The sequence below is a fragment of the Triplophysa dalaica genome, chromosome 12 (assembly GCF_015846415.1).
Source record: "Triplophysa dalaica isolate WHDGS20190420 chromosome 12, ASM1584641v1, whole genome shotgun sequence".
Lineage (NCBI taxonomy): Eukaryota > Metazoa > Chordata > Actinopteri > Cypriniformes > Nemacheilidae > Triplophysa > Triplophysa dalaica.
The window spans coordinates 9,028,812-9,084,886 of NC_079553.1; the positions used below are offsets into that span (position 1 = coordinate 9,028,812).

The following is a 56,075-nucleotide window of genomic DNA, read 5'->3' on the forward strand; positions in this document are numbered from 1 at the left end:
TTTATTGTCGGGAGACACTGCTCGGCTAACCTTGAGTTTCTCATGGTTAAATGTAGACCGTTTTATCTGCCACGGGAATTCACTTCAACCATTATAACGGCAGCTTATATTCCACCGGATGCTGATGCCAAGCTTGCTATGAAAGAACTACATGCAGCCATCAGTAAACAACAGACTGCTCACCCGGAGGCTGCATTTATTGTTGCGGGAGATTTTAATCACTCAAACTTAAAGACAGTGCTCCCTAAATTTCACCAGCATGTTTCCTGCCACACAAGAGGAAACAAAACTTTAGACCATGTCTATACAAACATGGCTGAAGCTTACACCGCAACCCCCCTCCCCCACCTAGGTCAATCTGATCACCTCTCTTTGTTGCTCACCCCCAAGTATTCACCTCTCATTAATCGTGTGAAGCCATCAATGAAGACCATCAAGGTGTGGCCTGCGGGGGCAGACTTCACACTCCAGGAAAGGTTTCTACACACAGACTGGAGTATGTTTGCTTCTCAGGCCACCAGTGGCTCTCACACGGACATTGACAGCTACACCTCCTCTGTATTGGACTACATCAATACCACCATTGATAGTGTCACAACTCAAAAGCAGATCACCATATACCCTAATCAGAAGCCATGGATGAACAAGGAAGTGCGCCTCCTGTTGAAAGCACGCAACACCGCCTTCAGATCAGGTGATGCACAGGCCTATAGTACTTCCAGGGCAAATCTGAAGAGGGGCATCAAAAAGGCCAAGCACTGCTACAAGTTGAAGCTAGAGGAGCATTTTACCAATTCTGACCCTCGACGCATGTGGCAGGGCATCCAGGCCATTAGTGACTATAAACCCAACCACTCCGTCCCCATAACCACAGATGCTGCCTTTCTGAACGAGCTTAATGACTTTTATGCACGCTTTGAGAGAGACAATAAGGAACCCGCCACCAGGCTCACACCTTCCACCGACCACCCAATCATCACAGTAAATTCCACAGATGTTTTCACTGCACTAAGCCGGATAAATGCGCGCAAGGCTGCTGGCCCTGACGGCATCCCTGGTCGCGTACTCAGGGCATGTGCGGAGCAGCTCGCTGGGGTCTTCACGGACATCTTCAACCTGTCCCTCGCCCAAGCAGTGGTTCCAGCATGTTTCAAATCCACCTCCATTGTGCCCATTCCAAAACATTCCAGCCCGACATGCCTGAACGACTACCGCCCTGTAGCACTCACACCCATTGTTATGAAGTGCTTTGAGCGGCTGGTCCTGTCACACCTAAAAGACTCTTTACCATCCACACTGGATCCATACCAATTTGCCTACCGTAGCAATAGGAGCACAGATGATGCAGTGTCCATGGCGCTGCACTCCGTGCTCACACACCTGGACAATAAGGACACTTATGCACGCATGCTGTTTGTAGACTTCAGCTCTGCATTCAATACCGTCATCCCTTCCAAGCTAATCATCAAACTTGGAAACCTAGGCATTAACAATACAACCTGCAACTGGATTATGGATTTCCTGACGAACAGGCCTCAGCTTGTTAGGTTAGGCAACATCTGCTCCACCACAACCACCCTCAACACTGGTGTACCACAGGGCTGCGTACTGAGCCCCTTTCTCTACTCCCTTTTCACACTCGACTGCAGGCCTGTGAATGGATCTAACTCCCTCATCAAGTTTGCAGACGATACAACAGTGATTGGTCTCATCAGCAACAACGATGAGACTGCTTACAGGGAGGAGGTACGACACCTGGCCACATGGTGCTCAAACAACAACCTGCTCCTTAACACTTCAAAGACAAAGGAGATCATCGTGGACTTCAGGAAGGCGAAAGGAGGCACACACGACCCCATCCACATTAACGGGACGGCTGTTGAACGTGTTTCCAGTTTTAAGTTCCTGGGGACCCACATTTCGGAGGACCTTTCCTGGACCACCAACACCTCATGCCTGGTCAAGAAGGCTCACCAGCGTCTCTTCTTTCTGAGGACACTGAAGAAGAACCAACTGTCTTCAACTATCCTGGTGAACTTCTATCGCTGCACGATAGAGAGCATCCTGACCAACTGTGTCACAGTCTGGTACGGGAACTGTTCTGTTGCTGAGCGCAAGGCACTGCAGCGGGTGGTGAAAACAGCCCAGCGCATCACAGGAACTACACTCCCTTCCATTGAGGACATCCAGAAGAAACGCTGTCTGCGTCGAGCTCGCAGCATTCTCAAGGACTCCTCTCACCCCGCTCATAGACTGTTTACTCTCCTGCCTTCCGGTAGGCGCTTCAGGTGCCTCCGGGCAAGAACCAGCAGACTAGGAAACAGCTTTTTTCCCAGAGCTGTTTCATTATTGAACTCTGCTCCCCACTGATTTCACTACCTCTCATAACTTTAACTTAATGCTGCTATTACAATGTTTACATTGCACTACAGGGCTGCCATGCATGACGGAACTGTACATACCAGTACTTCATGTATCTGCTCTACCGGACTGTTTACACGCATCATTTGCACTCTATACTGCTCACTTGCACACCAGGAACATTACACTGAATGCTCATTTGCACTAATGGACTACTTTCATAACTGCATTAACTCATCTACTGCACTGTAACTTTAATAACTGCACTAACTCACCTACTGCACTGTAACTCATCTATTGCATCTATCGCATAACTAACTGCATCTACTCATCTATTGCACTATAACTTCAATAACTGCTTTAACTCATCTACTGCACTGTGACTGTATATCTGCATCTACTCATGTATTGCACCGTACCTTTAATAACCACATTAACTCATCTACTGCACTGTAACTTTAATAACTGCATTAACTCATCTACTGCACTGTAACTGTATATCTGCATCTACTCATGTATTGCACCGTACCTTTAATAACCACATTAACTCATCTACTGCACTGTAACTTTAATAGCTAATGTCTGTAACTAATGCACACTCAAGTCACTTGCACTATTGTATAGTCTATATTGTTATCTGTTCATAACCTCCTGTACATTAATGTTCACAGTATATATCCTTCTGTATATATTGTTCATAGTACATACCGATTGTCATATTTTCATAGTACATGCCCATCGTAAATTATTTTCCTAATATTGTATTCTGTATTTATTCACACTGTATATCTGCACTTGCTAATTGCACTTCTGGTTAGACCTAAACTACATTTCGTTACACTGTACCTGTATATGTGTAATGACAATAAAGTTGAATCTAATCATCTAATCTAAAAGTCACCATGTTGTTTCTACAGTAGCCATTAATGGACAAACTGCTATGCAGAACGCATTTCATAAAAATTATTATCGCCATCAAAGCAAAAACATGACGACATTGTTCTGTGTCAGCCAACGTAGTGTTTCAAAAGGATGGGGGAAGGGTCAACATCACCACTAGATGCAAAATGTCATACATACACTGGACCTTTAAGTTGTGTACGATTTTTAAATTGACTTATTTTTATGATCAAAATTTAAAATTCACACTTTTGCTCGCTAATATTTACTGTATTGTTTGATTTTTGTATTTATTGATATTGCTCACAAATGAAGAATTTATTTAAGAGATACCCAACTTTATAAAAATAATTCACGTTTTTTGTGTATTTTTTATGTTAAGTTATGGCTTAACTCAAAACAAACCAACTGCAGTTTGATTGATATTAATGGAATGCACAATACATCTATTAATTATCTCTTTTTGAACCAAACTCTTCAAATACATGTTCTGCCTCAAGCTTGGAACTGTATCGTATGATAAAACAATAAATATACTTTTTTTAAAGGTACTTGTTTTTGGTTGTTTTTTAAGAGTGAGATGCTACTTCCCTATGGCATATCAACGTCACAACACAAAGAGTGTTTGTTACAGTGAGTTCACCATTTTATGCTGTTTGTCATGTGATGTTGCCTTGTAAACTGAGGTGATATTTGAATTGTTGTGATAGATACAACGTCAGGTGGATGTGTTAGTTTATTAGATCTGTTTGTGCTGCTATGATCATGGCTGGAGTTGTGATGATGATGTTAATCTTCGGTGTAGTTACGGTGAGTAATGACATGAAATGACTCTGCGTGTAGGTTATTAGACTGTAGATTAGGTGAAAAACATGTTTTACATCAATGTAAGCCTGCAAAGTTTATTAAACAAAATGTAATTATAATGCAGAAGGAGGTACATTAGTGTTGACTGGCCATTCGATAAAAATGTTATTACTCACGAAAAAGACTTGAATTGACCTTTCATTGTGACTACTGCAAAGTTTTAGTTTTGTGTAATAAGGATTTTTATAATTTTTGAAGCACATCACCATAAACTCTTAACAATTTGTGTTTGATAAAGAGAATTAGCCTTTATTTAATTTAACCTCACAATACTGTGATATGGCCACCTCGACAATTTCTTTGTGTGACTGTGACATCTAGCCCCGGTTAAAAGTTTGGATGTAAACAGGTTCTGGTTGCATAACATTTATTTCCTTTCTACTAAAAATGTTGAAATTATATCAAGTGAAATACAAAATTTCTTGTATATAACTCTTATTTGATTAATGAAACTATTCACTGCAGGTCAGTACAGATGCCCAGACGATCCTTTCTTCTATTTGTAAGTGTAAAAAAACATATTTAGGCATTTGACCTCTTCCTTATATCTGATCTGTACTTCCCTAGTGGGTCTTCTACAATAGGCTAGTGTGTGTGAACTGTTGTTTTCCTCCATTTCAGCTTCACTAAATTCGAGCTTTGCACTTGAGGAAGCAATTGTTTTCATATTTCAACCTCTTTCTTTACATAGAGATTGTAATCTTGTCTCTTCAGTTCCATCGGCCGTCAGGGGTCTAAACTGTGAGTATTCGTGGATGAACAAGGCTGTGATTCTAGTATGGGATCATCCAAATGTTGTGCAGTCTATGTATCAATTTGAGGTCCAAGTAAATGGAAGAAGTCCAAAAATCATCTATGAAACATGGTATCAGATTGCTGACGTGCTGTCAGTTGGGTATTTTGACATCAGCATTACATCACTTTACGGATGCAGGAGAAGTGAGCCGATGTCAATCCGGTGTAAAACCAAATTAAAAGGTGAGAATCAGCAGGGATCATAACACATTACTGGATGTCTGGTCAAGAATTGTAAATGTTTAAATGATGACTACACTGAATTCAGTTCTTAAGGCAATTTAAAAGTAGGGCGTTATGCATTTTTGCCTTAGGGGTCATTGTGGGATCTGTGGCTGCTGTGGCTGTCTGTTCATAATATGTGTGCTCACTTGCCGTGAAGTCTTCATCAGGCTCAGATCTTTCAAAAGGTTTGTATGTTAAGTGCTTTATAAAACCTGTGAAACAGATCTATAAGAATCTAATGGTTGGTGATTGAGAGGAAACAAGTAAAATATCAAAATATGGGCTACAATTCATGTACTTCATTTGATCAAGTTGACTGTTGATCTCGTTTGGTCTTCAAGAGAGGTCGTAGTACAGACTACTAATCAGACGGTTTTTATTAATGATTCTTCTGTTAACACACAAGAAAATGGCTATGAAGACCTAGATGAAAACATACGTGTACAAGCACCTTATGAGATTTTTCGTCTCCCTCGTTGCTTTAAAGGGTCCTCAGTTCAGGGAATTAATATCTCTGATGTGGTTGTTTATGAGAATTGTTCATTGATAATGTATGTTGTTCTCTGATTGGGAAAAGTCCATAATTATTTTTTGCTGGCAAGTATTCATAATCTTGGAAATAAAGCAGTTGTTTTCAAATGATCATTTGTAATAAAAAATCACACACAGCCTTGTGTAAATAAATACCAAATCAAGGACAAGGACTGGAAAAATTCCGGTCTGTGTGTGATTGTTGGTCAGGCTAGTGGCTATATTACAATTTATTTATATTGAATTAATATTAATTTCTATTAATATTTTATGTTAATTGCATAAAGTAAATTAGGCTGAAACTACTCAACAGATACTCAATTGATTATTCGGAGAGGTTTTTGTTAAGTTTAGGGTACGTAACGCTTTTTAAGTTGTCGCCGCAGAAACATACAAATATGAACAGAAAAAAAACTTATTTCAGATATCATACAATAACAATGATGAACAAAAGTGAAATAAACAGATTTTTTAGAAGAACAAAAAATATAGAATGAAATCCAAACAAAACACAAAACTATTCCGGTATTGTTTATTTAAAAAGATGTTGTGTTCATTTTATATAAGGAGTTAAATTACATATTTGAATTAAGGAAAGAATGTCTGATAGGAAATTGCGAGCTTTTTTACTATTATCCTTAGAACAAAGAGACATAAAACATACAACAAAAAAATAATCAAATAAAATGATAAGATAAGAGACCTGTAGGTCACATACTCTTTTCTCACTTAAGGACTACTAACAGTCCGGGAGCCGAGGTGGTCCTTTATCATTTACTCCGGTAAGATTATCCAGCACCACAGTGAGCTGCTGTAAGCAACTCTGAGAGTGGGAGTAAAACGTGAATATCATCATACATTTCTGTAATATGCCCAGTAAGTCTATAGGCTTTAACATTTGGTCCTTGTTCAGAGATCTGTTTCTCTGGTTTGTGTTTGTAGGGTGATTTTTATTATAGGGTGATTTTTATGGACTTTCTGACTTCAAAAAGTCCATAAAAATGACTTTGTGAGTTTTCTGTCATTGTTGGTGTAACATCAGTGACAAGTGCCTATGAAAGGCTTTTTTTCCGTAATGATGGCTAAGTCACCTCAAAACTAACAAGATGAGGCACACCAACATCTGTACATTACACTGATAAATGTGTTTTTTTTTAAATAAATCTTTCATTCTGAAATAAAACAAAGCAACACCAATGAATCTTTTAAAGAACCACACTAAAAACCGACATTCTCAAATAAAATGTCTAATTTATATTAAGAAAAGGGACACTCAACATGTGTGTGCTTGAACAGAGCGGATTCTTTGTTGACCTTTGACCCTGTAAGTACTTTCCTGCATATCTTTATTCTTTCAAAATTATAGTTTGTGTCTCCAATAACACCAATGACACAAAATCAAAGGACATTTATTTTTTTAATGATTTGTATTAATTAATAATTATTTTCGTTTGCAATTTGATGCATTAAGTAGGCCCTATACTTGTGTTTAATTGGTTAACTTAATTTTATAAGAAATGAAAAAATGTTTACACACCAGTTACACATAGGGAGGTGCAGTGTCTATTTCTCTTTATAAGGTCATATTGATTTGTTTAAGACGTGCATTTGTGACACCTAGTGGCAAAAAAAGTTATAACACTGTAGTCTAGAACGTCACCGGAAGTTTAAGGTGATAGAAAGAGGTGGCGATCGGCGTTCAGAGTCGCGTTGTTGTTTGTTTGAATACTTGTTATAGATTCGGCCGTAAATCACCAATTTTATTCTAATAACATCTGCAATTATTCTGTTGGATTAATTTCATGGTTAATGGTGGATCTTTTACATTTGAAAATTGATGTTATGTCTTAAAATCAATGGGGATCTAAAGGCTAAAATATTTACGGAGTTGTGCTGTTGTTTCCATATACAAGCACGTCATTAATGCACTTTCATTGTTTATTTTGCTGTTGAAATGTGTCGGCGAATGTTTTTAAATGTGTAAGTTGTAATATACTAAACAATGATTTGATATATTCTAATCATTATATAATTGGTTCTTTGTGTTTTCTCTTTCAGATTTACAATAAGTCAAGTGAAGTGTGCATTACACAAGATAAGAAGAACGTGTGATGGAACCAGGCCCGGTTCCTGCAGGTGCAAAAGGGTGGGCTAGATATCATGGGTGGGCATTTACCACACACAGTAAATAGCCCCCTATAAAAAACTAAGAGACCATTTCTGAAAGATATTTATTTTCTGATAAGAATGTGTTGTGGTAAAATTATCACTTTTGTTTATTTCTGTGAACGTCCGACAACATTTCAACCAAATTTCTTATAAAATTGCAGGAAATGAACTGGAGAAAATAACTTGTCAAAACAACTGAAAGACTCTGCGTTTTTATAACAGAAATATCGCAAAAACAACTAAACAAGTTAATATAGTTTTAAGCAACACAAAACTAGTGTTTGTAAATGCTAGATAAAGTAAAAAAAATGTTTTATGAAACAACCCTTTTTTGCCGATTGTCACTCTTTTGTTTGTTAACAGCACCAAATAAGACCCCAAAAACTCCCGTTATAATAAATGAATCAGACCCTACTGCACAATTACTTTTATCTGATGTTTATAATAAACTCAAAGTAAACGTGCAGTGCGCCTAAAAATCCTTTGCACAATATTTTGTTCCACCATAGCTTGTGCATGCGTCTCTATTACAAACTAAAGCCAATAGAAAAAGACTGCAATTTTTGGTGTTATTTTCTGTTTTCATTGGGTGGGCAAGACGTTAAGGAGGGCTTGTGTCCGATCATTTCTCTCTTTTACTATTTGTTTTATTTGCTGGCTCTGCCATGGTGATGGTTTGGAGCTTTTCTTGAACTAGACTGTTTCGTCTTGTTGGTAGATGTTGGCTAACTTTACCCAAGCATCGAGTAAAACATAACGTATGCCGTAAAGCAGGTGATGGATAGGGCTTGTTTACCTGCTCGCACACCAAAGTTACAAGTGTGATTTTTGCAGAAAGAGGGCTGCTCAGGTAGCAGCTGCAGCAAAGTTCATCCAGTTAATAGTTGTCCTACCACTCAAATAATTTTAGAGAGATTGACTGCTCGTTGTTGCTTTAAGAGATTCACAAATATATGGTATTACTACTACTGTATATTTCACAATAGAAAACAAATACAGCCTCTGACAAAGTTTAATTTAATCAGCATTTCTAAATGTATTGTGTCCGTTCCAATCCAGTGTCTGATGAATTTCAACATAATCAAACCTCAGTCTAGTGACATTATGTCATCTTAGACTGACACATGACCTTTAAATCTATGTTATCACGTTAAAAAATGTACAAATGTACATGTCCAAATATACCGTTCACAAACAAAACAAAAATAATTTTACCTAAACACGCCTATAAATAGTAAATTCAAAAACACTGAATTTTTTTAAACGGTGTCTTAATTTTTACTAAGGCTGTATCATTATGTACAGTTGAAAGAAAAAGTATGTGAACCCTTTGGGCTTAAACTAATACCGCACAAACATTATACGTTTTCATGTTTTTATTGAACACAACATGTAAACATTCATAGTGCAGGGTGGAAAAAGTATGTGAACCTTTGGGTTTAATATCTGGTTGAACCTCCTTTGACAGCAATAACCTCAACCAAACGTTTCCTATAGTTGCAGATCAGACCTGCACAAAGGTCAGGAGAAATTTTGGACCATTCCTCTTTACAAAAGTGTTTCAGTTCAGCAATATTCTTGGGATGTCTGGTGTGAATCGCTCTCTTGAGGTCATGCCACAGCATCTCAATCGGGTTGAGGTCAGGACTCTGACTGGGCCACTCCAGAAGGCGTATTTTCTTCTGTTGAATCCATTCTGTTGTTGATTTACTTCTATGCTTTGGGTCGTTGTCATGTTGCATCGTCCATCCTCTGTTAAGCTTCAGTTGGCGGACAGATGGTCTTAAGTTTTCCTGCAAAATGTCTTGATAAACTTTGGAATTCATTTTTCCATCGATGACAGTAATCCGTCCAGGGCCTGAGGCAGCAAAGAAGCCCCAAACCATGATGCCCCCTCACCATATTTCACAGTTGGGATGAGGTTTTGATGTTGGTGTGCTGTGCCTTTTGTTCTCCACACATGTGTTCTTTCCAAACAACTCAATTTTGGTTTCATCTGTCCACAGAATGTTTTGCCAGTAGTGCTGTGGAACATCCAGGTGCTCTTTTGCAAACTTCAAAAGTGCTGCAATGTTTTTTTTGGACAGCAGTGGCTTCCTCCGTCCGGTCCTCCCATGAAGTCCATTCTTGTTTAATGTTTTCCTTATTGTAGATTTGTCAACAAAAATGTTAGCATGTGCCAGAGATTTCTGTAAGTGTTTAGCTGACACTCTAGATTCTTCTTCACCTCATTGAGCATTCTGCGCTGTGCTCTTGCAGTCATCTTTACAGGACGACCACGCCTAGGGAGTGTAGCAACAGTGCTGAACTTTCTCCATTTGTAGACAATCTGTCTTACCGTGGACACATGGACATCAAGGCTTTTAGATATACTTTTGTAGCCCTTTCCAGCTTTATGTAAGTCAACAATTCTTGATCGTAGGTCTTCTGAGAGCTCTTTTGTGTGAGGCATGGTTCACATCAGACAACGCTTCTTCAGAACAGCAAACTCAAAACTGGTGTGTGTTTTTTATTGAGTAGGCCAGCTTTAATCAACACATCCAATCTCATCACATTGATTGGACCCCAGGTTGGCTGACTTCTGGCTCCAATTAGCTCTTGGAGAAGTCATTAGCCTAGGGTTTCACATACTTTTTCCACCCTGCACTATGAATGTTTACATGTTGTGTTCAATAAAAACATGAAAACGTATAATGTTTGTGCGGTATTAGTTTAAGCAGACTGTGTTTCTCTATTGTTGTGACTTAGATGAAGATCAGAACACATTTTATGACCAATTTATGAAGAAATCCAAGTAAGCCCAAAGGGTTCACATACTTTTCTTTCAACTGTATATTATGTGTCCAAGCATGAATTTACAGGAAGCTGAATGTATACTGTCTTCCTCTCTATTTTGTTCTCAGGTCTGGCTGATGTTGAAAGTGTCTCGGTATTGAACTGCACTGAAAATGAAATAACAATGGAATGGAATAAAGTGCACAACATCAACAATTATGTTTAAGTGATATTGACTGATAACATAAAGAGTTTCATCAGAGGGTCTGATAACGTTTCCGTAGTCAGACAAACGGTTTCCTCTCTCTATCCTGGACGGATACACTACTTTATGCTCCACGCTGTATTAAACAGAGAAATGAGTGCTGGATATCTTTTCCATGCAGCTACAGGTGAGGCTGTTTTCAGTTCCTTTAGTTCTTATAAAAACGTGTTTTTTAGAACGCACACCAAGTCATCCTCTCTTTTTGTTTTTGTATTCTGCAAAATCCGTTGTTCTCTATTCCAGCTCCCCAAAATTTGAACGATGTGACTGTACAACGTCGAAAGGATACAAGTATAACGCTGAAGTTCTGCGACACAAAGCGTGTCATAGGAAACAGCCATGTTTATAATCTAAAATACGGAGAAATCGAGGCTTAATTATTATGGTGTCCTCGGTCATTATGGTCCAGATACTGAATATCTCTTAGATAATTATTTTGAGCATTATTATGAAGACACGTATACAGTAACATCTCTCTCTCCTGGAACCAAATACAACTTTACTCTCTACTCAGTTTTGAATGGTGTGAGGAGCCGTGGATATCAGTTCACTGCCGAGACCAGCAAGTCATATTATAAATATATCCTCCACATTTGTCAAGTTCCGTGCTCTTGTAACCAGTTTGAGTATCTTTGAATACATTTTCACAGCTCCATCAAAAGCCAACGGCCTTCACTGCGAGTATTCGTGGATGGGGAGTATTAGAACTCTGAATTGGGATGCTCAGTTTGGATTGAGATCTGAATTTGAGCTTCGGGTCAACAGTGGAATTCCAGAACAGGTGAACGTCACAAGATATCAGATTGATGATGTGCCTTCAGCTGTACAGTATGACTTCACTGTGACATCACTTTCTAAAGACGGGAGAAGTAGTCCAGTGTCAATCATGTCAAACCAACAAATCAGGTGCATTTTCATATACTGTTCATTACAGCCTGATATCTAAAAACACGTAAACACAAGAAGCCTTTGGCTGCATTATTGATGAAAGTTGTGATACGAAATTAAATGCAAAAAATTATTATATCCTACCTGTTACGTATTCTTATATTTTTGCTTTTCTTTCTTCACAGGTGCAATTACAGTATGTGTGTTGATTGTTCTTTTAATAATTGTGTTGCTTGTATATCTGGGAGTCTTCTGCAAGTATAGAAGATTTGATTTCAGAAGGTCAGATTTTCTGTTTGGTTAACTTTTTTCTAATGTGAATGATGCATTTAAAAAACACAGTCCATTTATATTGTCATAGATGTATTTTGGGAGAACGAGTGAATGAACGGAACGCTGCTGATCAGCCACTGGATCGGATCTATGTAAACAGATCCACTCGCAACACTCCAGAGAATCACAATTCAAGTGTTGAATCAGAGAGTAAAGACAGCGGGGAGATCAATCATTATGAAGCCCCTGATGTGATCGTATGAATACTATTGTAACACTTCTTATATATTCAATTACTTAAATCTATTCACGTTTACTTCAGCTCAGTTTAAAGATTAACAAATGTCCTGATGTTAATATATAAAATCGTCCTCACAGTACTTACCATTGTTGTTTTATAAAGAGGCTTCTGTGTGATCAAAGAAGTCGAATACAGAAGCATGAAGGAAAAACCCATAAACATTTGCCTCTCTGGTTTCCATGTTAAAATATAACTCACATTTGACAGACACTCCCTTTAGAAGGTTTGATAAAAAGACGATGCACACATATGAATATGACAAGAATATGTGGTTTATGCACGTAAAAATGATATCTACTGCTATAAGTAATATTGCATTGGGGTTTAAAAAACTTAAGTCTAGATTTAAAATTGCTTATAAAATAGATACATTTTGTTTTTATTCACTTATTAATTATAATATTTTGACGTTTGCTCTCTGATATTTACTCAATTGTTTTATTTGTATTGTTGAATTTATTGATATCACTTACAAACATTTTCTGTTCTGCACTGTATAGAAGCAAACAATAAACCGTTTTTAAAGGTATTTTTTCTAAGTGTAGTTTTTACTCTAGTGACATCATGTCCATTTATCATGTCAGATGACCCAGGTTTAAAATATGTCATATGAAAAATCATCCACGAATGCTTGTGTGTCACAGCAGGCTTTCAAGTTTTGAACTGAGTTCCGAGTGAGATTTTGGCGACGGCGGCGGCGAGGGTTTGGGTGGGGACGGGGGTATGATCCAAAAAACGTGACACATAAATTTGTACAAATAAGAAAATATTTATTTAATTCAGCATTTCTTAGTGCAGGTTTGTGTGTGTGTGTGTGTGAGAGAGATAGTTTAGTGTTGTTTATTGTAGGTATTGGTAGAAGGTTTTGAGGTCTTCAGCACAGGGGTTGGTGGCTCTCATTTGAAAGACTGTGGTTTCAGCCAGGGGGCCGCCAGAAATTCTAGGCCCTATGGAAACCAAAATTTCTGGGCCCCTACAAATAGGAAAATAAAAGGGGGTCTGCTCTTCTGGGCCCTAAATCAGCCTGGGCCCTTAGAATCGTCCTTTACGGCGCCCATAGTTCCAGCACAGCCATTTTCAATGTCATGATGGATGACAGAGTTCCATATAGTGCCAAGCTGTTCCTGGTTTTGGTTTTATTTAGTCAAAAGTGGATTTGTACGTCATGTGAAGTTAAAACCAAAGCAGCTACCTGGCAAACCAATAACAAAAATCTGTCTTTTATATTGGAAACAGAAATTGAATAATTATGGATTGAAGGTTGATGGACATTTTGCTTTAACATAAACTTTGATCTATTAAAGATCATAAGATCTATTAAAGCATATTAAAGAACAAGTGCTGCCTGAAGTGCATTTTACTTTCAAGTTAAATTCTGAACTGGACTAAATTTCTTTAACTAAAAGTTATGTATTTTTTACTGTATATTCAAGAGTATATTTAATCTAACTTGTAACAAAGCTTCTGACTCCTTGTATCAAACACCAGTCACTAATAAAGATTAACAGTATTAATGTCAATATATAAAACAGTATCATATGAAACAGCTAAACCTGACACTTTAACAGTTGAGAACGGTTTCATTTTTTAAGGATTTTTAATCTTTCATAAGATCACCAAAAGCAGACAATGCACCATCAATTCCTGTGACTATAGTTGTCATGTCATCGTCCTTCAAAGGTTTCCTCATTTAGTTTTATTGATGCTTACTTGACAACAACAGATACATGAAACAAATACAAAAATGAAAACAACAAAGCATAAAAGATAAAAATATCATGAAAACTATACACAAGGGAATTCAGCAACAAACAACATTTTATACATACAAAATAAATAAATAAAAGGTCTAAAGAAACACATGATGCACAACTTTCAAAATATTGACAAAGCTCAAATTTTAAATGTGTAATAATTACCCTCAGTGTTGTATTGTGAACTAATTTTTGGTAAAAAATAAAATAATAAATCTCGTTTTGTTGTGCACCAGTGGACCACCGTATGTTTTACCGTCTTATTAAAACAATGTTGTCATGGATACACCTTATCTCAGTGTATACTTATAAAAATAAAACCCTTGTGGCCCTTGACTCTGATTGGCTAATCGGAGTTCTTATTCATTGTAGAATTCCCCTGCACCCCCCCCCCCCCGGTTTTTTAGTCTTGTTGCTTTAACAAGTTTTGCTTTCAGCATTCTCTGCTACTCGCGCTCTCAAACGGTCGACGAATTTCTCTTTGCAAACAGTGAATATGGGGCAGAAATTTGGTAAAGGAGTTGTGCATCGGAGCGGTGTGTCCGAACAATGTACACCATCGACCGATTGGGAAAGAGATGAGGGTGAATTATTTTGGACGTGGAGAGCTATTCCACCGAGTGCAAGTCATGTTAGAAATAATTCGCCTGCGAATCGTGCAAGTGCAGAAAATGATTTATTTTGGTCTTTGGGATCAAACAAAGATCAAGATGAGAGTTGTGAAGCAGAAGACAAGGAAGTCGACTTATTCTGGACGTGGAGAACGACTCTGGATGAGGAGAGACCTCCTGTTACTGATGTAACGTTGGTCTCTGTCTCTGTGGCAGCCGAAGGTCAATAATATGTCATTACTTTGTTTACCTTCGCTTGAAATGTTTAGGGTCCAGATCACTTGTTAACATCTTTCTGTGAGATGCTTAAAAACATTCAATGAGTTCCTGTCAATCTACGTTTGAATACTTAAAGATTTGCTCCATGTCACACAATGCGCAAAACCCAATGTATAATATGTTTGCACAAATATGTATTTTTGTCTAAGTTACAACACCTAAGCATACACAAGTGACCCTAAACTTTTGAACATGAAAAGTGTTATGAAGGATTATGACCGCAAATCAATAGTTTATGAAGGTTATCATCTTAAAGATGTGTGAACTGCTTCACAATATTTTAATCAAACTTTAATGTTTAATAACTAATGATTTGATATATAACGTAAATCTTTTAATTCACTGATAAAATGACTTCAGTTTTGAAGTCTGGATGTTGTCAGTCTCTCTGAGTCTCCTCTGTGTTTCGCGCCCTTTCGTCTCGTTATTTCCTGTTATTTAGTTTTTAATTGTTAGTCTATGTTTATGTAAATGTTATAGTTAGTCTTGTTTAGTGTAGTGAGTCTTTTATTCCTGTAGCACACTTTATGTTATGTTGTATTACCCCCTCGTGGGTTTTTGTTTTCCTCTTTTGTATTTATTGTTAAATGTCTTGTTAACCCGCTGTCTGCGTCTGGGTCCTCTGTCCTCTGAACTATGACACTTTTGTTGAGAATCGGAGTGAAATCTGTACTGTGAAACTCTCCTGTCACTTTTCAATATCCTGCAATCAAAAGGATTGATTATTAATGTACGTGTTCCTCATTCCATAAATATTCTCATAATTTGATTGTGTTTGAACTCGTTCCCCTCTACAGATGAGATGTCCGGACAGGATGTCATTCCAGACGTCCTGGAAAATCCGGAAACTCTCGACGGTGGCCCGGAGATCCTCACCAGTCAGGATCCACTCCCAGATATGGAGAATCCAGTCTTTCTGACTCTCAAATGCAATTTGGGTTGGATTTGAACAGCGGTGATGTTCAAAATCCAGGCCCAAATGAGGCAGACGGGGGTGCAGAAATCCAGCAATCTCAATCAGTCGGTCAGTCTGAAGAGAATCTGGAAGATGAGGAGATCTCTGGTGTGATCTTTCAGGGTGAGTTTACTTCCAAAATCCCAACATACACATAAACACTTTTGCTCGTATGTTATTGGAACAAATATTGTTAAAATGGTTTTAATGTTGTCTACATTTATGGATCTCTTTTAATAGAGATCAACTCCAGCATGTATAAGGTCGGTGAACTGCTGGCGGTAGACAGTTCAGTATCTGTCTATGAAGGAACCCGTGTGCAGGATGACTTGAAGGTTTGTTTTTTATTTACTTGCGGTAAATACCCAGAAAATAGTTTTTCATCTGTTTTGTGCTCATCTGTTTAATATCTCACTCTATCCTTTAAAAACCTTCTCAATGTATTTTATGTCCACTATTTACTGCACGACTTGACTGTTAATCATATCTTTCTTTTGTTGATCAGGTGCTAGTGAAATACATTAACACCATGGAGCGGGTGGATTATATCTTCATCGTAAGTAGTACCTGTTCCTCTTCAACTGAAAACATCTTCCTCACTTTTAACATTCACATATTGTCTTGAGTTTTTCCAATATTGAAATTTGTCTGTCTTCCAGCCGGGTTATCCTCCACCCCTTCCCCGTCAGGTGGGTCTTCACCTACTTGCCTGTCAGGGAGACGTCGTTCATGAGATTCTGCAGCTCGTGGACTGGCAGGAGTTTCCCGACCGCCTGGTCATGGTGCTGGAGCGCCCTTCTCCTTGTGAGGGTTTAGACGAGTTTCTCGCCAGTAAAGGGGGAGAGCTTGATGAGCTGTCAGCCAAGGAGATCATGTGGCAGGCAACCTGGGCTGCCCACATGTGCTGCAAGCGGGGTGTTTTCCATCGGGATATCAAGCTGAAGAACTTCTTCATAAAAGCAGACACCCTGGACCTCAAGCTTGACAACTTTGGGTGCGGAGAGCTGCTTCATAAGTCTGCCTACAAGACTTTTACAGGTATGTCAGACACATGGCCGTTTGTATAAATAAGATGACATCATTCAGATTCAGTGCTAGGCTCACTTTTAGTGGCTACGAAATGCTGTGACAATTTAAACGGTGACATGAATCTGTTTTCTTTAGGAACGAGAGATTATTTCTGCCCTGAGTTCTTCCGAACGGGCGAATACTATGGAAAGCCGGCGACGGTGTACTCGCTCGGGGTGTTGTGTTTGCAATGTTGCGCGGGAAATTCCCCGACTGCAATGACAGGAACTCGATCTGGTCTAAAGACGGCTTGACTGAAGGTGAGATCTTCATCATACCAACTGTAGTTCTGAATGATAGAAAAAATAACGATTTGATAAAAGAATTGAATAAGATGATGAATGAGAGCAGGTGTGACGTTTAAATTGACATTCAGATAAACTCACGGTTTAAGGTAATAATCGCCTCTTCCATCTTTCTGAACAGAATGCTGCAGTTTGCTGGAGACTGTCTCCAGGAGGATCCTGATAGACGAATTCGTCTGAAAAATATATTTAAACACAAGTGGTTCCAGGTATGGAGCACCTAGCAAACAAATGGGTTTTGATTTTAGTTGTTGGTTTATTCTGTAATCTGAAAGTCAACATATGTCAATATCATATATTTGTACACAACACCACTTTTATTATTGTTCATTTCAGGTCAAAGATCCTGTTGACGGCCTCCAGACTCCCGTCCGCTCTGAAAACAAGGATCTCATTCTGTATCGAGAATTGATGTCTAAAGTGGAGTTGGAGGAAAACAATCCCGGTGTGGACATTCAGGGTGAGTTTACTTTCACAATCCCAGCACGATTTAACATTTTTAAAAGGCAAGTATTGCTAATGTTTGGTAATTCATGTCTGCTGACTTTATCTTTTAACAGAAATAAATCGGAACCAGTATGAAATCGGCAAAATGCTGGGGGAAGGCGGCTTTGGAAAAGTCTATGAGGGAACCCGTGTGCAGGATGGCTTGAAGGTTTTAGTTTTTTTCTGTCTTGTCTTCATCTTTTTTGATATCTAGCCCTATTCTTTTCATACCTTAATGTATCATATGTCCTTTTTAATGTATGATAGTGGAGTTGTGTTCAGGATGAATGCTTACGCAAATCCATTTTTTGTTCCGTTGATCAGGTGGCAGTGAAAATTGTCTGGAAGAACGAGTATGTAATCAATGATTACATCGACATCGTAAGTAGCTTGTGTTGTCATTCAATTAACAACAACTTCATAGTTTAAGTACACAAACGGAAGTTTGTTTCAAATTGTGCTAAATCCTTGTTTGATAAAAAAATTGTGTTTCTTCTAGCCGGGTTATCCTGTACTCCTTCCTCGAGAGGTTGGTCTTCAAATGCTGGCCTGTGAGGGAACATATGTTCCTTCGATCATCCAGTTACTGGACTGGGAGGACCGTCTGGACCACTACGTCATGGTCCTGGAGCGCCCTTCTCCCTGTGAGGATGTGTTGAGCTTCATGAACCACTCAGGAGGCAAACTCGATGAGAATACGGCGCAGGTTATCTTGGGGCAAGTGACAGAAGCTGCTGAAATCTGCTGCATGCGGGGGGTCTTCCATCGAGACATAAAAGTGGAAAACGTCCTCATTAACCCGAACACGATGGAGGTCAAGCTGATCGACTTCGGATGTGGCGCTCTGTTTAAAAACTCGGCTTACACAGATTTTATGGGTATGTTTTATCACTTTCCTTTACAAACAGGCATTTACATAAATACTAGATGAAATTTGCAGATAGTGGTTCTGCTCACTTTTGAGACATCACATTTATTGCACGCTAATCTGTTCTCCTCAGGCACAGACGTCTACTTATGCCCTGAGTTCTTCCTAACGGCGAGTACTATGCAAAGCCAGCGACGGTGTACTCGCTTGGGGTGCTGTTATTTGTCATGCTCTGCGGGAAATTCCCTCGCATTGATGACCTGGACCAGATCAATGAGAGGAGGTGGTGCAAAGAAGGCTTGACTATAGGTGAGATCCTCATCAGACCAACTTTTGTTCTGAATGATAGAAAACAGAATGAGTGCTTTCATAAAATAATTGAATAAGATGATGAATGATTGGAGCTGTGATATTCAGATTAACTCACGGTTCGGGATGATAATCGTCTTTTGTCTTTCTGAACAGAATGCTGCCGGTTGGTTGAGGATTGTCTGCAAAGGAATCCAGAAAAGCGGATCCAGCTGGAAGAGATCTTTGAGCACAAGTGGTTTAAGGTACTGTGTTTTAGCTTTCTTTGCATCTGTTTCAGATGTGGTTTATGCTCTTTGTATCAAGCAAACTTGTCATTGTCATAAAACATGTGTTTTGTTTATTTCAGATCAGCGAGCCTTAGGAATGTAATGAATGGAACGTCAGGTGTTAGGACCAATAGGGGTGTATTCATGACCTACAAAGTAGGTCATGCGGCACACCGTTAAGTTGGTAAGTTGCCTGATAACCTCAAATTGTGGTTCCAATGTAAATAACCATAGCAACTTCTGCTCCAGAGCAGGGCTCAAGAAAATGAATCTATCACGCAAAAAACCTAGGACTAGTTTGAATAAGTAGGTTTTGCATTGAAGCTAGACACGTAACGCTTGACATATCAAGCGATCTCTAAAAAAAAGTAATAGTGGTGCAACATAAAAATATTTTTATTCACATAAGATAGAACTGCTTTTTTATCTAGTCTGTGCAAATCCAGCGTCAGGCTTTGCCTTGTTCACAAAGGAATCCGTGGTGAAATGAAGCCAGCAAACACTCAGTTTACCCACGTGAAAACAACGTTTTCATTTCTCAAGTAATTTCAATACTTTACTACTGTGTACGTGCAGTACAGAAGCGTTTTGGCTTCAGTTAAAGAGGGTTGGACTTGGGTCAGAGCCGATGGTGGAGCGGTTCGTGTTCTGACATATGGCGCCGGTGCATCCCGGGCGACCCGAGTTAGAATCCCGGCTCGTGGTCCTTTCCCGACCCCACCCCCTCTCTCAGCCACTTCGCTTCATGTCCTCTCCAAAAATTACTGTCTGTCCAATAAAGGCAAAAATATAATTTATTGGTTAGAATTGATCAATTGTTTATTGTCATACGAAATTGTTCAAACTCAAGCTTGTCAAGCATTCATTTAGACTCAATACAGTAATTGTGTCGACATCGCTGATATGATTTAATTTAAGGCAGATGAAACGCACATGATCAGAACACAGCTTGTTCACTTGGAAAAATAAAAACAGTGCGGCCTTTACTTATTATTATTATTATTATTATTATGAGGTACTCATACTTCTTATCATATTTTTTTCCAGGCAAATTTAAAAAAAATCCTAACCACATCAATCTACTATTAATTGTGTTTATAATCATTTATAAGTGGTTTATTAATGGTTAACAAAGTCTTGGAGTGAGAAATGAAAGACCAAAAAAATTACCAAGAAGAAAAAAAAATATGAATAAATGCATGCATACATAAGTAAATAAACACAGACATTTATAATTAAATATCAATTCAGGCAAAAATATATTAGATAAATAAATAAATAGATCTGTCAAAAATATTTACTTTGTACCTTTTATTTGGATGTTTTTCTGTGTCTGTAAGTTAATGAGATAGGCTGTCCTTCTCAATGCAGGATAGGGTATTTGCACATGTCACGTTACTGCGTTTAAGTATCGCGAAGTACGGATGGTGGCTATGAAGTATTTTCTGCTCTACCAAGGAATCGCACAATCTCAAAATGCCTTATTTTGCGTTGTTTATGGTTGCCTAAATCGGTTCTTATTGTGTTGCAAACGTTGCTATTCATAAGGGTTAAAATACAAGATTGAAAAACACAGGAAAAGTGGCTTGTAAACTTGTCTGCGACGAGATGAACAGAGTCTGATAATAGGGTCTTTCTAACACGCATTAAATGCCTAAACAACGACAAGGAAAACACAACATTCTATCAAACCTTACTTGTAATAAACTCTTGGTTCTGTCAAAACAACGATTCCTCAAGGATAAATCTTACGTTAAGCATTAATCATTTTAGCCTGATTTCCCCATTAGAACTATAAGGACACCGCATACCGTGCCTCAAGGCAGCTGAGAACATAAAACGTTTCTGTTATCGTGTTGATTTGATTTCAGTGATAAACAAATGTATTTCATTTGGTTTTCCATGGTCGTTCTTTAAACCACGTTAGCTTGATGTGATATTTATCTGTAAGGGCTCGTTCTCTTGACAGAAGCTATAGTTTATTACAAATATCAATCTATGAGTCTCTTGATTGTCCTAAATGTGAAAAGAGGAATCAACATTACTGCTGGACATGAGTCAAATATCCAGAAATGCTGAAAAAGCAAAGATTGTGGAGGACCTGGGTGATTGTTTTGCAGATCAGTGGACAGTCTAATGACTCATGACAAACAAGAAACCCTTAAACAACTATGACTAAACATAAAAACTGTCATTGATTGTTTATGTAACATCATACAGTATTAAAATGTTGCCAGCCTATGCCAGCATTTTTTAACATTTTCAGCAAACTTAAATGGCTCACAGTACATTTTCTGTAAAGATTATATGGACAAACAAAATGTCCAATGAAAGAACAGCGTCTCAGCTTTTAAACAAAAGAAACCGAATATCTTCATCTTCATTGGTCCGTTCTTTTATCACTCCGTAGATGTGGGTAGGTTTCTTCAAAAATTCCTCATTTTGATCAAACAGCTGAGATAATTAAAGTTTTTTTTCAAAGATTCCGCCCAGATTACACTCAGAACAATCATTAAAAACCTCTAAAACATATACGTTCTGGGATTCTGTACTTTTTCCCAAAGGTGTGTAAAAGCACCACCTGCTGTAAAACAGTACAAACACTGATTTGTCATGAATCTCTCTTTGAGACATGGCGTGAGAACCCAAGTGCAGGCAGGACTCAGACGTGGGGGTAAACAAGGGAATTTATTAACAAAGAAACACAAAACAAAGACCCACGATGGGGTAAAACAAGACAGGATAACAATATAAACTTTAACAAGGACAAGAACACTAACTAACTAGACTATAAAACAAACACTTGAAACAAACACTAAACTAACACTTACTATAAGGGAGGAAACAGGAACAAGATGACAAGCATAGAATAACGTTCAGACAAGGACCAGGTACATCTACAATGAACGCGCACAGGACAATGAAACATGAGGACTCTTTATAGGGAAGACAGACACAGGATCATAACGAGCAACAGGTGCTGGGGATTAGCACTAAGGAGAGGCTGACGAGGAACGAGATGTAGGGAACAATGACGAGACACGAGAAAGATCACTCAATCTCACACAAAACCATAGGTTATGCCATGACTCCACTCAAACAACAAGAATAAACATGACATGATAGTGGAATCATGACATAAGCCCCCCTTTAATGAGCACCTCCAGGTGTTCATCAAGGGGTAACTAACGAGACAAGACTGACTGGGAAACAGACAAAAACCAGACAGACAAGGTGAACATGACAAGGGGCATACAAGAAATAATAACAAATGGGTTGGGGTGAGACAACAAAAATAGCAAACAAGGGAGGGGGGGTGGGGGCAGACAAGAAAACGTGGGAAGTCCAGAAGGGGTAGGGCTGGGTGGGGAAGTTCCAGCCCTTGGGGACGCGCCAGGGCGCGGCGCCCCAGGAGGCTTGATAGGGGTAGTCCTGGGGGGAACTGTCCTAGTCCCCTGCAGGACTGCTGGGCTGGACCAGGGCTGGAAGGCCGACTGGATCGGCGGCTGGGCAGCCGGACTTGACGGCGGCTGGGCAGCCGGACTTGACGGCGGCTGGGCAGCCGGACTTGACGGCGGCTGGGCAGCCGGACTTGACGGCGGCTGGGCAGCCGGACTTGACGGCGGCTGGGCAGCCGGACTTGACGGCGGCTGGGCAGCCGGACTTGACGGCGGCTGGGCAGCCGGACTTGACGGCGGCTGGGCAGCCGGACTTGACGGCGGCTGGGCAGCCGGACTTGACGGCGGCTGGGCAGCCGGACTTGACGGCGGCTGGGCAGCCGGACTTGACGGCGGCTGGGCAGCCGGACTTGACGGCGGCTGGGCAGCCGGACTTGACGGTCTCTTCTGGACCGGGCTTGGTGCCGGTGGCTGGACCGGGCTTGACGGTGGCGGCCGGGCAGCGACCTCTGGCGGCCGGGCAGCGACCTCTGGCGGCCGGGCAGCGACCTCTGGCGGCCGGGCAGCGACCTCTGGCGGCCGGGCAGCGACCTCTGGCGGCCGGGCAGCGACCTCTGGCGGCCGGGCAGCGACCTCTGGCGGCCGGGCAGCGACCTCTGGCGGGCCGGGCAGCGACCTCTGGCGGCCGGGCAGCGACCTCTGGCGGCCGGGCAGCGACCTCTCGCGGCTGCTGGGCCGGACTCGGTGCCGGACGGACCGTCACCTTCCCCACAGGCGCCCCCCCAAAAAATATTTGGGACTCGGGACCACCGGACTCGGACCACCGGACTCGGGACCACCGGACTCAGAGCTGCCCTCCGTTGTCTCTTCTTCCTCAGCCGAGCCACCCGCCTGGTAGTTGGCTGAAGGAAGGAGGTGAAGGGCTCGACTGGTTCAGGGTTGGAGGCCTCCGAGGAAGACCCCGAAGAAGATCTCCTCCCCCGCTTGCCACGGAGACCAGTGGGTGGTGGTGAAGAGACTGCAGAGGATGGGGAGAGGCCCATGACCCCGATTTCTAGGGAATGACCCTCGGGGATGGCGGCCAGCGGAGAAGGAGAGCAGGACTCGACTGAGACCCTGGGCTTCGGCCGATTCATGGCGTACCTGATCAGTTCGGTGAAGCCGAGCGGTCTCAGCATCTGCATCTCCTCCCGCGTCAGAGGATGGTTGAGGCCGCCATTGAACAGGACCATCTGTTCCTGCTCATCATGGACCATCTCCCCTGCAGTCTCAAAGAAGCGATCTGCGAAGCCAAGCACGTCGCCGTATCCCTGACGAACAGTACACAGTGCGCGTCTCGCCTCCATGCCTGCTGGGTTCAATCTTGGGCGTTCATTCTGTCATGAATCTCTCTTTGAGACATGGCGTGAGAACCCAAGTGCAGGCAGGACTCAGACGTGGGGGTAACAAGGGAATTTATTAACAAAGAAACACAAAACAACGACCCCACGATGGGGTAAAACAAGACAGGATAACAATATAAACTTTAACAAGGACAAGAACACTAACTAACTAGACTATAAAACAAACACTTGAAACAAACACTAAACTAACACTTACTATAAGGGAGGAAACAGGAACAAGATGACAAGCATAGAATAACGTTCAGACAGGACCAGGTACATCTACAATGAACGCGCACAGGACAATGAAACATGAGGACTCTTTATAGGGAAGACAGACACAGGAACATAACGAGCAACAGGTGCTGGGGATTAGCACTAAGGAGAGGCTGACGAGGAACAAGATGTAGGGAACAATGACGAGACACGAGAAAGATCACTCAATCGCACACAAAACCATAGGTTATGCCATGACTCCACACAAACAACAAGAATAAACATGACATGATAGTGGAATCATGACACTGATTGCTGTAATAACTCGTCTTTGGCGGGGAACCGTTTTCTTTTAAATGACGAGATAACCCGTCAATGGCGGTGAAAGAGTAAACAGGGTGGTGAGCCACACAGGAAGTCTAAGCAGTGAAGATGAAAATAGTTCAACTTTTCAGAATGCCGCACTGCATGAGAAAGCTGTACGATATGCTTTTTCCGCGCGGTTTTAGACGCAAAATGTGAATCGCCCCTTCGTGCATTTGACTGATAATGGACAGAGGTCTGATCTTGTGTCTTCTGAAATTGTCTAATTGTGAGACCCAAACACGTGAGCATTGGAGCATTGACTATGAGTTATGAATAAAAATAAATAAAATGTTTATTTATCATAATTGTCATAAACGAATTAAGATGTACTTAATGATGTCCTTTTTCTCTATATTTCAGGTAAAGTTGAAGCCTTGATAACAAATGTTTAATTCTGAACAGGTTTTGATGGCATTTTTGCTTTGGCAGCTCTGATGATGTTTACCACCAACTGGTATAAACTTTCAGGGCTTCTGTGAAATATGTAATCTAGATATTTTCTGGTTTCTCGTGACTTCATTATCTCATAGTCCATAACGTGCAGAATGTTTTCATGCGCGATAAGAGACAGAGTTTACTTTGCAATAGTATAATGACAATAGCAACTACGCCTATATATTGAGATGCAGTCATCTAGTATGACAGCGGATCGATTCAAATGGATTCAAGGTGGTGTGACGGTGACACAGCGTCATCTCTCTCTCTGGCACCGGATACACATTCACTGTGTTTGAAAGAGCCTAGAGGAGTGGATTCAACTTCACTACAGTAACGTGAATCTATCTCTTCTTGTCATTGCTATTTTGTTCTTCTCTTTGTAATGTATTGTATTTTTGTATTTCAGCCCCGTCGAATCTCAGATGAGTGTCTACGTGACAAAGTGATGAGTATACATAGTAAAAAGTTATGTTTATTATCTTAGAATGAGCTACTTCTATCTACATACACCGCGGGTCCACAAGTCACCATGTTGTTCTACAGTAGCCATTAATGGACAAACTGCTATGCAGAACGGATTTCATAAAATTATTATCGCCATCAAAGCAAAAACATGACAACATTGTTCTGTGTCAGCCAACGTAGTGTTTTGAAAGGATGGGGAAGGGTCAACATCACCACTAGATGCAAATTTCATACATACACTGGACCTTTAAGTTGTTTACGATTTTTAAATTGACTTATTTTTATGATCAAAATTTAAAATTCACACTTTTGCTCGCTAATATTTACTCTATTGTTAGATTTTTGTATTTATTGATATTGCTCACAAATGAAGAATTTTTTTAAGAGATACCCAACTTTATAAAAATAATTCACGTTTTCTTGTGTATTTTTTAAGTTATGGCTTAACTCAAAACAAACCAACTGCAGTTTGATATTAATTGGAATGCACAATACATTTATTAATTATCTCTTTTTGAACCAAACTCTTCAAAACATGTTCTGCCTCAAGCTTGGAACTGTATTGTATGATAAAACAATAAATATACTTTTTTTAAAGGTACTTGTTTTTGGTTGTTTTTTAAGAGTGAGATGCTACTTCCCTATGGCATATCAACGTCACAACACAAAGAGTTTTTGTTACAGTGAGTTCACCATTTTATGCTGTTTGTCATGTGATGTTGCCTCGTAAACTGAGGGTGATATTTGAATTGTTGTGATAGATACAACGTCAGGTGGATGTGTTAGTTTATAAGATCTGTTTGTGCTGCTATGATCATGGCTGGAGTTGTGATGATGATGTTAATCTTCGGTGTAGTTACGGTGAGTAATGACATATGAAATGACTCTGCGTGTAGGTTATTAGACTGTAGATTAGAGGTGAAAAACATGTTTTACATTAATGTAAGCCTGCCAAGTTTATTAAACGAAATGTAATTATAATGCAGAAGGAGGTACATTAGTGTTGACTGGCCATTCGATAAAAATGTTATTACTCACGAAAAAGACTTGAATTGACCTTTCATTGTGACTACTGCAAAGTTTTAGTTTTGTGTAATAAGTATTTTTATAATTTTTGAAGCACATCACCATAAACTCTTAACAATTTGTGTTTGATAAAGAAAATTAGCCTTTATTTAATTTAACCTCACAATACTGTGATATGGCCACCTCGACAATTTCTTTGTGTGACTGTGACATCTAGCCCCGGTTAAAAGTTTGGATGTAAACAGGTTCTGGTTGCATAACATTTATTTCCTTTCTACTAAAAATGTTGAAATTATATCAAGTGAATACAAATTTCTTGTATGTAACTCTTATTTGATTATAAAACTATTCACTGCAGGTCAGTATAGATGCCCAGACGATCCTTTCTTCTATTTGTAAGTGTAAAAAAACATATTTAGGCATTTGACCTCTTCCTTATATCTGATCTGTACTTCCCTAGTGGGTCTTCTACAATAGGCTAGTGTGTGTGCACTGTTGTTTTCCTCCATTTCAGCTTCACTAAATTCTAGCTTTGCACTTGAGGAAGCAATTGTTTCTTATTTCAACCTCTTTCTTTACATAGAGATTGTAATCTTGTCTCTTCGTTCCATCGGCCGTCAGGGGTCTAAACTGTGAGTATTCGTGGACAAACAAGGCTGAGATTCTTGGGTTCATCCAAATGTTGTGCAGTCTATGTATCAATTTGAGGTCCAAGTAAATGGAAGAAGTCCAAAAATCATCTATGAAACATGGTATCAGATTGCTGACGTGCTGTCAGTTGGGTATTTTGACATCAGCATTACATCACTTTACGGATGCAGGAGAAGTGAGCCGATGTCAATCCGGTCTAAAACCAAATTAAAAGGTGAGAATCAGCAGGGATCATAACACATTACTGGATGTCTGGTCAAGAATTGTAAATGTTTAAATGATGACTACACTGAATTTGGTTCTTAAGGCAATTTAAAAGTAGGGCGTTATGCATTTTTGCCTTAGGGGTCATTGTGGGATCTGTGGCTGCTTTAAGCGGTCTATTCATAATATGTGTGCTCAGTTGCCGTGAATTCTTCATCAGGCTCAGATCTTTCAAAAGTTTTGTATGTTAAGTGCTGTATAAAACCTGTGAAAGAGATCTATAAGAATCTAATGGTTGGTGATTGAGAGGAAACAAGTAAAATATCTAAATATGGGCTACAATTCATGTACTTTATTTGATCAAGTTGACTGTTGATCTCGTTTGGTCTTCAAGAGAGGTCGTAGTACAGACTACTAATCAGACGGTTTTTATTAATGATTCTTCTGTTAACACACAAGAAAAATGGCTATGAAGACCTAGATGAAAACACACGTTTACAAGCACCTTATGAGATTTTTCGTCTCCCTCGTTGCTTTAAAGGGTCCTCAGTTCAGGGAATTAATATCTCTGATGTGGTTGTTTATGAGAATTGTTAATTGATAATGTATGTTGTTCTCTGATTGGGTAAAGTCCATAATTTTTTGCTGGCAAGTATTCATAATCTTGGAAATAAAGCAGTTGTTTTTAAATGATCATTTGTAATAAAAAAATCACACACAGCCTTGTGTAAATAAAGACAAATGAAGGACAAGGACTGGAAAAATTCCGGTCTGTGTGTGATTGTCGGTCAGGCTAGTGGCTATATTACAATTTATTTATATTGAATTAATATTAATTTCTATTATTTCTATAATTTCTATTATTTATGTTAATTGCATAAAGTAAATTAGGCTGAAACTACTCAACAGATACTCAATTGATTATTCGCAGAGGATTACTTCAAGTTAAGTTTAGGGTACGTAACGCTTTTTAAGTTGTCGCCGCTGAAACATACAAATATGAACAGAAAAAAAACTTATTTCAGATATCATACAATAACAATGATGAACATTGATTTTTTAGAAGAACAAAAAAATATAGAATGAAATCCAAACAAAATACAAAACTATTCCGGTATTGTTTATTTAAAAAGATGTTGTGTTCATTTTATATAAGGAGTTAAATTACATATTTGAATTAAGGAAAGAATGTCTGATAGGAAATTGCGAGTTTTTTTACTATTATCCTTAGAACAAAGAGACATAAAACATACAACAAAAAAATAATCAAATAAAATGATAAGATAAGATACGAGACCTGTAGGTCACTGTGGCAAGGGGGGCGTGGTCTGACCACGGTCTGCGGCAGAGAGGCGTGTCGGTGAGAACGACGGTAAGTAAGCAGATCAACGCTATAGTGAAAACACCTGCTTCTTGTTTTGGTAATTGGCGAGGACACGCTTTTAAGGCACGACGGAGGAAGCAAACGAAGAGAGAGAGACGGCTGAGAAACGTGTCCCAGGAGAAGCCTCGAGACGTTGTGTCCAGGAATAGGAGGAAAGAATCTTACTCAACGAAGAGCTATAAATAGAAAGTGTGAATGATTGATACCGGAAGTGAAACCCGGAAATAACCCAATAAAAGATTCTCACGTTTCTCAGCCACGCCGACCCCGCCTCCTTTCTTCCTCAGAGCTTGAACTTTGTTACAGTCACATACTCTTTTCTCACTCAAGGACTACTAACAGTCCGGGAGCCGAGGTGGTCCTTTATCATTTACTCCGGTAAGATTATCCAGCACCACAGTGAGCTGCTGTAAGCAACTCTGAGAGTGGGAGTAAGACGTGAATATCATCATACATTTCTGTAATATGCCCAGATCTGTTTCTCTGGTTTGTGTATGTAGGAGGATTTTTATTATAGGGTGATTTTTATGGACTTTCTGACTTCAAAAAGTCCATAAAAATGACTTTGTGAGTTTTCTGTCATTGTTGGTGTAACATCAGTGACAAGTGCCTATGAAAGGCTTTTTTTCCATAATGAAGGCTAAGTCACCTCAAAACTAACACGATGAGGCACACCAACATCTTACATTACACTGATAAATGTTTTTTTTTCAAATAAATCTTTCATTCTGAAATAAAACAAAGCAACACCAATGAATCTTTTAAAGAACCACACTAAAAACCGACATTCTCAAATAAAATGTCTAATTTATATTAAGAAAAGGAACACTCAACATGTGTGTGCTTGAACAGAGCGGATTCTTTGTTGACCTTTGACCCTGTAAGTACTTTCCTGCATATCTTTATTCTTTCAAAATTATAGTTTGTGTCTCCAATAATACCAATGACACAAAATCAAAGGACATTTATTTTTTTAATGATTTGTATTAATTAATAATTATTTTCGTTTGCAATTTGATGCATTAAGTAGGCCCTTTACTTGTGTTTAATTGGTTAACTTAATTTAAAAGAAATGAAAAAATGTTTACACACCAGTTACACATAGGGAGGTGCAGTGTCTATTTCTCTTTATAAGGTCATATTGATTTGTTTAAGACGTGCATTTGTGACACCTAGTGGCAAAAAAAGTTATAACACTGTAGTCTAGAACGTCACCGGAAGTTTAAGGTGATAGAAAGAGGTGGCGATCGGCGTTCAGAGTCGCGTTGTTGTTTGTTTGAATACTTGTTATAGATTCGGCCGTAAATCACCAATTTTATTCTAATAACATCTGCAATTATTCTGTTGGATTAATTTCATGGTTAATGGTGGATCTTTTACATTTGAAAATTGATGTTATGTCTTAAAATCAATGGGGATCTAAAGGCTAAAATATTTAGGAGTTGTGCTGTTGTTTCCATATACAAGCACGTCATTAATGCACTTTCATTGTTTATTTTGCTGTTGAAATGTGTCGGCGAATGTTTTTAAATGTGTAAGTTGTAAGATACTAAACAATGATTTGATATATTCTAATCATTATATAATTGGTTCTTTGTGTTTTCTCTTTCAGATTTACAATAAGTCAAGTGAAGTGTGCATTACACAAGATAAGAAGAACGTGTGATGGAACCAGGCCCGGTTCCTGCAGGTGCAAAAGGGTGGGCTAGATATCATGGGTGGGCATTTACCACACACAGTAAATAGCCCCCTATAAAAAACTAAGAGACCATTTCTAAAAGATATTTATTTTCTGATAAGAATGTGTTGTGGTAAAATTATCACTTTTGTTTATTTCTGTGAACGTCCGACAACATTTCAACCAAATTTCATATAAAATTGCAGGAAATGAACTGGAGAAAAAACTTGTCAAAACAACTGAAAAGTTTTTATAACAGAAATATCGCAAAAACAACTAAACAAGTTAATATAGTTTTAAGCAACACAAAACTAGTGTTTGTAAATGCTAGATAAAGTAAAAAAAATGTTTTATGAAACAACCCTTTTTTGCCGATTGTCACTCTTTTGTTTGTTAACAGCACCAAATAAGACCCCAAAAACTCCCGTTATAATAAATGAATCAGACCCTACTGCACAATTACTTTTATCTGATGTTTATAATAAACTCAAAGTAAACGTGCAGTGCGCCTAAAAATCCTTTGCACAATATTTTGTTCCACCATAGCTGTGCATGCGTCTCTATCACAAACTAAAGCCAATAGAAAAAGACTGCAATTTTTGGTGTTATTTTCTGTTTTCATTGGGTGGGCAAGACGTTAAGGAGGGCTTGTGTCCGATCATTTCTCTCTTTTCCTATTTGTTTTATTTGCTGGCTCTGCCATGGTGATGGTTTGGAGGCTTTTCTTGAACTAGACTGTTTCGTCTTGTTGGTAGATGTTGGCTAACTTTACCCAAGCATCGAGTAAAACATAACGTATGCCGTAAAGCAGGTGATGGATAGGGCTTGTTTACCTACCCGCACACCAAAGTTACAAGTGTGATTTTTGCCGAAAGAGGGCTGCTCAGGTAGCAGCTGCAGCAAAATTCATCCAGTTAATAGTTGTCCTACCACTCAAATAATTTTAGAGAGATTGACTGCTCGTTGTTGCTTTAAGAGATTCACAAATATATGGTATTACTACTACTGTATATTTCACAATGAAAACACATACAGCCTCTGACAAAGTTTAATTTAATCAGCATTTCTAAATGTATTGTGTCCGTTCCAATCCAGTGTCTGATGAATTTCAACATAATCAAACCTCAGTATAGTGACATTATGTCATCTTAGACTGACACATGACCTTTAAATCTATGTTATCACGTTAAAAAATGTACAAATGTACATGTCCAAATATACCGTTCACAGAACAAAACAAAAATAATTTTACCTAAACACGCCTATAAATAGTAAATTCAAAAACACTGAATAAATTTTTAAACGGTGTCTTAATTTTTACTAAGGCTGTATATCATTATGTACAGTTGAAAGAAAAAGTATGTGAACCCTTTGGGCTTAAACTAATACCGCACAAACATTATACGTTTTCATGTTTTTATTGAACACAACATGTAAACATTCATAGTGCAGGGTGGAAAAAGTATGTGAACCTTTGGGTTTAATATCTGGTTGAACCTCCTTGACAGCAATAACCTCAACCAAACGTTTCCTATAGTTGCAGATCAGACCTGCACAAAGGTCAGGAGAAATTTTGGACCATTCCTCTTTACAAAAGTGTTTCAGTTCAGCAATATTCTTGGGATGTCTGGTGTGAATCGCTCTCTTGAGGTCATGCCACAGCATCTCAATCGGGTTGAGGTCAGGACTCTGACTGGGCCACTCCAGAAGGCGTATTTTCTTCTGTTGAAGCCATTCTGTTGTTGATTTACTTCTATGCTTTGGGTCGTTGTCATGTTGCTTCCATCCTCTGTTAAGCTTCAGTTGGCGGACAGATGGTCTTAAGTTTTCCTGCAAAATGTCTTGATAAACTTTGGAATTCATTTTTCCATCGATGACAGTAATCCGTCCAGGGCCTGAGGCAGCAAAGCAGCCCCAAACCATGATGCCCCCTCCACCATATTTCACAGTTGGGATGAGGTTTTGATGTTGGTGTGCTGTGCCTTTTGTTCTCCACACATGTGTTCTTTCCAAACAACTCAATTTTGGTTTCATCTGTCCACAGAATGTTTTGCCAGTAGTGCTGTGGAACATCCAGGTGCTCTTTTGCAAACTTCAAAAGTGCTGCAATGTTTTTTTTGGACAGCAGTGGCTTCCTCCGTCCGGTCCTCCCATGAAGTCCATTCTTGTTTAATGTTTTCCTTATTGTAGATTTGTCAACAAAAATGTTAGCATGTGCCAGAGATTTCTGTAAGTGTTTAGCTGACACTCTAGGATTCTTCTTCACCTCATTGAGCATTCTGCGCTGTGCTCTTGCGTCATCTTTACAGGACGACCACGCCTAGGGAGTGTAGCAACAGTGCTGAACTTTCTCCATTTTAGACAATCTGTCTTACCGTGGACACATGGACATCAAGTCTTTTAGATATACTTTTGTAGCCCTTTCCAGCTTTATGTAAGTCAACAATTCTTGATCGTAGGTCTTCTGAGAGCTCTTTTGTGTGAGGCATGGTTCACATCAGACAACGCTTCTTCAGAACAGCAAACTCAAAACTGGTGTGTGTTTTTTATTGAGTAGGCAGGCCAGCTTTAATCAACACATCCAATCTCATCACATTGATTGGACCCCAGGTTGGCTGACTTCTGGCTCCAATTAGCTCTTGGAGAAGTCATTAGCCTAGGGTTTCACATACTTTTTCCACCCTGCACTATGAATGTTTACATGTTGTGTTCAATAAAAACATGAAAACGTATAATGTTTGTGCGGTATTAGTTTAAGCAGACTGTGTTTCTCTATTGTTGTGACTTAGATGAAGATCGAACACATTTTATGACCAATTTATGAAGAAATCCAAGCCCAAAGGGTTCACATACTCTTTCTTTCAACTGTATATATTATGTGTCCAAACATGAATTTACAGGAAGCTGAATGTAACTGTCTTCCTCTCTATTTTGTTCTCAGGTCTGGCTGATGTTGAAAGTGTCTCGGTATTGAACTGCACTGAAAATGAAATAACAATGGAATGGAATAAAGTGCACAACATCAACAATTATGTTTAAGTGATATTGACTGATAACATAAAGAGTTTCATCAGAGGGTCTGATAACGTTTCTGTAGTCAGACAAACGGTTTCCTCTCTCTATCCTGGACGGATACACTACTTTATGCTCCACGCTGTATTAAACAGAGAAATGAGTGCTGGATATCTTTTCCATGCAGCTACAGGTGAGGCTGTTTTCAGTTCCTTTAGTTCTTATAAAAACGTGTTTTTTAGTACGCACACAAAGTCATCCTCTCTTTTTGTTTTTGTATTCTGCAAAATCTGTTGTTCTCTATTCCAGCTCCCCAAAATTTGAACGATGTGACTGTACAACGTCGAAAGGATACAAGTATAACCTGAAGTTCTGCGACACAAAGCTGTCATGGAAACAGCCATGTTTTAATCTAAAATACGGAGAAATCGAGGCTTAATTATTATGGTGTCCTCGGTCATTATGGTCCAGATACTGAATATCTCTTAGATAATTATTTTGAGCATTATTATGAAGACACGTATACAGTAACATCTCTCTCTCCTGGAACCAAATACAACTTTACTCTCTACTCAGTTTGAATGGTGTGAGGAGCCGTGGATATCAGTTCACTGCCGAGACCAGCAAGTCGTATTATAAATATATCCTCCACATTTGTCAATTTCCGAGCTCTTGTAACCAGTTTGAGTATCTTTGAATATACATTTTTCACAGCTCCATCAAAAGCCAACGGCCTTCACTGCGAGTATTCGTGGATGGGGAGTATTAGAACTCTGAATTGGGATGCTCAGTTTGGATTGAGATCTGAATTTGAGCTTCGGGTCAACAGTGGAATTCCAGAACAGGTGAACGTCACAAGATATCAGATTGATGATGTGCCTTCAGCTGTACAGTATGACTTCACTGTGACATCACTTTCTAAAGATGGGAGAAGTGGTCCAGTGTCAATCACATTTCAAACCAACAAATCAGGTGCATTTTCATTATACTGTTCATTACAGCCTGATATCTAAAACACGTAAACACAAGAAGCCTTTGGATGCATTATTGATGAAAGTTGTGATACGAAATAAATGCAAAAAATTATTATATCCTACCTATTACGTATTCTTATATTTTTGGCTTTTCTTCTTCACAGTTGCAATTACAGTATGTGTGTTGATTGTTCTTTTAATAATTGTGTTGCTTGTATGTATGGGAGTCTTCTGCAAGTATAGAAGATTTGATTTCAGAAGGTCAGTTTTTTCTGTTTGGTTAACTTTTTTTCTAATGTGAATGATGCATTTAAAAAACACAGTCCATTTATATTGTCATAGATGTATTTTGGGAGAACGAGTGAATGAAGGAACGCTGCTGATCAGCCACTGGATCGGATCTATGTAAACACATCCACTCGCAACACTCCAGAGAATCACAATTCAAGTGTTGAATCAGAGAGTAAAGATAGCGGGGAGATCAATCATTATGAAGCCCCTGATATGATCGTATGGAATACTATTGTAACACTTCTTATATATCCAATTACTTAAATCTATTCACGTTTACTTCAGCTCAGTTTAAAGATTAACAAATGTCCTGATGTTAATATATTAAAATCGTCCTCACAGTACTTACCATTGTTGTTTTATAAAGAGGCTTCTGTGTGATCAAAGAAGTCGAATACAGAAGCATGAAGGAAAAACCCATAAACATTTGCCTCTCTGGTTTCCATGTTAAAATATCACTCACATTTGACAGACACTCCCTTTAGGTTTGATAAAAAGACGATGCACACATATGAATATGACAAGAATATGTGGTTTATGCACGTAAAATTATATCTACTGCTATAAGTAATATTGCATTGGGGTTTAAAAAACTTAAGTCTAGATTTAAAATTGGTTATAAAATAGATAAATTTTGTTTTAAATTCACTTATTAATTATAATATTTTGACGTTTGCTCTCTGATATTTACTCAATTGTTTTATTTGTATTGTTGAATTTATTGATATCACTTACAAACATTTTCTGTTCTGCACTGTATCATAGAATCAAACAATAAACCGTTTTTTAAAGGTATTTTTTCTAAGTGTAAGTTTTTACTCTCGTGACATCATGTCCATTTATCATGTCAGCTGACCCAGGTTTAAAATATTTCATATGAAAAATCATCCACGAATGCTTGTTTGTCACATCAGGGCTTTCAAGTTTCCGAGTGAGATTTTGGCGACGGCGAGGGTTTGGGTGGGGACGGGGGTCTGATCTGAAAAACGGGAAGCATAAATTTGTACAAATAAGAAAATATTTATTTAATTCAGCATTTCTTAGTGCAGGTTTGTATGTGTGTGTGTGTGTGAGAGAGATAGAGATGGTTAGTGTTGTTTATTGTAGGTTTTGGTAGAAGGTTTTGAGGTCTTCAGCACAGGGGTTGGTGGCTCTCATTTGAAACACTGTGGTTCCAGCCAGGGGTGCCGCCAGAAATTCTAGGCCCTATGGAAACCAAAATTTCTGGGCCCCTCCAAATAGGAAAATAAAAGGGGGTCTGCTCTTCTAGGCCCTAAATCAGCCTGGGCCCTTAGAATCGTCCTTTACGGCGCCCATAGTTTCAGCACAGCCATTTTCAATGTCATGATGGATGACAGAGTTCCATATAGTGCCAAGCTGTTCCTGGTTTTGGTTTTATTTAGTCAAAAGTGGATTAGTTCGTCATGTGAAGTTTAAAACCAAAGCAGCTGCCTGGCAAACCAATAACCAAAATCTGTCTTTTATTGGAAACAGAAATTGAATAATTATGGATTGAAGGTTGATGGACATTTTGCTTTCACATAAACTTTGATCTATTAAAGATCATAAGATCTATTAAAGCATATTAAAGAACAAGTGCTGCATGAAGTGCATTTTACTTTCAAGTTAAATTCAGAAACTGGACTAAATTTATTACCTTTTATTCTTTAACTAAAAGTTATGTATTTTTTACTGTATATTCAAGAGTATATTTAATCTTACTTGTAACAAAGCTTCTGACTCCTTGTATCAAACACCAGTCACTAATAAAGATTAACAGTATTAATGTCAATATATAGAACAGTATCATATGAAACAGGTAAACTTGACACTTTAACAGTTGAAAACGGTTTCATTTTTCAAGGTTTTTTAATCTTTCATAAAATCACCAAAAGCAGACAATGCACCATCAATTCCTGTGACTATAGTTGTCATGTCATCGTCCTTCAAAGGTTTCCTCATTTAGTTTTATTGATGCTTACTTGACAACAACAGATACATGAAACAAATACAAAAATGAAAACAACAAAGCATAAAAGATAAAAATATCATGAAAACTATACACAAGGGAATTCAGCAACAAAAACATTTTATACATACAAAATAAATAAATAAAAGGTCTAAAGAAACACACGATGCACATCTTTCAAAATATTGACAAAGCTCAATTTTAAATGTGTAATAATTACCCTCAGTGTTGTATTGTGAACTCATTTTTGGTAAAAAAATAAAATAATAAATCTCGTTTTGTTGTGCACCAGTGGACCACCGTATGTTTTACCGTCTTATTAAAACAATGTTGTCATGGATTCACCTTATCTCAGTGTATATTTATAAAAATAAAACCCTTGTGGCCCTTGACTCTGATTGGCTAATCGGAGTTCTTATTCACTGTAGAATTCCCCTGCACCCCCCCCCCCCCCGGTTTTTTAGTCTTGTTGCTTTAACAAGTTTTGCTTTCAGCATTCTCTGCTACTCGCGCTCTCAAACGGTCGACGAATTTCTCTTTGCAAACAGTGAATATGGGGCAGAAATTTTGTAAAGGAGTTGTGCATCGGAGCGGTGTGTCCGAACAATGTACACCATCGACCGATTGGGAAAGAGATGAGGGTGAATTATTTTGGACGTGGAGAGCTATTCCACCGAGTGCAAGTCATGTTAGAAATAATTCGCCTGCGAATCGTGCAAGTGCAGAAAATGATTTATTTTGGTCTTTGGGATCAAACAAAGATCAAGATGAGAGTTGTGAAGCAGAAGACAAGGAAGTCGACTTATTCTGGACGTGGAGAACGACTCTGGATGAGGAGAGACCTCCTGTTACTGATGTAACGTTGGTCTCTGTCTCTGTGGCAGCCGAAGGTCAATAATATGTCATTACTTTGTTTACCTTCGCTTGAAATGTTTAGGGTCCAGATCACTTGTTAACATCTTTCTGTGAGATGCTTAAAAACATTCAATGAGTTCCTGTCAATCTACGTTTGAATACTTCAAGAATGATTTGCTCCATGTCACACAATGCGCAAAACCCAATGTATAATATGTTTGTACAAATATATATTTTTGTCTAAGTTACAACACCTAAGCATACACAAGTGACCCTAAACTTTTGAACATGAAAAGTGTTATGAAGGATTATGACCGCAAATCAATAGTTTATGAAGGTTATCATCTTAAAGACGTGTGAACTGCTTCACAATATTTTAATCAAACTTTAATGTTTAATAACTAATGATCTGATATATAACATAAATCTTTTAATTCACTTGATAAAATAACTTCAGTTTTGAAGTCTGGATGTTGTCAGTCTCTCTGAGTCTCCTCTGTGTTTCGCGCCCTTTCCTCTCGTTATTTCCTGTTATTTAGTTTTTAATTGTTAGTCTATGTTTATGTAAATGTTATAGTTAGTCTTGTTTAGTGTAGTGAGTCTTTTATTCCTGTAGCACACTTTATGTTATGTTGTTTTACCCCCTCGTGGGTTTTTGTTTTCCTGTTTTGTATTTATTGTTAAATGTCTTGTTAACCCGCTGTCTGCGTCTGGGTCCTCTGTCCTCTGAACCATGACACTTTTGTTGAGAATCGGAGTGAAATCTGTATTGTGAAACTCTCCTGTCACTTTTCAATATCCTGCAATCAAAAGGATTGATTATTAATGTACGTGTTCCTCATTCCATAAATATTCTCATAATTTGATTGTGTTTGAACTCGTTCCCCTCTACAGATGAGATGTCCGGACAGGGTTTCATTCCAGAGATCCTGGAAAATCCGGAAACTCTCGACGGTGGCCCGGAGATCCTCACCAGTCAGGATCCACTCCCAGATATGGAGAATCCAGTCTTTTCTGACTCTCAAATGCAATTTGGGTTGGATTTGAACAGCGGTGATGTTCAAAATCCAGGCCCAAATGAGGCAGACGGGGGTGCAGAAATCCAGCAATCTCAATCAGTCGGTCAGTCTGAAGAGAAGCTGGAAGATGAGGAGATCTCTGGTGTGATCTTTCAGGGTGAGTTTACTTCCAAAATCCCAACATACACATAAACACTTTTGCTCGTATGTAATTGGAACAAATATTGTTAAAATGGTTTTAATGTTGACTACATTTATGGATCTCTTTTAATAGAGATCAACTCCAGCATGTATGAGGTCGGTGAACTGCTGGCGGTAGACAGTTCAGTATCTGTCTATGAAGGAACCCGTGTGCAGGATGACTTGAAGGTTTGTTTTTTATTTACTTGCGGTAAATACCCAGAAAATAGTTTTTCATCTGTTTTGTGCTCATCTGTTTAATATCTCACTCTATCCTTTAAAAACCTTCTCAATGTATTTTATGTCCACTATTTACTACACGACTTGACTGTTAATCATATCTTCCTTTTGTTGATCAGGTGCTAGTGAAATACATTAACACCATGGAGCGGGTGGATTATATCTTCATCGTAAGTAGTACCTGTTCCTCTTCAACTGAAAACATCTTCCTCACTTTTAACATTCACATATTGTCTTGAGTTTTTCCAATATTGAAATTTGTCTGTCTTCCAGCCGGGTTATCCTGCACCCCTTCCCCGTCAGGTGGGTCTTCACCTACTTGCCTGTCAGGGAGACGTCGTTCATGAGATTCTGCAGCTCGTGGACTGGCAGGAGTTTCCCGACCGCCTGGTCATGGTGCTGGAGCGCCCTTCTCCTTGTGAGGGTTTAGACGAGTTTCTCGCCAGTAAAGGGGGAGAGCTTGATGAGCTGTCAGCCAAGGAGATCATGTGGCAGGCAACCTGGGCTGCCCACATGTGCTGCAAGCGGGGTGTTTTCCATCGGGATATCAAGCTGAAGAACTTCTTCATAAAAGCAGACACCCTGGACCTCAAGCTTGACAACTTTGGGTGCGGAGAGCTGCTTCATAAGTCTGCCTACAAGACTTTTACAGGTATGTCAGACACATGGTCGTTTGTATAAATAAGATGACATCATTCAGATTCAGTGCTAGGCTCACTTTTAGTGGCTACGAAATGCTGTGGCAATTTAAACGGTGACATGAATCTGTTTTCTTTAGGAACGAGAGATTATTTCTGCCCTGAGTTCTTCCGAACGGGCGAATACTATGGAAAGCCGGCGACGGTGTACTCGCTCGGGGTGCTGTTGTTTGCAATGTTGCGCGGGAAATTCCCCGACTGCAATGACAGGAACTCGATCTGGTCTAAAGACGGCTTGACTGAAGGTGAGATCTTCATCATACCAACTGTAGTTCTGAATGATAGAAAAAATAACGATTTGATAAAAGAATTGAATAAGATGATGAATGAGAGCAGGTGTGACGTTTAAATTGACATTCAGATAAACTCACGGTTTAAGGTAATAATAATCTTTCTGAACAGAATGCTGCAGTTTGTTGGAAGACTGTCTCCAGGAGGATCCAGATAGACGTATTCGTCTGAAAAACATCTTCAAACACAAGTGGTTCCAGGTATGGAGCACCTAGCAAACAAATGGGTTTTGATTTTAGTTGTTGGTTTACTCTGTAATCTGAAAGTCAACATATGTCAATATCATATATTTGTACACAACACCACTTTTATTATTGTTCATTTCAGGTCAAAGATCCTGTTGACGGCCTCCAGACTCCCGTCCGCTCTGAAAACGAGGATCTCATTCTGTATCGAGAATGGATGTCTAAAGTGGAGTTGGAGGAAAACAATCCCGGTGTTGACGTTCAGGGTGAGTTTACTTTCACAATCCCAGCATGATTTAACATTTTTAAAAGGTAAGTATTGCTAATGTTTGGTAATTCATGTCTGCTGACTTTATCTTTTAACAGAAATAAATCGGAACCAGTATGAAATCGGCAAAATGCTGGGGGAAGGCGGCTTTGGAAAAGTCTATGAGGGAACCCGTGTGCAGGATGGCTTGAAGGTTTTAGTTTTTTTCTGTCTTGTCTTCATCTTTTTTGATATCTAGCCCTATTCTTTTCATACCTTAATGTATCATATGTCCTTTTTAATGTATGATAGTGGAGTTGTGTTCAGGATGAATGCTTACGCAAATCCATTTTTTGTTCCGTTGATCAGGTGGCAGTGAAAATTGTCTGGAAGAACGAGTATGTAATCAATGATTACATCGACATCGTAAGTAGCTTGTGTTGTCATTCAATTAACAACAACTTCATAGTTTAAGTACACAAACGGAAGTTTGTTTAAAATTGTGCTAAATCCTTGTTTGATAAAAAAATTGTGTTTCTTCTAGCCGGGTTATCCTGTACTCCTTCCTCGAGAGGTTGGTCTTCAAATGCTGGCCTGTGAGGGAACATATGTTCCTTCGATCATCCAGTTACTGGACTGGGAGGACCGTCTGGACCACTACGTCATGGTCCTGGAGCGCCCTTCTCCCTGTGAGGATGTGTTGAGTTTCATGAACCACTCAGGAGGCAAACTCGACGAGAATACGGCGCAGGTTATCTTGGGGCAAGCGACAGAAGCTGCTGAAATCTGCTGCATGCGGGGGGTCTTCCATCGAGACATAAAAGTGGAAAACATCCTCATTAACCCGAACACGATGGAGGTCAAGCTGATCGACTTCGGATGTGGCGCTCTGTTTAAAAACTCGGCTTACACAGATTTTATGGGTATGTTTTATCACTTTCCTTTACAAACAGGCATTTACATAAATACTAGATGAAATTTGCAGATAGTGCCTTTGCTCACTTTTGAGACATCACATTTATTGCACGCTAATCTGTTCTCCTCAGGCACAGACGTCTACTTATGCCCTGAGTTCTTCCTAACGGGCGAGTACTATGCAAAGCCAGCGACGGTGTACTCGCTCGGGGTGCTGTTATTTGTCATGCTCTGCGGGAAATTCCCTCGCATTGATGACCTGGACCAGATCCATGAGAGGAGGTGGTGCAAAGAAGGCTTGACTATAGGTGAGATCCTCATCAGACCAACTTTTGTTCTGAATGATAGAAAACAGAACGAGTGCTTTCATAAAATAATTGAATAAGATGATGAATGATTGGAGCTGTGATATTCAGATGAACTCACGGTTCGGGATGATAATCGTCTTTTGTCTTTCTGAACAGAATGCTGCCGGTTGGTTGAGGATTGTCTGCAAAGGAATCCAGAAGAGCGGATCCAGCTGGAAGAGATCTTTGAGCACAAGTGGTTTAAGGTACTGTGTTTTAGCCTTCTTTGCATCTGTTTCAGATGTGGTTTATGCTCTTTGTACCAAGCAAACTTGTCATTGTCATAAAACATGTGTTTTGTTTATTTCAGATCAGCGAGCCTTAGGAATGTAATGAATGGAACGTCAGGTGTTAGGACCAATAGGGGTGTATTCATGACCTACAAAGTATGTCATGCGGCACACCGTTAAGTTGGTAAGTTGCCTGATAACCTCAAATTGTGGTTCCAATGTAAATAACCATAGCAACTTCTGCTCCAGAGCAGGGCTCAAGAAAATGAATCTATCACGCAAAAAACCTAGGACTAGTTTGAATAAGTAGGTTTTGCATTGAAGCTAGACACGTAACGCTTGACATATCAAGCGATCTCTAAAAAAAAGTAATAGTGGTGCAACATAAAAATATTTTTATTCACATAAGATAGAACTGCTTTTTTATCTAGTCTGTGCAAATCCAGCGTCAGGCTGTATCTTGTTCACAAAGGAATCCGTGGTGAAATGAAGCCAGCAAACACTCAGTTTACCCACGTGAAAACAACGTTTTCATTTCTCAAGTAATTTCAATACTTTACTACTGTGTACGTGCAGTACAGAAGCGTTTTGGCTCCAGTTAAAGAGGGTTAGACTTGGGTCAGAGCCGATGGTGGAGCGGTTCGTGTTCTGACATATGGCGCCGGTGCGTCCCGGGCGACCCGAGTTAGAATCCCGGCTCGTGGTCCTTTCCCGACCCCACCCCCTCTCTCAGCCACTTCGCTTCATGTCCTCTCCAAAAATTACTGTCTGTCCAATAAAGGCAAAAATATAATTTATGGGTTAGACTTGATCAATTGTTTATTGTCATACGAAATTGTTCAAACTCAAGCTTGTCAAGCATTCATTTAGACTTAATACAGTAATTGTGTCGACATCGCTAATATGATTTAATTTAAGGCAGATGAAACGCACATGATCAGAACACAGCTTGTTCACTTGGAAAAATAAAAACAGTGCGGCCTTTACTTATTATTATTATTATTATGAGGTACTCATACTTCTGATCATATTTTTTTCCAGGCACATTTAAAAATAATCCTAACCACATCAATCTACTATTAATTGTGTTTATAATCATTTATAAAAATGAGTGGTTTATTAATGGTTAACAAAGACTTGGAGTGAGAAATGAAAGACAAAAAAATTACCAAGAAGAAAAAAAAGGAATAAATGCATGCATACATAAGTATATAAACAATCAATTCAGGCAAAAATAAATAAATAGATAAATAAATAAATAGATCTGTCAACAATATTTACTTTGTACCTTTTATTTGTATGTATTTCTGTGTCTGTAAGTTAATGAGATAGGCTGTCCTTCTCAATACAGGATAGGGTATTTGCACATGTCACGATACCGCGTTTAAGTATCAAGAAGTACGGATGGTGGCCATGAAGTATTTACTGCTCTACAAAGGAATCGCACAATCTCAAAATGCCTTATTTTACGTTGTTTATGGTTGCCTAAATCGGTTCTTATTTTGTGGCAAACGTTGCTATTCATAAGGGGCAAAATACAAGATTGAAAAACACAGGAAAAGTGGCTTGTAAACTTGTCTGCGACGAGATGAACAGAGTCTGACAATAGGGTCTTTCTAACACGCATTAAATGCCTAAACAACTTCAATTCAAGTTTATTTATATAGCGCTTTTCACAATGTGTATTGTTTCAAAGCAGCTTTACAGGGGCAAACAGGAAAAACAGAAAAGTTAAAACACAGCACAGTGCATGGTGTTTATACAACGAGTAAGTTCATTCTTATAAATAACATCTAATTTCTAAATAAATAAATAAATGAATGAATGCAGTTTCAACGACAAGGAAAACACAACATTCTGTCAAACCTTACTTGTAATAAACTCTTTGTTCTGTCAAAACAACGATTCCTCAAGGATAAATCTTACGTTAAGCATTAATCATTTTAGCCTGATTTCCCCATTAGAACTATAAGGACACCGCATACCGTGCCTCAAGGCAGCTGAGAACATAAAACGTTTCTGTTATCGTGTTGATTTGATTTCAGTGATAAACAAATGTATTTCATTTGGTTTTCCATGGTCGTTCTTTAAACCACGTTAGCTTGATGTGATATTTATCTGTAAGGGCTCGTTCTCTTGACAGAAGCTATAGTTTATTACAAATATCAATCTATGAGTCTCTTGATTGTCCTCAATGTGAAAAGAGGAATCAACATTACTGCTGGACATGAGTCAAATATCCAGAAATGCTGAAAAAGCAAAGATTGTGGAGGACTTGGGTGATTGTTTTGCAGATCAGTGGACAGTCTAATGACTCATGACAAACAAGAAACCCTTAAACAACTATGACTAAACATACAGTATTAAATGTTGCCAGCCTATGCCAGCGTTTTTTAACATTTTCAGCAAACTTTAATGGCTCACAGTACATTTTCTGTAAAGATTATATGGACAAACAAAATGTCCACTGAAAGAACAGCGTCTCAGCTTTTAAACAAAAGAAACCGAATATCTTCATCTTCATTGGTCCGTTCTTTTATCACTCCGTAGATGTGGGTAGGTTTCTTCAAAAATGCCTCATTTTGACAGCTGAGATAATTAACCTTTTTTGTCAAAGATTCTGCCCAGATTACACTCAGAACAATCATTAAAAACCTCTAAAACATATACGTTCTGGGATTCTGTACTTTTTCCCAAAGGTATGTAAAAGCGCCACCTGCTGTAAAACAGTACAAACACTGATTTCTGTAATAACTCGTCTTTGGCGGGGAACCGTTTTCTTTTAAATGACGAGATAACTCGTCAATGGCGGTGAAAGAGTAAACAGGGTGGTGAGCCACACAGGAAGTCTAAGCAGTGAAGATGAAAATAGTTCAACTTTTCAGAATGCCGCACTGCATGAGAAAGCTGTACGGCTTGCTTTTTCCGCGCGGTTTTAGACGCAAAATGTGAATCGCCCCTTCGTGCATTTGACTGATAATGGACAGAGGTATGATCTTGTGTCTTCTGAATTTGTCTAATTGTGAGACCCAAACACGTGAGTTGGAGCATTGACTATGAGTTATGAATAAAAAATAAAATAAAATGTTTATTTATCATAATTGTTCATAAACGAATTAAGATGTACTTAATGATGTCCTTTTTCTCTATATTTCAGGTAAAGTTGAAGTCTTGATAACAAATGTTTAATTTCTGAACAGGTTTTGATGGCATTTTTGCTTTGCAGCTCTGATGATGTTTACCACCAACTGGTATAAACTTTCAGGGCTTCTGTTAAATATGTAATCTAGATATTTTCTGGTTTCTCGTGGACTTCATTATCTCATAGTCCATAACGTGCAGAATGTTTTCATGGCGCGATAAGAGACAGAGTTTACTTTGCAATAGTATAATGACAATAGCAACTACGCCTATATATTGAGATGCAGTCATCTAGTATGACAGCGGATCGATTCAAATGGATTCAAGGTGGTGTGACGGTGACACAGCGTCATCTCTCTCTCCTGGCACCGGATACACATTCACTGTGTTTGAAAGAGCCTAGAGGAGTGGATTCAACTTCACTACAGTAACGTGACTCTATCTCTTCTTGTCATTGCTATTTTGTTCTTCTCTTTGTAATGTATTGTATTTTTGTATTTCAGCCCCGTTGAATCTCAGATGAGTGTCTACGTGACAAAGTGATGAGTATACATAGTAAAAAGTTATGTTTATTATCTTAGAATGAGCTACTTCTATCTACATACACCGCGGGTCCACAAGTCACCATGTTGTTTCTACAGTAGCCATTAATGGACAAACTGGTATGCAGAACGCATTTCATAAAAATTATTATCGCCATCAAAGCAAAAACATGAAAAACATTGTTCTGTGTCAGCCAACGTAGTGTTTCAAAAGGATGGGGGAAGGGTCAACATCACCACTAGATGCAAAATGTCATACATACACTGGACCTTTAAGTTGTGTACGATTTTTAAATTGACTTATTTTTATGATCAAAATTTAAAATTCACACTTTTGCTCGCTAATATTTACTGTATTGTTTGATTTTTGTATTTATTGATATTGCTCACAAATGAAGAATTTATTTAAGAGATACCCAACTTTATAAAAATAATTCACGTTTTGTTTTGTATTTTTTTAGTTATGGCTTAAATCAAAACAAACCAACTGCAGTTTGATTGATATTAATTGGAATGCACAATACATTTATTAATTATCTCTTTTTGAACCAAACTCTTCAAATACATGTTCTGCCTCAAGCTTGGAACTGTATCGTATGATAAAACAATAAATATACTTTTTTTAAAGGTACTTGTTTTTGGTTGTTTTTTAAGAGTGAGATGCTACTTCCCTTTGGTATATCAACGTCACAACACAAAGAGTGTTTGTTACAGTGAGTTCACCATTTTATGCTGTTTGTCATGTGATGTTGCCTCGTAAACTGAGGGTGATATTTGAATTGTTGTGATAGATACAACATAACATTACATTTACATTACATTTCATTTAGTCATTTAGCATACGCTTTTATCCAAAGCGACTTAGAAGTGGGGTAGATAATGCAAGCAATTAGGATAGCATAAGTACAACAAAAGCATAAGTGCAATCAAAAAGAAGACTAGTCTCAAATAGCCTAACACAGTATACGGAACCATTCATTCATACATTTTTTTTTTTTTTTTTTAGAGTAGAGAAGAAAAGAGTCAGAACAGATCAGTCAGATGTTGGTGGAAGAGATGTGTTTTCAGGCGTTTCTTAAAGATGGCTACAGAATCTGCAGATCTTGTAACAGTGGGCAGATCATTCCACATAGGTGGAACAGATCCGGAGAAGGTGCGCGAGAGAGATTTTTTACCTTTATGGGATGGCACCACAAGACGTCGTTCGTTTGCAGAGCGTAGGGATCTGGCGGGTACATATGTCTGCATTAGCGATTTAAGATAAGGTGGTGCCGAACCAGTAGTGGTCTTGTAGGCCAGGAGCAGAGTCTTGAATTTGATGCGAGAGACTACGGGAAGCCAATGTAGCTTAATGAGTAGAGGAGTGACGTGTGCTCTCTTTGGTTCTTTAAAGATAACTCTTGCCGCAGTATTCTGGATCATCTGTAGAGGTTTGGTTGTGCAAGCTGGAAGTCCTCCCAGTAGTGCATTGCAGTAGTCCAGTCTGGCCAGGACAAGAGCCAGGACAAGGATTTGTTTAGCATGCTCTGATAGGAAGGGTCTAATTTTCCTGATATTGTAGAGGATGAATCTACAGGACCGGGCGGTGCTGGCAACTTTATCCGTGAAGTTGAGCTGATCATCGATCACCACTCCCAGGTTTCATTGCTTTTCTGGAAGGTGTGATGGTTGATGAGCCCAGTTGAATGGAAAGGTTGTGATGAGTCTTCGTGTCAGCCGGGATTACAAGCAGTTCTGTTTTTGGAAGGTTCAGCTGCAGGTGATGGGCGTTCATCCAGAGCGAGATGTCGGCTAGGCAAGCTGAGATGTGTGCAGAGACAGTCGGATCGTCAGGGCGAAAAGACATGTAGAGTTGTGTATCATCCGCATAGCAGTGATAGGAAAAGCCATGTTTCCTAATGACACAGCCAAGGGATGTCATGTATACAGAGAATAGCAACGGACCAAGCACTGAGCCCTGAGGCACACCTGTGTCGAGATGATGGGACTCCGACACCTCACCTCTCCAAGATACTCTAAAGGACCTACCCGAGAGGTAAGACCTGAACCATCGTAGCACCATTCCAGAGACCCCCATCGCCTTGAGGGTGGACAGGAGGATGTGATGGTTAACGGTGTCAAAGGCGGCAGATAGATCTAGTAGGATAAGAACAGATGAGTTAGAGGAGGCTCTTTCCAGTCTCAGGGCTTCAATAACAGAGAGCAGCGCAGTCTCAGTAGAATGACCGCTCTTGAACCCAGACTGGTTGCTGTCCAGGAGGTTGTTCTGCGTGATGAAAGATGAGAGCTGGTTACAAACAACACGTTCTAGAGTTTTAGCAGCGAACGGGAGTAGGGATACTGGTCTATAGTTTTCTAACAGTGCAGGATTAAGAGTAGGCTTCTTTAGTAGTGGGGTACATTACAGGCCTCTTTGAAGAGTGTAGGAAATGTGCCAGTGGTGAGAGACGAGTTGATAATTTGAGTCAGAGAGGGAACAACCGATGGAGAGATGGCCTGGAGGAGATGGGTGGGGATGGGATCTAGAGGGCAGGTAGTCGGGTGTTTGGAAGAAATTACCTTGGAAACTTCCTCTTCAGATAGGAGAGAGAATGAGGGGAACAAGCATGTGTCAGGGGATTGACTGTGAGGCGGTGGCGCAGAGAATTGATTGCTGATGGTGCTCGTTTTCTTTACAAAGTACGATGCGAAATCGTCAGCTGTTAAGTCTGATGGAGGGTAGGGGGAAGGCGGGCAGAGGAGAGCAGAAAAGGTTTTAAAGAGAGTACGAGGGTCAGGAGAGTTGTTGATTTTAGTGTGGTAGTATTGGGTTTTCGCAGAGGAGACATCCGCAGAGAAGGAAGAGAGAATAGACTGATAGAGAGAGAGGTCAGTGGGTTCTTTTGATTTGCGCCACTTTCTCTCAGCAGACCTGAGAGATGTGCGATGCTCACGGAGAACACCAGATAACCAGGGGGCAGAAGGAGATGCACGAGATGGTCTAGATCTAAGAGGGTATAAGATGTCTAAGCAGGAGGTTAGTGTGGAGCAAAGGGTGTTGGTGGCAGTGTTAGCATCAAGGAGAGAGAACTGTTTAGCGGGTGGGAGAGTATCAGAGACTGCAGAGGATAAGCGGGAGGGAGAGAGTGATCGTAGGTTGCGTCGGAATGTGACCAGTAGGGAGGCATGTGTAGTGTCTGGAGAAGTTAAGTCGAGATCAAGAATGATGAGGAAATGATCCGACGTGTGCAGTGGGGTTACCTGGGAGTGATGGGTGAAGCAATAGCGTGTGTAGATGAGATCAAGTTGATTACCAGATTTATGGGTTGCTGAAGTGGGGAACAGTTGAAGTCAGCAGCCTGTGGTTTTTCCAGGTGGATGTTGAAGTCACCAAGTGCCATCAGAGGAGTACCATCCTCGGGGAATGATGAGAGAAGTGTGTCCAATTCCTCCAAGAAGAGTCCAAGGTGCCCTGGGGGACGATATATAACTACAACATGCGTTTTAACAGGGTAGATGACAGTGACAGCATGAAACTCAAAGGCGGTGTTGTTGCATGAGGGTGCAAGCTGTTTGAATTTCCAGTCATTGGGAATAAGTAGACCAGTTCCTCCGCCCCTCCCTGATATGCGTGGGCTGTGGGAGAAAGTGCAATTATTGGAGAGTGCACCCGGTGTGGCAGTGTCCTCGGGTTTGATCCAGGTTTCAGTAAGTGCTAAAAGAGAAAGACCAGAATGTTTGGAAAAAGCTGTGATGAATTCTGCCTAGTTTACAGCGGATTGGCAGTTCCATAAACCAATAGGAAAGGTAATAGAGGTAGTGCTGGATGCTGAAAGAGTACGCAGGTTGTTAGCATTAGCCATGCGTGGCCTTCTGCGAGTAACCGTCAGACGGATGTGTTAGTTTATAAGATCTGTTTGTGCTGCTATGATCATGGCTGGAGTTGTGATGATGATGTTAATCTTCGGGTGTAATTACAGTGTGAAATGACATATGAAATGACTCTGCGTGTAGGTTATTAGACTGTAGATTAGAGGTGAAAAACATGTTTTACATTAATGTTAGCCTGCCAAGTTTATTAAACAAAATGTAATTATAATGCAGAAGGAGGTACATTAGTGTTGACTGGCCATTCAATAAAAATGTTATTACTCATGAAAAAGATTTGAATTGACCTACTGCAAAGTTTTAGTTTTGTGAAATAAGTATTTTTATAATTTTTGAAGCACATCACCATAAACTCTTAACAATTTGTGTTTGATAAAGAAAATTAGCCTTTATTTAATTTAACCTCACAATACTGTGACATGGCCACCTCGACAATTTCTTTGTGTGACTGTGACATCTAGCCCCGGTTAAAAGTTTGGATGTAAACAGGTTCTGGTTGCATAACATTTATTTCCTTTCTACTAAAAATGTTGAAATTATATCAAGTGAAATACAAAATTTCTTGTATGTAACTCTTATTTGATTAATAAAACTATTCACTGCAGGTCAGTACAGATGCCCAGACGATCCTTTCTTCTATTTGTAAGTGTAAAAAAACATATTTAGGCATTTGACCTCTTCCTTATATCTGATCTGTACTTCCCTAGTGGGTCTTCTACAATAGGCTAGTGTGTGTGAACTGTTGTTTTCCTCCATTTCAGCTTCACTAAATTCTAGCTTTGCACTTGAGGAAGCAATTGTTTTCTTATTTCAACCTCTTTTCTTTACATAGAGATTGTAATCTTGTCTCATCGGCCGTCAGGGGTCTAAACTGTGAGTATTCGTGGACGAACAAGGCTGAGATTCTAGTATGGGATCATCCAAATGTTGTGCAGTCTATGTATCAATTTGAGGTCCAAGTAAATGGAAGAAGTCCAAAAATCATCTATGAAACATGGTATCAGATTGCTGACGTGCTGTCAGTTTGTTCAGTTGTGTATTTTGACATCAGCATTACATCACATTAAGGATGCAGGAGAAGTGAGCCGATGTCAATCCGGTGTAAAACCAAATTAAAAGGTGAGAATCAGCAGGGATCATAACACATTACTGGATGTCTGGTCAAGAATTGTAAATGTTTAAATCATGACTACACTGAATTCAGTTAAAGCAATTTAAAAGTAGGGCGTTATGCATTTTTGCCTTAGGGGTCATTGTGGGATCTTCGGCTGTTGTAAGCGGTCTGTTCATAATATGTGTGCTCAGTTGCCGTGATGTCTTCATCAAGCTCAGAGGTTTCAAAAGGTTTGTATGTTTAGTCCTTTATAAAACCTGTGAAAGAGATCTACCCCTGGCAGAATCTGGAAAAAGTTTAAACATTTGGAAAAATAAGAGGATTTTTGAAAATTAAGGTTTATTATTAATTTAGTTCTGCCCTGAGCAAGTTATTTCAGTAAAGAATAATAACAGAATTTCTAAAAATAGGCAAAAGTTTACATTCCTCTGATTGTTAATACTATATGTTGTTACCTCAACAATCAATGAAAATGGTTTTGGTGTAAATTTCTTGTGTTTCATTTATACATCTTATTTTTTCATTCACTGATGTCTTTCAGAAGATTTATTTTTTTATAAATATCAGGAAATTATATTTTTTTTTTTACTCCAAAACCATTTTCAGAGGTTTTACACCAACCTGACTTCAAATGAATGGTGTTGACTTTGTGGGCAGCACTGAATGTTTCTATCTACTGTAATAGTTGTGTATGAGTCTCTTGATTGAACTCAATGTAAACAGATGAATCTCAACATCATACAGTTAGTGCTGGACATGAGTAAAATATCCAGAAATGCTGAAAAAGCAAAGATTGTGGAGGACCTGGGTGATTGTTTTGAAGATCAGTGGACAGTCTAATGACTCATGACAAACAAGTAATCCATTGATGATAAAGCCTATTCAAAAGTACCCTGGTCGAATTGTTATTTGTCCACCCTCTGTATGTATTTCTTTTACAACAGTTTGACACGCTATTATGAATTCAGAACGTTTCCGTAACGATGCTCTGCTACCATCTAGTGGTGGTCATGTTAATTTACACCCAAATTGAGCAGTGGAGCTGGTCATTTTGCTTTGTCAGCGTTATCAACCGTATGTTTTTTCAGATTATTGGTATTTATTTAGAAAACTAAATTATAATGCAAGTGAGACAAAACTTTAAAATTTTATAGAATCACCAAAATATAAAGAGGTAAATAAGGTAGTAAAAAAACTATATGAAATAATATAACAACACAGCATCAGCATGATTTTACAGAAAATGTACATTTTGGGTGAAATTATCATCTTAAATGAATAGGTTAGATATATGATTTGTGCTTAGAACTCAAAGTATGGACCTGCGGTTGCATTTTACCATTTGTTTTATCTTTTGTTCTCTTCAAGCAATATTCAAACAAATAACCATAAATATATTTCAGATAATTAGCTTGCAAATGACATCATATTGTGTTATTTACACCTTTAATCGTGTAATATATCATGTATTTACAGTGTAATCATGATTTTAATCCTTTTCAGTCATGAAATGCCAAGTACTTTCAGGTCTTGTAGAATCCTTTTGGCTGGGGACTGTGATAGAAGCATTATGATTATTAGTATTTTAGTTTATTTCCATTTGTGTGTTTAGTTTTCCACGGATCACCAGACTTACCTCTTGCAGCAGCTGTCACGGTTCTGCCTATCTTGTTTGGCTTATTCTTGGTCTTGGGACAGAACCAGTGCAGAATTCCCTGTTTCATGTGGGGAGAGAGATTTTGGACCTTTTGGGCTTCCATACTCTCCCCGAGTCTCGTCTGTGTTTCCCGCCATTTCGTGTCATTAGCTTCCCCTTAGTGTTTCATCTGTTTCACCTGTCCCCTATTAATTATCCTGTCATTGTCTCCCTATAAAGACTCCTCATGTTTCTTTGTCTCGTTGCTCGTGCATTGAATGTGTTAATGCTGAATGTGAATGTGATTGTCTTTACTTCACGTTGTTTGAATGTCTTTCGTATGCTATATGCTGTTCCTGTTTCCTGTTCCTGTTCCGTGTCAAAGTAAGTGTAGTTTAGTCAGTGTTAGTGTTTTGTATCAAGTGTTTGTTTTATCAGTTTAGTTAGTTAGTGTCCTTGTTCGTTGTATAAAGTTATATATATCCCTGTCCTGTTTTTCCCCCACGTGGGTTTTGTTTTGCCTGTTTTGTAGTGTCTTGTTATTTGTAATAAATATATCCTGTCAAGTCTTCATCCGTCTTGCCTCTGCCTGCAATTGGGTTCTAACCATGTCGAGTCATAACAGAATGCACGAGCCAGATCCGAACCCAGCAGGCAGCATGGACGGTAAGGGGTCAGTTCCACGGTCTCTTCAGGCCCACTTAATGCTTGGACTCCGCCAGGGGAGTGTCGGTGACCGGGAGTTCGCCAAGCTATTCTCGACGGCGGCGGTGATGACCGAGTTTGGAGAGGAAGAGTTGAAAACAATTTTCAACTGCTGCCTCACTCGGCCCCTCACGCCGTCAGAGAAGAGGCTGCTGGCTCCCCTGGGGTTTGCGGACATGGTCAGGTTCGTGAGCAACCGGAGTGATCCCGGAGGCGAGGCTCCACTTGGGACTTCCACCTCGCGGTCGAGCGCTCCGAAGGATCTCGTCCTGGCCACCGCAGCCCTGGGGGACTCCGTACCCGCTGGCTTGAGCTCCATGGTCGCCGATTCCTCTGGTGGGGCCCAAGATGAACGGGGGAGGAGAGACTCGGGGACGCTGCCAGTAGACTCCTCTGTCCCAGAAAACCCTCTGTCCTCCTCGGGCCCAGCCAAGGGTCCGATTTTCCGGAGGAGGAGCCAGGGTGGAGGAGCGTCCAGTCTGGTGCAGCAACCGATCCCGAGTCCGGAGCTACCCAGTCCGGAGCTACCCAGTCCGGAGCTACCCAGTCCGGAGCTACCCAGTCCGGAGCTACCCAGTCCGGAGCTACCCAGTCCGGAGCTACCCAGTCCGGAGCTACCCAGTCCGGAGCTACCCAGTCCGGAGCTACCCAGTCCGGAGCTACCCAGTCCGGAGCTACCCAGTCCGGAGCTACCCAGTCCGGAGCTACCCAGTCCGGAGCTACCCAGTCCGGAGCTACCCAGTCCGGAGCTACCCAGTCCGGAGCTACCCAGTCCGGAGCTACCCAGTCCGGAGCTACCCAGTCCGGAGCTACCCAGTCCGGAGCTACCCAGTCCGGAGCTACCCAGTCCGGAGCTACCCAGTCCGGAGCTACCCAGTCCGGAGCTACCCAAATATTTTTTGGGGGGGTGCCGTGGGGAGATCGCTGCCACAAGAGACCACCAAGCCCACGTTTTGTTTGGCCTCCGGCAGCGGGGAAGGTTCGTGAAGGACTTTGCCTTTGACTTCCTGGCCGCGGCGCGGTCTTCGGGGTTCAACGAGGCGGAGTTAAAAGCTATTTTTAATAGTTGCCTCGATGAGCCCCTAGGACCCGCTGAGATGCGCCAGTTGAAGTCCAAGGGCTTCGCGGACACAGTCCAGACCCTGCTGGATCGTGAGTGGTCCAGACTGGATTCTCCATCTGGGCTAGCCTCGATTCCCGAGGGTCGTGCCCTGCAGATCGGTTTCTTAGGTCTCTCCTCGCCTCCTGTAGCCACTCCACCGCCAACCAGCTCTGTTGGCAAGCAGGGGAGAAAGAAGAGGCAACGGAGTCCTGCGGTCCCGAGTCCTGCGGTCCCGAGTCCTGCGGTCCCGAGTCCTGCGGTCCCGAGTCCTGCGGTCCCGAGTCCTGCGGTCCCGAGTCCTGCGGTCCCGAGTCCTGCGGTCCCGAGTCCTGCGGTCCCGAGTCCTGCGGTCCCGAGTCCTGCGGTCCCGAGTCCTGCGGTCCCGAGTCCTGCGGTCCCGAGTCCTGCGGTCCCGAGTCCTGCGGTCCCGAGTCCTGCGGTCCCGAGTCCTGCGGTCCCGAGTCCTGCGGTCCCGAGTCCTGCGGTCCCGAGTCCTGCGGTCCCGAGTCCTGCGGTCCCGAGTCCTGCGGTCCCGAGTCCTGCGGTCCCGAGTCCTGCGGTCCCGAGTCCTGCGGTCCCGAGTCCTGCGGTCCCGAGTCCTGCGGTCCCGAGTCCTAAATATTTTTTGGGGGGGCGCTGTGGGAAGGTGACGGTCCGTCCGGCACCGAGCCCGGCCCAGCAGCCGCCAGAGGTCGCTGCCCAGCCGCCAGAGGTCGCTGCCCAGCCGCCAGAGGTCGCTGCCCAGCCGCCAGAGTCAAGCCCGGTCCAGCCACCGGCACCAAGCCCGGTCCAGCCACCGGCACCAAGCCCGGTCCAGCCACCGGCACCAAGCCCGGTCCAGCCACCGGCACCAAGCCCGGTCCAGCCACCGGCACCAAGCCCGGTCCAGCCACCGGCACCAAGCCCGGTCCAGCCACCGGCACCAAGCCCGGTCCAGCCACCGGCACCAAGCCCGGTCCAGAAGAGACCGTCAAGTCCGGCTGCCCAGCCGCCGTCAAGTCCGGCTGCCCAGCCGCCGTCAAGTCCGGCTGCCCAGCCGCCGTCAAGTCCGGCTGCCCAGCCGCCGTCAAGTCCGGCTGCCCAGCCGCCGTCAAGTCCGGCTGCCCAGCCGCCGTCAAGTCCGGCTGCCCAGCCGCCGTCAAGTCCGGCTGCCCAGCCGCCGTCAAGTCCGGCTGCCCAGCCGCCGTCAAGTCCGGCTGCCCAGCCGCCGTCAAGTCCGGCTGCCCAGCCGCCGTCAAGTCCGGCTGCCCAGCCGCCGTCAAGTCCGGCTGCCCAGCCGCCGTCAAGTCCGGCTGCCCAGCCGCCGTCAAGTCCGGCTGCCCAGCCGCCGTCAAGTCCGGCTGCCCAGCCGCCGTCAAGTCCGGCTGCCCAGCCGCCGTCAAGTCCGGCTGCCCAGCCGCCGTCAGCACCAAGCCCTGCCCAGCCGCCGTCAGCACCAAGCCCTGCCCAGCCGCCGTCAGCACCAAGCCCTGCCCAGCCGCCGTCAGCACCAAGCCCTGCCCAGCCGCCGTCAGCACCAAGCCCTGCCCAGCCGCCGTCAGCACCAAGCCCTGCCCAGCCGCCGATCCAGCCCTGGTCCAGCCCAGCAGTCCTGCAGGGGACTAGGACAGTTCCCCCCAGGACTACCCCTGTCAAGCCTCCTGGGGCTCCGCGCCCTGGCGCGTCCCCAAGGGCTGGAACTTTCCCACCCAGCCCTCCCCCTTTTGGACTTCCCATGTCTTCTTGTTTGCCCCCACCCCCCCTCCCTTGTTTGTTATTTTTATTAAGTCACCCTAATCCCCTATTGATTCTTGCCTGTCTGCCACTGATTTTGTTTTCCATGTTTTGTTTAGTCTTGTCTATGTCTCAGTCTGTCTTGTCCTGTGGGTCTCCTTGAGGAGCGTCAGGATGTCGCTCCTTAAGGCGGGGGTTCTGTCACGGTTCTGCCTATCTTGTTTGGCTTATTCTTGGTCTTGGGACAGAACCAGTGCAGAATTCCCTGTTTCATGTGGGGAGAGAGATTTTGGACCTTTTGGGCTTCCATACTCTCCCCGAGTCTCGTCTGTGTTTCCCG

At 40.6% G+C, this 56,075-nt stretch overlaps 2 protein-coding genes, 3 long non-coding RNA genes and 1 pseudogene across 8 annotated transcripts; 5 read left to right on the top strand and 1 right to left on the bottom strand.

The window, feature by feature from the left end:
• The first annotated feature begins 7,371 nt into the window (after positions 1 to 7,371).
• LOC130433529 (uncharacterized) lies at positions 7,372 to 11,489 on the top strand. 2 transcript variants are annotated; one of them, XR_008908586.1, is made up of 4 exons: positions 7,372 to 7,659; positions 7,738 to 7,843; positions 10,752 to 11,015; positions 11,132 to 11,489. It is a non-coding gene; the product is annotated as an uncharacterized LOC130433529 (long non-coding RNA). The 2 variants fall into 2 exon arrangements; XR_008908587.1 differs by having other exon boundaries at positions 7,738 to 7,815.
• A 4,425-nt stretch (positions 11,490 to 15,914) lies between these two features.
• LOC130433511 (serine/threonine-protein kinase pim-1-like) lies at positions 15,915 to 17,277 on the top strand. The gene is made up of 5 exons (XM_056763428.1): positions 15,915 to 16,072; positions 16,190 to 16,284; positions 16,455 to 16,505; positions 16,609 to 16,987; positions 17,114 to 17,277. Exons 1-5 carry the CDS (start codon positions 15,922 to 15,924, stop codon positions 17,269 to 17,271), a joined length of 834 nt encoding a protein of 277 aa, XP_056619406.1. The 5' UTR covers positions 15,915 to 15,921; the 3' UTR covers positions 17,272 to 17,277.
• A 167-nt stretch (positions 17,278 to 17,444) lies between these two features.
• Positions 17,445 to 21,205, top strand: LOC130433507 (serine/threonine-protein kinase pim-2-like; annotated as a pseudogene).
• A 9,017-nt stretch (positions 21,206 to 30,222) lies between these two features.
• LOC130433533 (uncharacterized) lies at positions 30,223 to 34,706 on the top strand. 3 transcript variants are annotated; one of them, XR_008908596.1, is made up of 5 exons: positions 30,223 to 30,318; positions 30,397 to 30,502; positions 33,404 to 33,667; positions 34,189 to 34,446; positions 34,613 to 34,706. It is a non-coding gene; the product is annotated as an uncharacterized LOC130433533 (long non-coding RNA). The 3 variants fall into 3 exon arrangements; XR_008908595.1 differs by having other exon boundaries at positions 34,189 to 34,653; XR_008908597.1 differs by having other exon boundaries at positions 30,397 to 30,474; positions 34,189 to 34,653.
• Positions 34,707 to 36,230: 1,524 nt separating this feature from the next.
• Positions 36,231 to 37,046, bottom strand: LOC130433536 (uncharacterized). The gene is made up of 2 exons (XR_008908601.1): positions 36,929 to 37,046; positions 36,231 to 36,502 (listed from the first exon to the last, which is right to left on the bottom strand). It is a non-coding gene; the product is annotated as an uncharacterized LOC130433536 (long non-coding RNA).
• A 151-nt stretch (positions 37,047 to 37,197) lies between these two features.
• Positions 37,198 to 43,434, top strand: LOC130433471 (uncharacterized). Its single transcript, XM_056763363.1, has 14 exons — positions 37,198 to 37,598; positions 38,458 to 38,739; positions 38,857 to 38,951; positions 39,122 to 39,172; positions 39,276 to 39,654; positions 39,781 to 39,945; positions 40,103 to 40,191; positions 40,319 to 40,442; positions 40,543 to 40,637; positions 40,793 to 40,849; positions 40,968 to 41,346; positions 41,470 to 41,646; positions 41,803 to 41,891; positions 41,996 to 43,434. Exons 1-14 carry the CDS (start codon positions 37,262 to 37,264, stop codon positions 42,008 to 42,010), a joined length of 2,334 nt encoding a protein of 777 aa, XP_056619341.1. The 5' UTR covers positions 37,198 to 37,261; the 3' UTR covers positions 42,011 to 43,434.
• Positions 43,435 to 56,075: the final 12,641 nt, after the last annotated feature.

What these genes read in the sequence shown, in the direction of transcription:
- LOC130433511 (XM_056763428.1), top strand. Translation starts at nt 15,922, where the DNA reads ATGCAATTTGGGTTGGATTTGAACAGCGGTGATGTTCAAAATCCAGGC. An exon ending in CTCTGGTGTGATCTTTCAGG is followed by an intron (nt 16,073 to 16,189) that starts GTGAGTTTACTT and finishes CTCTTTTAATAG; the next exon opens with AGATCAACTCCAGCATGTAT. An exon ending in TGCCTACAAGACTTTTACAG is followed by an intron (nt 16,988 to 17,113) that starts GTATGTCAGACA and finishes TGTTTTCTTTAG; the next exon opens with GAACGAGAGATTATTTCTGC.
- LOC130433471 (XM_056763363.1), top strand. Translation starts at nt 37,262, where the DNA reads ATGGGGCAGAAATTTTGTAAAGGAGTTGTGCATCGGAGCGGTGTGTCC. An exon ending in TAAAGACGGCTTGACTGAAG is followed by an intron (nt 39,946 to 40,102) that starts GTGAGATCTTCA and finishes CTTTCTGAACAG; the next exon opens with AATGCTGCAGTTTGTTGGAA. An exon ending in CAAAGAAGGCTTGACTATAG is followed by an intron (nt 41,647 to 41,802) that starts GTGAGATCCTCA and finishes CTTTCTGAACAG; the next exon opens with AATGCTGCCGGTTGGTTGAG.